We start from the raw sequence: 72,089 nt of genomic DNA, 5'->3' as shown, positions 1-72,089 counted from the left end.
ATGAGATCTACTGTATGTTTGTAATCAGAGTTACAAATCCAGTGGGGAAAAACTGAAAAATGAAGAAGTAACTTTTGAATGATCCGTTTTTCTTTTCCCCCTTGGCACTATTATATTGATGCAGTCCAAGCTGTGATGATCTGACTAAGGGAGTTCAATAATAAGAAAGTGCTCTCAGCATAGATAAAAGTGTCATCTATCTGAACACTGTGCACTGAGATGGGGAAACTCTAAAACCATCTATTACAACAATTCAGGGGGTCATTTAATTTTCAAGAGTGAGTAAACCAGGAGTCTAAAGATGTTCTGCAAACAAAATAAGACTTAGAAATAAACACAGCGTTCCTGTAAAACAATTCAGCAATCTGCATTTAAACCTAGAATGACAAGACACACTTGAACACTAAAATCAGCCATGGCACCAGTGGCCAAATTTCTTGGTTAGTGTCATATGGAAAGAAAAACAACATTATGTTCACACAAACAAATACACACTGTATTTACATACACAAAGAGCTCATTCCTGGTGAGTAGGTCAGTTAGTGAGAACTCCCTGAGAGAACGAACAAGCAACAAGGAGAGGTTAAGATTAACTGAAAGCTCAAGGCAGCAGCAAACACTATCCGACGTTTGGACAAAACAGTTAACATTAGCGCACTGTTATGTTTCTGGATGCACGAGTGGAAGGACATGGCAAGCAAAGAACGTAGGAAAAGAGATGCTGCACGTTTATAACCACAAACCAAATATAAATCCCATGCTCCCCCAAAATCCCTTATTATGTCATATACTGCTGTCTGTGGATTAAACGAGCAGGGCGGACCATAGACATGAACACATAGACGTTTGCGCTTATTTATTAGTAAACGGCGAACAGGCACGGCGAAATGTCCCAGTTGGGATTTAAGCACCTGATTCGTCAGCTGTGGATTTCTCTGGTTTGGTGGCGGACTGTGTTTTAGCCCCTACCCGAGAAAGAGAGGCGCTTCGCTTCTTCAGGATTGGGCCTACAGACAAAGTGGACAGGGAGGCGTTAGAATTATTCAGGAAGCAAGGCCTTGCCTGTGTCTAAGCTTTCGCATGCCACTTGCCGTGAATGAGGAAATTAATATTTTGATGAGAACAGTACAGCTAGACTCTGCTTCATAATCGTCTGTATTTATAATAGATTTCAATTTAATTACAATGTGGAGAATTGCATTTGTAAATGTTTTAGAGGTGTGTCTGTGTAAGCTCCCTGCATACGCCTGTTTAAATGCTTATTTACATTGGAACCAGATTTTCAGAATAACAATGAGTAAACTGCTCAGCTAAAGTAGACAAATAAAGACTCACCCCCTGTATTGAACTTTTTCTTTTTAGACTTTCTGATTATTCATTATTGTTCTCTATCTCTGTGCTAAGTGTGCAGAAAAAAAATGTTAAAGGGATAGCTCATTTAAAAATAAAAATTCTGTCATCGTTTTAATCACTATTCCAAATCTATACTTCTCTGGAACACAAAAAAAGAAAATAAGAGAAATTACTGATACTTTCATTGAACTTTTAGACTTTTTTTAAAGGGTTAGTCCACCCAAAAATTTAAATTAGCCCATTTTTTACTCAGCCTCAAGGCATCATAGGTGTATATGACTTCCATCTTTCAGGCGAATCCAATCGGAGTTATATTAAAAAACGGGCTCTCCTAAACTTTATTATGGCAGTGGGTGGGTGTTTCTTTTCATCAGTCCAATAAAGTGCATCCACACATAATACAAAGTGTCTCACATGGCATGAATAAAGGCCTCCTGTAGCGAATCAATGCGTTTTTTGTAAGAAAAATATCCACAATAATCATTTTAATCTAGCTTGTGCAAACTATCGTACACAGAAGCCATAATAAATCTTGGGAGAGCCAGAGCAATTTTTAATGTAACTCTGACTGGATTCGTCTGAAAGAAAGTCATATACACCTAGGATGCCTGAAGGGGTAAATGGGCCAATTTTCATTTTTGGGTGAACTAACCCTTTAAGTTTAAGTTGTAAATATGGGAACAAACAACTAATGCATTATTCAAAATATCTTCTTTTGTGTTTCACATTCAGGTTGGGCATGACTTGAGGGTGTGCAAATGAAGACAGAATTTTTATTTTTGAACAAATCCTTTAAAAGAGGGGCAGCACTGGTAGTTTGGCACCTGTCTTTTCCACCTGAGGCTGCTTGTGCGCTTCTTTAGAGGCCTGAGGAACATTGCTAGGCAACCGGTTCAAAGACGAACTTCTCCGCTTTGCACCTGAGGGACAAAAGAGAGCTCAGCTCCTTAATCGAGCACTTAGGTTTCACTCATGAGGGACTAAAGACAGACTTCAAAGATAAAACCATCAACACAAAAGTGATCTAAAATCTCCAACTTTTGCGGCACCACACTAAAATATGCCTGCAGAGAAGGAAATGAAAAAGAGACTCCAACACAAACAGTGTCTGGTGTGAAACTGTCTGAGTCATGGCTGGCTGCTCCTGTAAGAGGAAAAGGAAACTGTGGAGAGAAACAGCATGTCTGCAAAAATCAAAACCTGCCAAGATGGCAGAAACGCATATGGTCCATTCAAATAAACACAATGCTGAATTTGCATTTAAATAACATTGAAAAAGCAACATCATTAGGCAAACCACAGGGAGAGGCACCTGTGTGAGACGTGACTTTAGACTGATTTCTGTGTGGATCACATGACCAGCATTAAAAAGTATGTACTTATGCTCATGTAGCAAAAGAACTCATGCTGTATGATGTATATCCTGGATAAGAAAAGGGAAGGAGAGGGCAGCAAGGGCACTTACTTTTATCGGGAGAATTAAGGAGGTTGGCTGAGGATGAGGAGAGACGCTTGCTGATGACTGAGTCAGTCTGTTTCAGGTTCGTGGTAGAGGAAGAGCGCTTGTCTACAGGGGAGGGTAAATACGCACACAGAGACAGACAAGGAGTGGAATTAGAGTTACAGGGGTTTGCACGTGCTAAGCTATTGTTAATTACATTAATTCAAGCCGGTTTATCTACAGGGTAACAGCTGCACATAATTAAAATGTAAGTATACTCAATAGCTAAACCTGAAATTGTAATTGCCTTATTTGTTACATTCAAATATTTTTTTAGAAAATACAAATTTAAATCAGAAAATACATATTATTAATAAATAAATTATATATCCAAAGTACAGCAAATATTTTTTATTATTTTAAATAACTGAATATATTTAATATTTTTAAACTGTAATTTATTCCTGTGATTTCAAAACTGAATTTTCAGCATCATTACTCCAGTCCTAATTGTCACATGATCCCTCAGAAAACATTCTAATATTCTAATTTGCTGCTCAAAAACATTATTATTATTATGTTGAGCAGAATTTTTTTAGGTTTCTCTGATGAATAGAAAGTTCAGAAAAACAGCATTTATCTGAAATAGAATTCTTTTGTAACATTATACATGTCTTGATCATAACTTTTGGTCAATTTAAAGCATCCTTGCTAAATGTAAAAGTATTAATTTCTGTAATTTCTTTACCAAAAAAATTTAAATTATACTGACTCCAAGCTACAGCAAACTCATTCTAATAAGTCAAGGATAATACTGTTAGTAAACATTCAAAGGGTCATTAAATCTGCATTAAAAGTGAGAGAAAAAAAAAGTTAAAAACTCAAAGCATCATGCATCCCCAGAAACCATGTAAGTGCTTCAACTCTTTGTTACAATCCCAGGAAAGTGAAGAAAATACATTATTATAAACAAATTAGTGTACAAATGAGAATCAGCCAGTACAGCCCCAGTCAGATTAGTGCACGTATGAGCGAAGGGGAGAAGTGGGCAGTTTGTGTCAAGTCACGCCATGGGCAGGCAAACTGTATAAACCACCTTGTGACGTCTGCTTCCTGGGTGGCTTGGTGGCTGGAGAAGCAGGGCAGATTACTATAGCAATCGGGGAGGAGGCGGAGCCACTGTCACTTTGTCCTGTGGGAGGGGCAGGGACAGACAGGTCGCTATTGGAAACTCTCTCTCTCTCTCCACGGAGAACGTGAGAGAGGTGGAAAAACGCAGCTGACAACATAAGATTTCCATCCCTAAGAGGTGTTGCAAACAACCACCAACAAACAAACATGACTTGTTAAAGGTGAAGTGTGTCATTTTTGGGATTGTTTGGAAAATAGCAATGGCGTATGTGGGTTTCAGGAAACTGTGTGATGATAATCATATGAATCCAGTGGTGCACAAATGACAGACTTCACCTTTAACAACAAATCACCGCAATCAGGATTGTCAGAAGATGATGATTATTCATAGATTTTAAGTAAGAACCCACTTGGGCGGACTGTTGGACAATCAGTGAAAGAAGGCTGTTCATATTTTATAAGGAAAAGCTGTTGAATATTTTATCAGGTGATGTTTTGGCACTTAGGAAAAGCACTTGTACCATTTTTGTTGTCAGAGTCTGAAAGTCCACCCCAGGACCATCTCTTCTGTCTCTGCTCTACTCGCTGGCTGCGCTCCAGGGTACGTCTCATCACAGCCTCATAGTGCTCCTGCACACACACACACACACACACACACACACACACACACACACACGCTTTGTTAGACAAATAGAGCCATGATACATCCTGTGAGCTGTGCAGCAGTGGACCGTGGAAAAGGTGTGGGTGTCAACACTAAAACAAAGTCCATGATTCCAGGCTATTTTGCATGTCAGGTACTGAACAGAACACATTTGACTCCTGCTGTATGACTGTAAGACTAACAAAAACACCCGTTTCATTTGATCCATTTTCTCATAAAAAGGTGTTAATGATATTTTGGTTAAAAGGGTGTTAATGAAGAAAACAAATAAGAAGCAGGACATTCAAATTATTAACACAGTCCATCTCTAATGGTCAGGGACTGTAGGGACATGCAAAAACACACATTAGCTGAAATAGACTGGTTGGTGGGTTGTCTAAAGGGAGTCTTGTATAATTAGGCTGGTTTAGGTTCAGACTGGGCATTTTGCATCCCTTTAAAATATTATACTATGTGTGTACATTTTTTTTACAGCCTTTAGAAAAAAGACATTTCAATATTAAAAAGAACATTTCATATTGCAGCAGGTGGTTAATGTACACATTACAACATTTTTAATTTAAATGGTGGACATGGCCTGGTTAAAAGAAGTGCCTTAATAAAATACTCTATAATGTGTATATATATAGAAAACAGATGTACTACTTTATATTTTTGTGGAAACCATGGCACATTTTTTCAGGATTCTTTGATGAATAGAAAGTTAAAAAGGAAAGTGTTTATTTATAACAGAAATCTTCTTTAACGATGTACAATAGTCGTTTTTGACCAATTTAACAAATTGCTGAATAAAATACTTACCCTAAAAAAATACACTACCAATAGTTTTGTACCACTATTTTTAATGTTTTTAAAGCCTCAGTACAATTTTGAAATACTTTTACCATTTAAAATAATTGTTTTCTATTTGAATATATTTTAAAATGTAATTTATTCCTGTGATTTCAAAGCTGAATTTTTAGCATCATTACTCCAGTCACATGATCCTTTAGAAATCATTCTAATATCATGATTTGCTGCTCAAATAACATTTATTACAGCTGAGTATACTTTTTTCAGGTTTCTCTGATGAATAGAAAGTTCAGAAAAACAGCATTTATCTGAAATAGAAATCTTTTGTAACATTATAAATGTCTTTATCATCACCTTTGATCAATTTAAGGCATCCTTGCTAAATAAAATATTAATTTCTATCATTTCTTTCCCCCCCAAAAATATGCTAAGTCCAAGTTTTTGAATGGTATTGTGTATAATGTTACGAAAGCTTTTTATTTCAGATAAATGTTGTTCTTCTGAACTTTCTATACATCAAACAATCCTAAATCCTAAAAAAATTTACTCAACTGTTTTAAATATTGATAATAATAATAATAATAATAATAAAAATAAGTAAATCAGCATATTAGAATGGTTTCTGAAGGATCTAAAGGTTCATGTGACTAAAGACTAATGATGCTGAAAAATTAGCTTTGATCAGTAAATATATTTCACAATATTACTGCTTTTGCCGTATTTTGATTAAATAAATGCAGGCGTGGTGAGCAGAAGAGACTTCTTTAAAAAAAAAAAAACATTAAAAATCTTACTGTTAAATTTTTGTTGACTGGTACTGTATATTATACTGACCACCTTTTGAACAGTAGTTTGTTTCTCTGTGTTTTACAAAGGGCAAGGTCTAAGATCCTATAAAAACAGACAGTTTACCTTTTCTTCCTCCAATTTCTGTTTCCTTTTCTCCTCTACTGCAGCTCTCCTCTGTTCCTCCTTCCTGCGCTGCTCTTCCAGCTTCTTTTGTCTCTCCTCCATTTGTTTCTCCACCTGCAGCCGGGCCTTGCGCTCTCGCTCCAGGAGCTGAGTCTCGCGGGCCGCTGAATGGGCCAAACAGGGTGCGTTAGCAGGTGTGATTGTTTGATTTGTTGCAATGTAATAGAATGAATTATGTCTAACTCTGTGCAGGGGTTGGCAAACTTTTTGACACAAAGAGCCTTATTCATTGTTTATGAGTTTCAATAGATGCTGAACTCTTGTTTCCCAGCATCCACCTCAGCATGAATAAATTATGTAAATGACTTCCTCACTGCTTTGTAAACACAGTGTTATTGTTCTCGTAGTGTTTTGTGATGTCTCTTGTTCTTATCACTTGTGTGCCAATGACCCACAAGTCAATAGTCACATGCACATCTAAAGTTGCCAACACCTGTTGTGTGAAATTTTTTGCTTTATCACCATGTTGCTTGTCCTGCTCTTCTCTCCTCTCTTTGGCCACTCTGAGTTTGTCGTCTATCTTCAGGGCTGCTCCATCAATGACTGAGAACACATAACAGAACACAACGTCACATATCTAGCGTGTCAGGTGAAATCTGAACACTTCCTGGGCCATGAAAAGGCTCTCGGCAGATTGCAATAGTATCCGTTGTGCAGATAATCCTTTTGCATGGTATTACATGAGGCTCAGGTTACAGATGCAGCTATGAGCTCACCACACCTGATACAGTATTGACACTGAGTCATGGGCGTGCATGAGGACACGCTAAAGGAAGTGCTGTAGTGGCCTTAATGAATGTAGAGGCAGTCATGTGACAACATGTTACTCAATTAATTAAAACAAGACTGCAGGAAAAACAAAAGGAAAAAAAAGGAAATTTAAAAAGGATTGTTTTAAAGGATTTAGGAAAACTTTCCCATGATTTACTCACTTTCAAGGCATCCTAGGTGTACATGACTTTATTCTTTCAGACAAATACAATCAGAGTTATATTAAAAAAATGTCCTGGCTCTCCAAGCTTAATAATGTCAGTGGGCAGGTGTTTTTGTTCAACAGTCCAAAAGAAGTCCAATAAAGCGCATCCATCCATAATAAAAAGCACCTCACACTGCTAGGTGCTAGGGCTAACTACAACATGATTTAAATAAGTTTGTCTTTATTAACCTTGTAGTTAAAGACAATTCTATTACACACATACAGTTTTCAACATGTAAATGGTAAACAAATCAGTTGTTGAACATCTTTGCAGAAAGATACATGAACTACAATTACATCTTGTACAAACTCGGCTTATAGATATTATATGTTAAGAAATAATACAACGAAAATGCTTTAAAAAAAATCTCAAAAGTCAAGGTAATTCAAATTCAAAATGACTATAAGTTTAAAACCAGTAGACTATTATTAACTATAAATGTTCTGTAAAAACAATGAACAGCAGCTTTCAGATTATCCACAAGAAACCTATATTCAGCCCCTGAAGGCATGTGAGGCACATTTTATTATGAATGGATGCGCTTTATTGGACTTCTTTTGGACTGCTGAACAAAAACACCTGCTCGCTGCCATTATAAAACTTGGAAGAGACGGGACATTTAAAAAAAAAACTGAATTCATATACACTTAGGATGCCTTGAGGGTGCATAAATCATGGGCTAATTTTCATTTTTGGGTGAACTATCCCTTTACTGCAAACCTGTTATTTATTTTCTGTTAACTTTTGAATCTGTAAAAGAGATACCTTGATAAATAAAAATATAGTAATTTATAATAATTAATATTGTTTTAGTGTAAAAATCGGAACTACTTGCACAACTGGACCTTTAGAAAAAATACTAGGGAGGCACGATATTTATCGGACAGATAAATTATCGACCGATATGGGTAAAAATTACGTCATTTTTATCGCTCCGATAAATAAATGAAATCCGATCATGCTTTCAATGTTATAAGGGAAAGGGTAAAGCTGATTGGTTGGTTCATGTCACATTACCTGCGTTGGGCTTGAGCCATTCTGAAAAGTTGAGATGTTTTTATCTCGATTCTGATGTTTTATTCTAATTAGAATGGACTACACATACGCTTTACCGGACATTTGGACATCTGACGTTACTCCATGATGCACTTTAAATTTTTTCCAGGTTGACAAATGTCAAAGCATTTAAATTTTTTTAGAATTGTGGTGCCTTACACAAAAAATAAAAACATTTTTGAAGGACTGATGTTTGCTATGATTGTTAGACCCAGATATATAATATACATTTAATTAGTTTATCTTAGATTTTGTATTCTCCTGGGTGCACAAAATTATCATATAGAAATATGAATGTTGGTTATTGGTTATCGGTATCGGCATCGGCCACAAGAAGGACTTAATTATCGGCTATCGGTAAAAAAAATTTCATATCGTGCATCCCTAAAAAATACTAAATCATTGTGGATTCATGCAGTAACAGATAGACCTAAATCTAAGATAATATTTTTTGTTACCTGGCTTGGTCTGGCTCTTCACTGTGTTGGCTGGAGCTGCTGGCGTTGGGCTGTTCCCTGCCTGGCTGCGCCGTTCCTCTGCCTGCGCCTGCGCAGCTGCAGCTGGAAATGCAATAAGAAAATGCACATAAACATGGGTATCTAGGGTCCTATGATTTTCGCGATGCAGAAAATGCAGACAGAATCAGAGAATCCAGTAATAAAAACGGAATTTGTTATATAACGTGGAATATCACAGAATTTGCCAAATTTTTGATGGATACATCAAATGAAGGTAAGTGCACTTATCAAAATATGATGGACTACTCTTTGTTATTAATCTGCAAAAATACCATTTAAATATGAATACTGCATGTTCTTTGTGTCTCTGCGTGAATGAATGGCGCAGATGCACGGTTTTGTTTACTACACAAACACTGCCTCAATATATGAGGGGATGAATACATAATCTCTAGAACTGCTCTGAGTCACTTGATGAGCACTTTACCATTTCTTCTGAGTAAAACTATCATCATGTCAAATGCAAACAGAAACTTTACCTTTACTCTTTACCACAACCTGTCAAATGAAAAGTTTGGTTTAACTTAAAGAAATCGTGACAGAAATTAATTAATAAGACAAATAAATTAGAGATGCTTTTGATTATTAATATTTAATGAAACCATTAAAATGGAATGCAGAAAATTAATAGAAAACTGAATTTAGTGTAAAATAAATATTTTGAGAAAAAAAAAACATCATAGAGCCTGAAAAATGTAATTTTTACTAGTCTAAACCTTTAATAAATTTCTGGTTTAATATTGTAAGTTTCAAGCGATTTCTTAAGTAATTAGACATGCTTTTTGATTAATTAAATTTAATTTAACCATTAAAACAAAGTATAGAGAAATAAAAATGGACAAAAAACATCATTTCCATAAAATGGAAAAAAATGAATTTGGAAACAAATAAAATGGATTTCAAAGGCCCCATCACTACTTCTTAAAAAGGAAAAAGGAAAGAAGAGGAAAAGAGGAAAAAGGAAAGAAGCAACAAGCTAAATCTACGACATTTAGGCTTCATTTTAAATAGACTTGCCATAGGAATGGTTTGGTCATGTGAAACAGACTTAAAATTCTAGCATAAATAACTACTCCGCTTCTGACTGCTCATTCGGATGGCATGTTACTGTGTGAGTCGTGCACATATTGTTGGAGTTAAAATAACAGAATATATATAAAAAAAATACATTCTACTTTCATCTCTGCTTAAAACAATACACCTTTCAAATGCTCTTCAGCAGTCTTGTGGCAGGCAGGAGAGGAGGAAGGAAGGATATGGAAAAACGTGACCAACAAGTCCGTGTGCCTTTGTAAGTTCTCTCCCTCCAAAACAGAGTGTCAGAGAGAGAGGAAAAGAGAGGGTGTTTGTTGTGCTGGCGATGAAGGAGCATGTGATGTCTGTATGGTGAAAATCAAGATGCTGCTGATAGAGTGTCAGCTGAAGAGAGGGCACCACTTGGCACATTTTACTGGCTGAGAAAAAACCATCTCTCTAGATCAAACTTCTGCTCAGGCCCACTGGTTTATGCTCATTAGGAAAGTGTTTTGATTTGTTCTGTGAGACTGAGAGCCTTTGAATAAGACATCAGGCTTTCTGGAGAGACACTTGTGCCCAGAGGCTGGCATGTGCTGAAGTGTGAGTATCTATAAAAGCCACAGCAAAAAGGAAGATGGAAACAAGCTCCACCGGAAGTCTGACAACAATAAATCAGTAGCTGCTGGAAATTTACATCACTAACATAAAAAAGCTTAACGGCTGACCATGCTTTTTTTTGTGGGGATAAAAATGTCTAGTTTATACTAGAGAGAGTAACACCTTAATTTATCAGCAAAGTAAAACTGGGAACACTAAAGGACAAACCAATAACGGACATGATTATTAAAAAGGTCATGCACTTAGAAATCAAAATTCCCTTGATCTTTTTGACCATGGACCACAAAACCAGTCATAAGGGATTTTTTTTATTGACATTTATACACCAACTGAAAGCTAAAAGAATAATTTATGATTCCATTGATGTATGGTTTGTTATAGTATGACAATATTTTGCAGAGATACAACTATTTGAAAATCTGGAATCTGGGGGTGCAAGAAAATCTAAATATTGAGAAAATCGCCTTTAAAGTTGTTCAAATTAAGTTCTTAGCCATGCATATTACTAATTATTTAATTAAAAATTAAGATTACAAAGTATCTTCATGGAACAAGATCTTTACCTAATATTTATTTTTTACAGTACAAGTACATGTACATACAGTTTACCCAGCTAAGAAACCTTTGGTAATATAAGGCAACTACATGGGTTAGGGTTAGGTTCAGGGTTAGTACCTAGTTATTGTAATTACTATAATAAGTACATAGTATGTACATGAGTAACAGGACTGTAAAATAAAGTGCTACCCATTGTACTAGTGCTGGGCGATATGGAAAAATCCTGTATCACGATATGGATTATTTTATATCACGATAACGATATATATCACGATATACCAAAATAAAGTACGTTTTCATCATAGTTAAATAGTATTATCAAAATAAACTATTTTTTTATTAAAGTGCACAGCCATTTTAAGTTTCTGAGCAGAAAAGCATTCAATTATAAAAATAAACAAAACATTTTTCAACCTTGTAGTGCAAAGTTTGCAAACCAAAATAAAGTATCACGCCTGTTTCACACATACTCCGTCTGCAGTGCGTATGCAGTCCATGTGCGTTACGTATGCGGTGCAGAGGCAGCACAGACTCGTTTTGCTTCCAAACACACCATTTATCCGTTATTTTAATTTCAAATCCAAACGTGCTTTTTCAGCATTGGGATACTCTTTTATCACAGTACACTAATACAATAATACTAGACATATTCACGTTTAAACTCAACGTATTATAAACAACGTAGGCTATTATTCAATGCACTTGACTTCTAGATTTGTTTATTAAGTTGCTCAAGCAAGTTGCAACACATTTAAACACAGCATAGGTAGGCTATAGCTTCCTTTTCATATTGAAATTGAGCTATCACAAATATTTTAAATTAAAGCTTACCACAGACAAGCAGTCGGCTCTCTGTGCCTTTCTTTCGTATTAAATCTTTATTAAAAACCATATTTTAAATAACTTTTCTACCTGGACAAGTGCATCTATTATGTTGCCTTGTTTATTTAAAACTGCACTATTTTAAACCTAGCCAAAAAGCCACGTGTTGACTGTGAAACACAGTAGACTGCATTTATATGCATTTATGCCCTGCTGAAAAAACCAGCATATGCTGGTTAGGTATGTTTTGGTGCTGGGATGCTGGTTTTAGCTGGTTTATGCTGGTCCTTTGCTGGTTTATGCTGGTCCCTTGCTGGTTAATGCTGGTCCCTTGCTGGTTAATGCTGGTCCTTTGCTGGTTTATGCTGGTCATGTTGCTGGTCAAGCACCAGCATAAACCAGCAAAGGACCAGCATTAACCAGCAACATGACCAGCAAAAAACAGCAAGGGACCAGCATAAACCAGCAAAGGACCAGCATATACCAGCTAAAACCAGCATCCCAGCACCAAAACATACCTAACCAGCATATGCTGGTTTTTTCAGCAGGGTGGTACATTTCCGTGTCAATCCATGGTCATTTTTACAGCGAACAATGCGCTGTCACTTTCATTCAGCGCATGCAGCGCAGCAAAAACAGACTCTGTGCCAAAAGGATCGCTCCACTGCTGCAAAAACGCACCGCTTCTGGAACGCACTACCGGACAGCAACCGCGTGCAGTGTGAACGATCTGATCCGTTAACATGGGTGCGGAAAAAAATACGCAACGCATACGCACTGCAGACGAAGTACGTGTGAAACAGGCGTCAGCGTCGGGCGCGGAAACAGTCTTTTGGCAGAGTTTGCACATGACTGTCTTCTGGTCCGTGTCGGAGCTCTTGAAGCCAAAATGCAACAAAATCACTGACGTATCCTCACGTGTCGGTAAAAGTACTTCTTGTCTGCTGCCTGCGTAGCAGTTTCAGTTTGTTGCGACTCGATCCGGGCATTCATCTTCAACCTCTTGCGTCTCCATCTTTAGGCTAAGCACTCACGAGTTAAAGCATGTCGCAACAACGTAAAGCGTCACGTCGCACAAGACGGAGTTTATTTGTCAAAAAGTTCGTTTTTATTCTTGATTATCACTTATAGGGTAGAGTATGCATTGCACAGCAACAAGACATTATTATACATTTGTCATAGCCTATTTAATGCATTATTTTCTTTAGTAATTGATAAAATTAGGTTAGAGACGATAGAAACGATAGAAGAGAAATAGGACGATAGACACTTTTCTATCGTCCCCACGATATATATCGTCATATCGCCCAGCACTACATTGTACTATAAAACATCCTGTAAGTTTCAGAACTCAAAACTTTCTATGCAGAAAGCTGTCTAAAAACAGCTTATATTGAAGCCAATCTGCCAAAATGACAGGTTGTGGAATGTGCCACTTTATGACAGAATAGTGTGGATAAACATGCCTGCCTCTACATCACTACCTGTTTAGCCCCACCTACAATTCACACATTTACAGTGTAAATAACAGAGAGAGGCAAACACAGGTCTATGCAGAACCCAAACGATAAAGACTCTGATGACAAGAAGATGCTGTGCAGGGCCAAGTTGTGGAAAAACAGTATTTGCATTGTCTTCCTTCTAATCCTAACATTAGGAAAGAGTGGATGAACTTTATTCTCCATGAAGATTCTGACCGCATTAGTAAGAACGTGATCCATTTGACCGCGGATTAAGTATTAGAAATCTAAACAAAATTACTAGTGGTTCTGACAGAATGTTCATTGCTTAAGTCTATATTTGAACAAAATAAAAAAAAAATGAAGGAGGCAGTGTCTCAATTAATAAAGACTTGTTTCACTATTGGAATCTCTTGAATGCATAATTCAATGATAAATACTTTTTTAAACGTGCAGTTGTTGCCACTTCCTGGCGGAGCAGGATAAGCATTACAATACACATGTGTTAAGATACTTTCGTTTTGATTGCTACTGTAGACAATAAGTGTTTATACCCAAACTATAAACTTTTATCCCAGTACTTATGTTATTTAAATGTCTGTAACAAAGAAATAATGATGGTTAAAAAGATTGTTTGTGTTGCTCTTTCTGAATCAGCAGCAGCAAGAATGCAGATTTGAATGTCTTTAATATCTGTTTCACATGGTAAGCGTCAGTGGAGCGTGTGAACCATTGTAATAGACAACGCTGAATCATTGACATTCAGGCAAAAGATTGCATGGGTGTTCGAATAGAGATTGTGATATTTTAACGATTAATCATGCAACTCTAATGTAAACACTGCAAAATGTTTTGCAATAATATCGTCACATTCTCGTGAGACCAGTTAGATCTCGTGGGGCACATTGGATCTCACATCCCTAGAAAATAGTATACTTCCAAAATTATTACTTTTTATATAAAAATCTTAACATTATAAGTGGACCTCAGAGAACAGTACAAAATAATAATTAAAAAGGCAGTTCATGACCCATTTAAGGGCTAAGTAGCGGGCCTTTGAGTTTCAGAGTGTATTTGACAGTGGTTTTTCCTCAAATAAAAATAGGAAATGTTTATTATATGCATAATTAAAACATGCAGTATTAATATATTTATTTCAGTGTCTATATCTATGTACGTCTACGTAGATGCTGAAAAGCGTCTTTTGGAGATTAGATATAATCTGTCTCTGCCATTTTTTCCCGCTGCATGTGTGTAAGCATCCAAGGGAATGCAGAGTGAAGCAGCTGAGTGAAAATAAGTTGCATATGCTGAGCTGATAGACCGTCATACCAGTATATCATTACAACCCTACTTGGCGGACAATATTTGGTAATTTTGATATTATCAGAATGTTATTAATGAGACTGTATGCTGCCTTACAATAAAAAACTAACTAACTGTGCACTAACTGTGACAACACTGATGAGAAATGAGAAAAATGGCTTTAGAAAGTTTTACTGCCTGAATTTCAATTGATTTCAAAAATGTTTCTGATTTAATTGTTTTCTTTCTTTGTTTTCTAGCACATTCTAGCAGATGTTTTCTTGTAATTATATTTTACAGCAGCTGTCTTTCATCACAATTGTTTCACATTAACCTCAAGTAAACTATGATTTCTTTTGTTGTGGTGCTGTAGCATACAAATCTGTCCAGAAAAAATCTCTGTTGCACCATCAGATGATTGCTTTGTATGTGCAGGGAAGAGCCATCCTCTTATATTCACACCTAAGATTGTGTGTTTTCAACCGAGGTCTAAAAAAAGAGGATGCATTATGAATATACCACACCTTCATATGCATTTAAAAGCGCACAAAGCATGTTGTAGGTCAAGTATCTGCCTAATGAGCACTGCAGACTGCAGAATTATGAATGTTCAGGAGAGAGACGGAGGAGGATGTTATGTCTGAGCCGTCAGACTGCAGGCTTCTAAATAAAGACTACCAATTCACCTCGACAAGCACAAAACCAGTGAGATTACAAAAACATGTTTCAACACTTTCAGAAAAATGTAAGAGCCTGTCTGAGACTGTTGAGTTCTCCTCTGCATGGAAATCGCATAGCAACTGTTGCTGAGTGACACTCGTGACGGTGCAATCATCAGAAGCAGGACATAACCTTCTCTATGCCGTATTGCTACAACACAGTCAATCAACTACATTTACAAAGATAATGAAGGAAAATGACTCATGTTTGTAGATCAACTGGTGTCTGATAAACTGATATGCAAAGTCAGTGTATGTTTTATTAATTCTAACCTTTATTTTTTTTAGTGATATAATGGTACAAATATTATTAAATAACTGTCTGGCTGACAGATTAGTTCACTAGTTCTTTAATGTTTACTTTAGCAAGCTGAAAATTATCTTAATTATTGCACATCCCTACATTAAAATAGCTTGAACTTTTTGACTTCAACTACTGACAGATGCAAAATAGCAGCAAATAAGGTTGGGTAATTCCTGCTGAAGTGAAAGTACCATATTCACCTGCACAAAATGCTTTATTAAAGCACATGCTTACATTTAAAGAAAGTTACTGTGAAATGAATTTAGTATTGTTCTTGTTTTGTCCTTTCTTAATGTCTCATCTGAAGCTCTGGGTGACCTACGAGGAGGAGAGATGTGTCTGAAGAGCACTCAGGCCATAGTCCGTCAGCCTCATTGAATATGCAAACGCCATCTGAGTCATACTCTGAACCTCACACTGTGGGCTCCGCGACACGCGGCATGCAAATGAACACCGGGCCTACAATGGACAAACACAATGGAGACATTGTCCGCACATACATTCATGATGTAAAGACAATGAAGCCAAGCCCAAGCTGACCTCAGACTGTTCTTCAGTCCAATCAGTCTGCATGTTATTTACGGGCCACTGATCAATAATATTTCAATGATATAGACAAACATGAACATCTGTGGAGTCGCAAGCAGCTACTAAGAAATTAACAGAGGAAATGAGACCGGCATCAATGAGCACAAAGCAAACAGTTCATCATCATGGACCACCAAATGCATAAGATGTCCTGTCTGAAGTAGCACAGGTATATTTGTAGCAATGACCAAAAAAACATTGTATGGGTCAAAATGACGGGTTTTTCTTTTATGCCAAAAATCAATGATATTAAGTAAAGATCGTGCTCCATGAAGACATTTGGTAAATTTCCTACTGTAAATATATTAAAATTTAATGTTTGATTAGTAATATGCATTGCTGAGAACTTCATTTGGACAACATTCAAGGCGAATTTCTTAGTATTGAGATTTTTTTTTCACCCTGTATACATCTCAGTTTAAAAAAAAATGTAGGTTTTGTGGTCCAGGGTCACAATTGGAGAAATTTAGCATTACTTGCTCACCAACAGATCCTCTACAGTGAATAGGTGCTGTCAGAATGAGAGTTCAAACAGCTGATAAAAACATCACATTAATCCACATGAACCCCAGTTCATCAGCTAACAGCTTGTGAATTGAAAAGCTGCATGTTTGTAATAAACAAATCCATCATTAAGGGATTTTAGACACCTAATCTGAATCAGGAGAAAAATATGCAACTAAAACAGTTCTGAACTAATGTCAGTGGATTTTGATCATTGTGCTACAATGCTTTGATGTGATTAAGATACTCCCGATTACTGGGTGTCAAAGCAGTTATCATATCATCAGCTATCAGATCCTGCACTAATGCCTTATGGCACAGCCACAGACGCAATCAAAAGCCAATCAGCATTGTTCCCAATATATAAAAAAAAAAACATGATTGATGATCATTGTGCTTGCTTTAAATTATATTTTAAGCAAAAACACACACTAAAAACAGACAAGGGTTGCATCATCCCTTCTGACAACAGCTGCCCCGTTTAAACTGTCAGATGACAAGACGGGCTGCTCAACAAACCCTCATTCACTCAGACTGACAGAACACAAAGAACGGTTATACAAATAGCAACACTACGCTCTCTATGTCCTGCCATGCACATCCAAGGAGAGCCAGCAGTCAGAGAGAGTCAGCGCTCAGTGGGTCAGTGGGGTCCTGTTACTGCTCACTGTTTGCCTCACTCTCTTTCTCTTTTTGCTGCAGTAGCAGACCGTTATTGGGACAACAGGAAGTCTCCAGGGCAGATGCCTGGGGAGGAACGTGCCTACACTGTCCAATTATTCAGGCCTCAACAGAAGACACAGCTGTGGTTTTACATACGCTCACATACTAACACATAATGCACGGTACATATTTTCAAAATTAGCTAGTTACCTAAGTAGTCATACAGTTGAAGTCAAAAGTTTACATACACCTTGCAGAATCTGCAATTTTTTTTACCAAAATAAAAGGGATTATACAAAATGTATGTTCTTTTCTATTTAGTACTGACCTGAATATGATATTTCATATAACAAACGTTTACATATAATCCACAAGAGAAAATAATTGTTGAATTTATAAAATTCACGACGTTCAAAAGCTTACAGACACCTGATTCTGAATGATCCACAGCTGTGTGTTGTTGTTGTTGTTGTTTTCGTTTGGCAAAAGTTTTTCATTAGTCCCTTGTTCTGAACAGTTAAACTGCCCGCTAATCCTCCAGGTCCCTCACATTCTTTGTTTTTTCTTTTTTCTTTAGCATGTGTATTTGAACCCTTTCCAACAATGACTGTATGATTTTGAGATCTCTCTTCTCACACTGAGGACAACTAAGGCACTCATATGCAACTACTACAGAAGGTTCAAACACTCACTGATGCTCCAGAAGGAAACAATGCATTAGGAGCTGGGGGGTTAAACTTTTTCTATTTAAAAATCAGGGTAAATTTAACTTATTTTGTCTTCTGGGGAACAAGTATTTTTTTGTAGCTTCTGAAGGGCAGTACTAAATGAAAAAATATATATATTTAGGCAAAATACGAAAAATGTACACATTTTCATTCTGTTCAAAAGTTTACACCCCTGGCTCTTCTGGAGCATCAGTGAGCATTTATACCTTCTGTAATAGTTGCATATGAGTCCTTCAGCTGTCCTCAGTGTGAAAACATTTCAAAATCATACAGTCATTGTAGGAAAGGGTTCAAATACACATGCTAAAGAAAAAACGAAGAATTTGTGGGACCTGAAAGATATTTCTGAAGAACAGTGGGGTGCTCAAAAAGCAACACAAGCGACTTAAATATCTAAAGAGATTCTTGTGAACGTATGGCTGTAGCCACGTTAATTAAAGCAAAAACACTGCTGCTAAAAATATCAAAACTTAAAAAAAAGAACTCTAGTCAAACTAATCATCCTCATATTGTCTAATTGGTTGACACAACCCCATCCACAACGCAGTTCTTGTACAGGATTAGTGGGGACACCTAGGCTATGTAAGCTTGGGCTATTTCAAGAGGCAAAGCGATGATGATGAAGTGTAGACAGTAGGTCATTCTTGCTTCCTGGGGGCTAATGATAGAGTTATCATCAGTGCTAGAGCGTTGCTTCAGCAAATGCATTTGATCTTATGTTAACCTTTAAAGGGTTAAGTCACCCAAAAATTCAAATTCTTTTCAATTGCAAACCTGTAATACCTTCATTCATCTTTGTAACACAAACATTTTTGATGAAATTCGAGAGCTTTCTGACCCTGAACAGACAGCAATGCAACTGACATGTTCAAGGCCCAAAGAGGTAGTAAGGACATTATTAAAACAGTCAATGTGACATCAGTGGTTCAACCGCAATGTTATGGAGCATCGAGAATACTTTTTGCATACAAAAAAAAAAAAGAAGACTTTATTCAACATAAATGCACTTTTAGCCCCAAGCTTTTACTTCTTTTTTTTAAGTGTTGTGAAATGTGCATTGTAAATATAATTTTGCAGAAATGTAACACAAGCTTTTCCAATGATCCTGGGTTGCACATTTGACTGCTGCTGCCCTTAAACAAATATCTGCACTAGAAAAGCAAAAAACCTTGACAGGTCCATGTACATCACCTGCGGACCGAAATACAAATAGAAGTAATTTTGATTACTTCTATTTTGGTTTTGGTTTGATTGAATTTTGGTGCCTCTAAAAGCCACTGCCTTTAAATAACCACTCAGGACAGGCGCTGACTATTCAACAAGGAGAACTACAGCCCTTGTTCTGACAGCCAAGAATGATGAGTACACCTGATAAACAAAGGTGCTACCCATGTAATATTGACTTATAACCAGCCTGGTGGATCACAATAACAAAACAGCTCAGCTCAATATCACATGACTCTAACTTGCCATGTTATTTTTCATGTACTTCAATAACAGCTTTACAAACGCAAGGGATGAATTCCTTACAAAAAAACCCTGAAAAGACCTCAAAAGCAAGGGTATATGAGCATTCGTTCCTGCAGACATATCCAAATATGTGCAGTTTCTGACCACTCAACTCCACCCTATATTATGTTTGCAGTCAGGCCAGGGTTAACACTGACAGGATGCAGATCTTGACGTGAACCCACTTTGAGGTTTCTAACCACTGTGACCTGTTTCAAGCAATCTAATGAATTGAATTCAGTCTCTACAACAACAAACCTTCCGGGAAAGAAGGTAAAATGACAAAAAGCAGAAGTCTTTCAAGAGTCAAGTCTGTTATGTTTCTTACACAAGAACTTTTACCACACCATGAGACTAACCACAGGCTACGGTGAAAGCTAAATCTACTAGTTTATTAGTGGCATAGGCTAAACACAATGCATCAAAAGTGCAAATCATTGCTCATTAGCAAGGCAGAAGAGGATGCAAAGCAAGCAAACCATGCATGTTTTCCTTAGAGGGAGGAACTAGTAAACAGAGTTTGATGGTTTGCTGCACAAATCAACTGCAATGCTGCTTATAGTGACAAAATGACAGTTTTTATTAAACGACTAAGTTAAGGGTCAATCTTCAAGTCTAATGAGAATCATGTGTGTAGACATCCGGCTTAGCAATTACTGACCAATACAAAAGCGATGTCAAGACGAAAATACTGCTAAACACTACTTTTGTGATTCATGTATGTAGTTTATTATTGCAGCTGAACTGTATAAGCTGATAGTTTAATTGTATAGCTAAAATCAATGCAAAACACTCATGAAGCTATCCCACTGGTTCTGTAATTTCCACGTGAACTATTTCGACATCAATTTCAGAGTCTCTTTTTGTCATTTAGGTAGGAAGTGTAAACAGAAACCAACTTTTGAGACTGCAGGGAGTTTATAGACACTTAAAACCATTATATTAAGTGAATATTTAGAATAATAGGAAAATAATACGTTTAAAGCAATAAGCGAAAGGATATAAGCTCTGTATAGATAGGACTGCCATACAAAGATGAGATGATGTGTCGCTGTCAAACCAGACATCACTTATCAGACCCGGCGAACACAACAATGCCCTTAAACCTTCGTAAAATCAAGCCTATGTTGACATTAAACTGTATAAGAACATAAACGTAACAAACACAAACTTGTTGCCAGGTGCTGCAGTAAGTTTAGCAGTTAGCTGGCCGTTATCCGTTCATCTAAGCCCGCTAACTCTCCCTCTCAAACCGCCTCAATGAAGTAACGGATATAAGGCTTCAGTCGTCCAAACAACCCGCAAACTAAGCCACAGTACTAAAGATATGTCATATGACTGGTTTAGGCAACGATAACTTGTCAAAAGAGGATGTAAATCAGTGAATTCTTACCCATTTGCGCCCGCAACCCTTTCAGAGACGTTGCACCCTCCGCCATTTTTGCCGAAGTTTTTTTTCCTGCTGTTTGACGCTGACACATTAGAGGCGCGCGGGGACGCTGCCTACTCGACCCTCCGCGGTGTACAGACGGCGACAGCGACATCTGGCGTGCACCACAGGACACAGGAAGTGTTGGTCGTTACTCGGTGGTTTTCAAACCGGTGTCCGTGACCGCACGAGGGAGCTAAGAGGTCCGTGGAAAACTCAAACTTGAGAAAAAGTACAAATTACATATTTTTTGTAACCCTGGACCACAAAACCAGTCGTTAGGGTCCATTTTTACAATTGAGATTTATCGATCATATGAAAGCTGGATAAATAAGCTTTCCACTGATGGTATTGTTAGGATAGGACAATATTTGGCTGAGATACAACTATTTTTAAAATCTGGAATCTGAGGGTGCAAAAAATCTAAATATTGAGAAAATCGCCTTTAAAGTTGTTCAAATGAAATTCGTAGCAATGCATATTACTAATAGACATTACGTTTTGATATATTTATGGTAGGAAATTTACAAAATATCTTCATGGAACATGATCTTTACTTAATATCCTAAGGAATTTTGGTTTAAAAGAAAATTTTTGACCCATACAATATATTGTTGGCTATTGCTACAACTGGTATAAGACTGGTTTTGTGGTCATTTTTACACTACCTGTCAAAGGTTTTTGAACAGTAAGATTTTTAATGTTGTTTTTTTTGTTTTAAAATCTCATTTTTTTTTACTATTTAAAATAACTCTTTTCTATTTGAATGTATTTTAAAATGCAATTTATTCCTGTGAGGTGAATTTTAAGCAGCATTACTCCAGTCACATGATCTTTCAGAAATCATAATATTCTGATGTACTGTTCAAAAAACATTTATTGTTATTATGTTGAAAAACAGTAGATTTGTTTCAAGTTTCAGATAAACAGCATTTATATGAAATAAAAATCTTTTGTAACATTTTAAATGTCTTTATCATCACTTTTGATCAATTTAAAGCATCCTTGCTAAATAAAAGTATTCATTTCTATAACCCTCTATAATTTAAGGTAGAGATAATACTTTATTAATTTGCTTTAATTTCAGTACAAAAACAATATAAAAGCCATTATACGATTTAAATTTTTTTTGTCTTTATAATATCACAATTTTTTTTCTCACGCATTATAAAAGGTATTTTAAAAAGGAAAATAAACAGACTGAACTATCATTCTATTCTAGATATATTTTTCTATTTTAGTTATTCTAGCTAGCAATTGACTGATAATTTTTACACTACCAGTCAAACGTTTTTGAACAGTAAGATTTTTAATGTTGTGTTGTTTGTTTGTTTTAAAATCTCAGGATTTTTTTTTACTATTTAAAATAGCTGTTTTCTATTTGAATATATTTTCAAATGCAATTTATTCCTGTGATTTCAAAGCTGAATTTTTAACATCATTACTCCAGTCACATGATCCTTCAGAAATCATTCTAATATTCTGATTTGCTGCTCTAAAAACATTTATTATTATTATTATTATTATGTTAAAAACAGCTGAGTAGATTGTTTAATCTAAACAGCATTTAACTGAAATAGAAATATTTTGTAACATTTTAAATGTCTTTATCATCACTTTTAATCAATTTAAAGCATCCTTGCTAAATAAAACTATTCATTTCTAAAACCCTCTATAATGTGACACTGAAGACTAGAGTAATGATGCTAAATATTTAGCTTTGATCACAGGAATAAATTACATTTCAAAATATTTTCAAATAGAAAGCAGTTATTCAAAATAGTAAAAATATTTCACAATATTACTGCTTTTGCTGCACTTTGGATCAAATAAATGCAGGCATGGTGAGCAAAAGTTTAAAAAAACAATAAAAATCTTGCTGTTCAAAAACTTTTGACTGGTAGTGTATATCATCAGAGTTACATAATAGTTGATTTAATAGTTTTGGTACACAGGCTTGGCATATTTTCCTTTCACCACTACACCGGAGCTTTGACAATATGTTGAATGAGAAACTGACAGGATCAGCAAAGCTGTGGTCAACCCCTCCCTTTAAAAAAACACCATATTCCCTTTGGCAGTACTGGTTTTCAGGCATCTCAGACTGCTTCCTTTCATTTTAGCCATAGCTTGCAGGCCTCTCATTCATTTTTTATAGCAGGCTGAGCCTTGTATCACTTACACGTATTAAATAATGCAGCAGCACTTGTGTTATTTAACACTGTGAGCAGCCAGTAATAGATGTGCCTGTGAGGGAATGTCAGGGCTTCAGATATATGGAGTATATGAAGCTGCCATACATCCCACAGAAAAACAATAGAGCTACAATCTATAAGAATAGCTGCTATGACTAATTCATTGACCAGTGCAGGGGAAAACAAAACTGGTTTTACAAACTTGTGTGACCTGAATTGATACAGTTGAAGTTACAAGTGTCTTACAATAGGAGTATTTATTAATTTTTTCAATAACTGTACTTTAACCACTACTAAAAAAAGCACTGAATTTGTATTGTTTTAATTGAACATTGATGATATTTAAATATAAAGTGATATAAACTGATATCTGTCACAACCTTGATAGTCTTTCTGTAAGTGTGAAATCATAATTCTAGTGTGAAATGTTGAAAAAAGATGTGTATGTATGATGAAGTATGTGTGAAACCTCATACACGGGAACACATTGTGTCGTTTTTCACAGTCTTGTGGTAAATTCTTTCAAGCTTCTTGTAGAAATACCCTGAATGGGAAATTTAGAGGAAATGGTGAGGTGGAGGCTGAAACCTTCCTTTCCCCTTGTTTAAAATGATCTCACGTAAAGAGAGAGACATAAAACCCAAGGCTGATTAATCCCTTCCTTTCAAACTGTTTTGGCAACACTCCCTCTATTTATGAAAAACACACAATGTAAATCTTTGGAAATATAAGATGGAAACTGTGTGGTGAGAAAATTTCTGTATAAGTATGTCATTTTACAAAATATTATGTGTAGCTTTTTTCTCTTTACTGATTTGTGAAACATGGAACAACTTTACCTGCCATTCATTTTTAAAATTCAGCAACATTTGCACATTACATTAATCAGAGACATCAGCTAGAATGTTCTTAACTAAGTGTATTTTGATATTTTTTTTCAAATATAATATATGCAGTTGAAACCAGAAGTTTACACACACCACGCAGAATCTGCAATATGTTCATTATTTTATCAAAATAAGAGGGATCATATAAAATGCATGTTATTTTTTATTTAGTACTAACCTGAATAACATATTTCACATACAAGACATTTACATATAGTCCACAAGAGAAAATAATAGTTGAATTTATAAAAATGTTTCCGTTCAAGTTTACATACGCTTGATTCTTAATACTGTGTTATTATCTGAATGATTCACAGCTGTTTTTTTTTAAAGGTGATAATCATTCATGAGTCCCTTATTTGTCCTAAAAACTGCCTGCTGTTCTTCAGGAAAAAAATACTTCAGGTCCCACCATTTGTTTAGTTTTTCAGCATTTTTTGTATTCATATGCAACTACTACAGAAGGTTCAAACGCTCACTAATGCCCCAGAAAGAAACATGATGCATTAAGAGCTGAGGGGTGAAAACATTTTGAATTTAAGATCAGGGTAAATGTAACTTATTTTGTATTCTGAGAAACATGTTCGTATCTTCTGTAGCTTCTGAAGGGCAGTACTAAAAGAAAAGATATTAAGGCAAAATAAAAAAAAATGCACACATCTTCATTTTGTTCAAAAGTTTACACCCCTGGCTCTTAATGCATCGTAAAAACTTGTAAACTGTAAACTTATGAACATTTGTATAAATTCAACTGTAATTTCCTCTTGTGGACTATACGTAAAGGTCTTTTATTTAACAATTCAGTACTAAATAAAAAATAACATGCATTTTGTATTATCCCTCTTATTTTGGTAAAATAATTTACGTTTTGCAGATTCTGCAAGGTTCTGGTTTCAACTGTATAATTTTGTATATATATTTTTTTATTAATCTGACCAGCTCAATACTAGATATAGATAAAAATATTTACAGAACTTAGAAATATATCTCTAAAATATATATCTAAAGAAACAAGTGCTGTTGTGTTGACCTAAGAAAGAGGTTCATTGTAAATATTTATATCTATATACCGGTTTTATCCACCTTTTTCTTCCTGCATGTAAGAGTGTGTGCGGTCATTTGTAAATTTTATGGATCAGGCTTCCAGTCTCATCCGTGTCCAGATATTTTTAGCTATACAAAACAACTTGTTTTGCTGCTTAATATTGTAAACTGGTGTGTCTTACCAATGTATTATCTTAATTATGAACACACTGGTTTATACTACAAACAGTTTTACTGTTGACTGTGTGTCGTTATTTCCCTATAGGGGTTAATAAACCAGAAGTCTCGTCTAGGCTTTATTTTCCAATGGATTAATAAAATCTGCTATGTCACACATTCTTATTTTAGTCTTTATTACACATGTGAGGACGAGAGCCCTGTGGCAGATGAGAATAACTAATTTTGAGCTAAAAAAGTAAGTTTCTATACTTTATTTTTGTGATGGCAGTCCCTGTGTTTCAGTTAAACTCATAAAAGTTAAATGATGTTTATTGTGCGTCTGTGTAGATATTTTCCATGCAAGCTGTTAGTACTAATGTTTTGGCTGTAAGGTAAGCTAATTCATGGCTACAAGACTCTGGGTTAGATGTAACATTACTGAAATATGTTGTAACTCCAAGCCTTTTTTTGTTTGTTTGTTTTATTTGAATGTTTTCTTTAAATTTCAGTATGTCTAGATCTTTAAGGAAAAATACAAACTGTGGAGTGTATCTAAATGTTCAAGTTCAATTTATTTTGACCAAATTCTATATCTGACAATAACAAACATGCTTAAACACACACACACACACACACACACACACACACACACACACACACACACACACACACACACACACACACACACACACACACACACACACATGTTGGGTTTACATGTTTTATGGGGACATTCCATAGGCGTAATGGTTTTTATACTGTACAAACCGTACTTTCTATCGCCCTACACCTACCCTACACCTAAACCTAGCCCTCACAGGAGATTGTGCACACTTTTACTTCATCAAAAAAACTCATTGTGCATGATTTATAAGCCTGTTTCCTCATGGGGACCTGAGAAATGTCCCCACAAGGTCAAAATCTACTGGTATTACTATCCTTGTGGGGACATTTGGTCCCCACAACGTGATGAATACCAGGTACACACACACACACACACACACACACACACACACACACACACACACACACACACACACACCAAGTACGATGAAATGTCAGTTTTGAATAAAACCTTTTTTTTTTTTTTGTCATTGTTCTTGTTGTATAATGTAACATCTCACCCGGTGGATATCATAATGTTACATCTCACCCCTGGATATGTTAACTATCCTGGTCTATGGGGTAAACTGTAACATTTCACTTGTGTTTGAAACTAAACCATGCATTTTCTGTTTGTGCTGCAAAGATGAAAGCTACAACATTTAATAGCAGACACTTGTTTAAATCACATTTTGAATGCAATGGCTTAAAAGAACTCCAAGACACAGACAGAGATGTCAAAAATATTACAACCATCCCCCATCTCCCCCTATTAATTACAAAAGTGGAGACAAATCTCCTTGACATACTGGATTATTCACTTGCAGTTGATAAAAAGGTAATTTGTTGTGAAACAGCAAGATTTCTAGAATGGAAAATGATTTCTATCAAATGCTTCAATGTTTTATATGATATAACATAACGCCCTCATGTGGTGTGTTGGAATAAAGACCAGGATGTTCAATGATTCAGAATGTATTACCCACATAAACCCATCAACTGTGCTACTTGTATCTGTAGAAATGTTTAAAAACATTAGATCATTAAAAAAAAATGTGTTATTTGATTTTAATTGGAAAAAAAAAAAAAATATATATATATATATATATATATCTTCTTTCCTAGCGTTCGTCCCGCGTAAGTGCAGGGTTCGCTGTTTTGAAAAGTAGTCACGCCAGCGTAGGAGGATGGCTGTTGGATCTCGAAGGAGCTGGTTATTGGCGTCTTTGATGTACACCATGTGGCCGGTCGGTTGCGTCGACTGGTGGCGAGAGTTGGCTAGGCGATGGATCTTATTTGCTCCCTCCGGCGTGTCCAGTTGGCTGTATAGTTCGTCGAGGTACTTTGCCCTGGTGATGGCCACCGCCCGCTTCGCTGCTGACTTCAGCGTCTTGTAATGATGGAGGTCTGTATCCAGGCGCGTCTTGAACCAAGTCTTGTAGGCCATCTTCTTGGCCTTGATCGCCACTTTGACTTCTTCCTTCCACCACCAAACGGCTTTGTCGATAAATCTCCTTCCTGGCTTCGTTCTTCCTAGGATGTCAGTGGCAGCTTCGCGGACTTGGGCACTAATCTTGCTCCAGAGGACCTCCGCCGGTTGGTTGGAATCGACTTTGATGGCGCCAAGGGCCTCTGCCAGCTGGTTCTTGTGCTCTGTCCACTTCCACCATTTGACTCGCTCAGAGTTCGTCTTCCGTCCGCGGTGCCGCTTCAGGTGGATCCGAATGTCAAGAATAAGTGGCCGGTGTTGGGGTCCAATATTGTCGGACGGGATCACCTTGACGTTCAATGCAAGTTTCAAGTCTTGACGTCGCAGCATCCAATAATCGATCTGGGTCGACCGTCCACCGCTGATGTAGGTAGCGAGTTGTGTGGGCCTCTTTTTAAAGAAGGTGTTGGCGATGGTTAGATCATGTGCCTCAGCACAGTCGAGGATACGACGACCACCGTCGTTGAGGGCGCCGCATCCTTGGCCTCCGTGGCACCGCTCGTATCCATGTCTACTCGCACCCACATGTCCATTTAGGTCCCCACCGATCAGAAGATGCTCCTCTGGTTCCACCGTCCGGAGGTGGGCGTCTAGGACTTCCCAGAATTCATCCTTCTCGTCCTCAGTGCAGCCAGTTTGGGGGGCATAGCAGGAGACAACGCGCATGGCGGTCCTGTCAGAGATGATCTTAACTGACATGAGGCGGTCCGAGATGTTAAAGACCTCGACTACACTGTCCCTTAGTTGCTGGCTAATGACCACTGCAACTCCATTTTGAGTTGTCTTCAGGCCGTGGTAAATTATCTTATATCCCTCGCCAATTTCTCTGGCCTTCGTTCCCTTCCATCTTGTTTCCTGGATGCAAGCGATGTCGACTCGTCGTGTCTTAAGGACATCGGCCAACTCGCGACTGCGACCAGTAAGCGTGCCGATGTTGATTGTGGCTAATCGAATTCGGAGGACTCGCTTCTTTAGCCCATTTCGTCCATGAACGGGGAGCCCTTGTCCATTTCCCACGTCGTCCGGGCGAGGACGACGCGCGTCGCCTATGGGGAACGCCCTAGCTTGATCGGGTAATCGAAGAGTTGTCATTGCCATTTTGATGCGATCAGAAGAATACTCCAAACCGGCGCGTCGCTCCGCCTGTCGTTTGGAGACCCTCACCGTTAGCCAGGGAGGCCCCTGTTCCCAGCCGGCACCAGCGTGGAGGTGGTGATGGGGTTTTGCCGGCCATATATATATATATATATATATATATATATATATATATATATATATATATATATATATATATATAAAGTTGTCCAAATGAAGTTCTTAGTAATGCATATTGCTAATCAAAAATTAAGCTTTGATATATTTACGGTAGGAAATTTACGAAATATCTTCACGGAACATGATCTTTAGTTAATATCCTAATGATTTTTGGTATAAAAGAAAAATCTATAATTTTGACCCATACAGTGTATTTTTGGATATTCCTACAAATATACCTGTGCTACTTAAGACTGGTTTTGTGCTCCAGGGTCACATATAGGTCTAGTATTAATTATAAAATATGCTCCAAGTAATTTAATTTCTGTGTCACTATGGCAGACACATATTTTATTTTAGAACTAATAAAAAGATAAATATAGAATATTCACAAAACATCCAAATGAATAAATACAAAAGAAATGTCCAAATGAGAATTACGTAATGTAGTTTAGAGAGTGCTATGGGTCGCAGATTGATAGCCACTATAAAATCTAATTAAATTTGTTTGGTGAGAGTTATCTAGAATTGACTCTGATGTGAACACCTGAGGAGGAACATTACCTGAACTGTTTGCGTAAGTTCTTAAACAACTTCCTGTTAAGATGGCAGACTCATCCTGGCCACACATATATATGCAGAACTGTGCATGTAATGAACACATGAACAGTTCCGCATATTCACTACGCTGCCTTTTATGACATTATTATTGTATTTCCAAAAATACCGCATCTATGAATCTTTCATAATTTAGTGATCAATCCTTACAACTTCAATCACATGCTGCTCTTGCTATCAGAGAACAAGCTGATACAAATGCGTTATCCGCCCACCATTGACTCTATATCAGAAAAATTGTTCCTATTTAGCAAGAGTCATGCTTTTCGTATTTCATCACACAACTTGCACCTTTTAATCTTTAACCATATATGAGGTGTGTCTTCTCCCACATTCATGAGAGATCATCATAAACCAGATCTCAAAACAAGCATACTTCTCAAACAGAAATACCTCAAGGTCTCAAAAGGTGTGAAAGAGAAATATCCACAGATTCATGAAATGAAAGGGCTAAACTAACTGGTTCATTATAAGATTAACTGATTCCGGATGCTGTTCCTTATTGACCCATGTACGGATCCTTTTATGTTTATTACTGTCTTTATGATTAATAAATAACTTAGCAACAAGAGATTGGGCGTGGATTTTGTCTCCTTTAAGGAAAGGTTCTGCGCTGGTTATATTTAGAGGACAACATACCCTCGTATCCTTTTCTAGGTTAACTTTGCTTGGTTTCCTTCATTTATGGGTTTTCCATTCTAGAGAAATGTCATAACAGTAAGTATGATTAATTAAATTACATAAGATGCTAACATAGTCAATCTTTCTTTTCATGGATGGTTTGCCTTTTTTGATTTTAAACAGATTTTTACTTTATGCTTAATGCTTTAAATTTAAAAAAAAAAAAAATCTTTTAAGTTTAAGGACAGTTTAGAAATTAATATATATTTTTTGTATTTATTTTTAGGTATATCATGCATTCCTTCAATAAATACCTGCCTGTGACTATTTACATATGGATTTTGGGCTCCTCTCTCAGTTGTGCAGGTATGATTTTTTTTGCAAAACTCTTTCTTGAATTTATTTTGTAATTTTAAGTTATTTGCTAAATAGGGATATCATTTGTTGATTATTATTTTTTAGTGATGGTAAAGACCTGTGTTTAATGCATTATGTTTGACATTTTAAACCCTCTTTAACATGCTAAATAAGTGGCACAGTATATACAGTTGAGGCCAAAAGTTTACGTACACCTTGCATCTGAATCTGCAAAATGTTAATTATTTTACCAAAATAAGAGGGATCATACAAAATGCATGTTATATTTTCTATTTAGTACTGACCTGAATAAGATATTTCACATAAAAGACGTTTACATGTAGTGAACAAGAGAACAATAGCTGAATTTATGAAAATTACCCCGTTCAAAAGTTTACATACGCTTGATTCTTAATACTGTGTTGTTATAATCCACCCTTGTTTTTGTTCGTTTTGCAGCATTTTTGTGTATGTGAACACTTTCCAACAACGGCAGTATGAATTTGAGATCTGTCTTTTCACACTGAGAACAACTGAGGGACTCATATGCAACTATTACAAAAGGTTCAAACACTCACTGATGCTTCAGAAGGAAAAATTATGCAAGAGCCAGAGGGTGAAAACTTTTGAACAGAATGAAGATGTGTAGCTTTTCCTGTTTTTGCCTAAATATTATATCTTTTTTTTCATTTAGTACTGCTTTCAGAAGATACTTACATGTTTCCCAGAAGATAAAATCAGTTACATTTTAATCTGATCTTTAAATTAAAAAAGTTTTCATAATGCATAGTTTTTCCTTCCGAAGCATCAGTGAGCATTTGAACCTTCTGTAATAGTTGCATATGATTCCCTCAGTTGCCCTCAGTGTGAAAAGATGGATCTCAAAATCATACAGTCATTGTTGGAAAGGGTTCAAATACACAAAAATGCTGAAAAACCAAAGAATTTGTGGGACCTGAAGGATTTTGTCGGAAGAAAAGCAGGCAGTTTAACCTTTCAGGACAAACAAGGGACTCATAAACAACTATCACTAAACAAAAAAACAAAAAACAAACAAACAAACAAACAGCTGTGGATCATTCAGGTAACAACACAGTATTAAGAATCAAGTGTATGTAAACTTTTGAACAGGGTCATTTTTATAAATTCAGCTAGTATTTTCTATTGTGGACTATATGTCAACGTCTTTTATGTGAAATATCTTATTCAGGTCATTACTAAATAAAAAATAAAATAAATTAAAATTTTAACTGAAACAGATACATTAATTGGTTCCAGGGTGACCATTCAGTTTCATTAGAGGTTGCCATAACTCAAAAAGACTAACGTAAAATGTTGTTTTAATTGATTGAACCAAAACTTTTCTTTTAGCTGAAAACCAATCTGTATTCTAACTTTTAGGCTCAAGCCTATGGGGGAAGAAGACAACCTTTACTACCCAATCCTGTGTTTGGCAGCTCAGTAAAAGTACTGTCATCCCAGCTTTAGAGGAACTGAGTGTCTGCGTCAACCTCATGAGAAAGATTAGCACTTCTGAATGGACGGCTTTTGACTACAAAGGTCCAGGGCAACATCACACAGAGCTAGGCTTAGCTGGAAATATGGGCAATGTGATAGCCTCTCTTTTTGGAGAAGAATGGAAAGTTCCTTATAACATGGCCCTAAACAAGTGGTACACAGTTTGTCTGACATGGTCGAGTCACATTAGGCTTTTCCAGGTGATCATTAATAAAGAAGTTTTTGAAATTCTTTTGAATGAAACGTCACCCAGGTTCCTGGCCGCAAATGGTACCCTGAGTTTGGGAGTGTCACATAATTTTGTTGGAGGTTCCATTGATTTTGAGACCGGGAAGAACTTTCTAGGGGACTTGTCTTTGTTCCGGATGTGGAGAGTGCAGTGGAGTCCACAGCAGCTGGATGAATGCAGATGTGCAGATGGGAATATTGTGACTTGGAGAGAGGAAGATTGGGATTATCAGAAGTGTCCACCAAAACAGGAAGACAACTTTGTGTGTGGTGAGAAATTGCTTTCTGTGAAGACTATTTATAGATATAGAAATATAGAATTAATGTTACATTGGCTTGTTATATGATGAAATGCTTTTTTGTCATTGCATTCTAATAAACTGTGTCTTTACCACACTGCAGCATCGTCAAAATATAAAATTGAAATGACCATATCTATCAATGAAAATATCAATTATAATTTAAAAAATGAAATCCAGGAGATTGTTCTAACCTGGGTAAGACAATATTTACATATATGTGTATATATAAAGTTATAATATATAATAACATTTTCACTTACAATTTACATTTTTTTAATTTTAGCTGAACGACATTTTCCTTCCGGAAATATCAGTGCATTCTGTGTTCCTGTCAGACTTAAGGTAATTATTTCTTTTTTAAAACTAACCAAATAATAAATACATAAAATATCCAAATATTTGTATAATTTGCATTTTTTGTTTGCATAAGCATATGATGTTATAGGGTGAGTATGTCATTTTTATTTTATTTTATTTTATTGTCATCTGTGCTTTAATTTAGCCGCCAAACAAAGGCTGGTTTAGCTGGACAAAATGAGAAAAAACAGGTACAGTATTATACTATAACAATTAACTATTAAGTAGACAGTCAAAAGTTTACATCCACCTTCCAGAATCTGCTAAATTATTTTACCAAAATAAGAGGGATCATACAAAATGCATGCTATTTTTTATTTAGTACTGACATGAATACGATATTTCACAAAAAAAGACATTTAGATATAGTCCACAAGAGAAAATAATGGTTGAATTTTTAAAAACGACCCCGTTCAAAAGTTTACATACACTTAATGTAAGCTATGTTTTTATGTTTGTTAATGAGGGCCTTATTTGTTCTGAACATTTAAACTGCCTGCAAATGGTTTGTTTTTTCCACATTTTTGTGTATTTGAACCCTTTCCAACAATGACTGTATGATTTTGAGATCCATCTTTTCACACTGAGGACAACTGAGGGACTCATATGCAACTATTACAGAAGGTTCAAACGCTCACTGATGCTTCAGAAAGAAACACAATGCATTAAGAACCAGGGGTGAAAACTTTTTGAATGTGAAGATCAGGGTAAATGTAACTTTTTTCTTCTGGGAAACATCTTCTGTAGCTTATGAAGAGCAGTATTAAACAAAAAAAAAAAAAAATGATATTTAGGCAAAAGAAGAAAAATGTACACATCTTCATTCTGGTCAAAAGTTTACACCCCTGGCTCTTAATGCATTGTGTTTCCTTTTCAAGCATCAGTGAGTGTTTGAACCTTCAGTAATAGTTGCATATGAGTCCCTCAGTTGTCCTCAGTGGGAAAAGATGGATCTCAAAATCATACAGTCATTGTTGGAAAGGGTTCAAATTCACAAAAATAAAAAACTTAAAAGTTTGTGGGTCCTGAAAAAACAGCAGTCAGTTTAACTGTTCAGGACAAACAAGAGGCTCATGAACAAATATCACTAAACAAACAAACAAACAAACAAAAAAACACAGTATTATGAATGAAGTGTATGTAAACTCTTGAACAGGGTAAGTTATTTTCTCTGGAGGACTATTTATGTAAGCATCTTTTATGTGAAATATCGTATTCAGGTCAGTACTAAATAAAAAATAACATGCTTTTTGTATGATTCCTCTTATTTTGGCAAAATAATTAACATTTTTCAGATTCCGCAAAGTGTATGTAAACTTTTGACTTCGACTGTATATCCTTATATCATTACAAATCATTAAAACATGTAACATTAAAACACTGTGTTACATATAAATCTTACGTTATGCTTGTTTGAAGGGTATTGGAGAGCCACTAGTCAAGCCACAATGGTAAATATTCTCATTCACCTGCAATACATGCGTATACTGTTTGTCACAGAAACAAAAAAGTTGAAGCTTAGTGCATAAATCAAATAATCTTGTTGTGTTTGTGGCTTTAGGTTTGATTGTGTGGTGTTTGTGAGAGTGACACCTGAAGCTGATGTGAGTAAAACAGTGTCTATGATAGAGAAGCTGTTAAATCCCAGCTATACCTACAACAACACTGTCCTGAAAACAAACCCAGCGTCTATAAAAATCTTATCAGTAGGTATGTAGCTGAATGTGAGTGGTTGGAAGATGAACAGGCCTATTCAGTCAACCCAAAGCTCAGTGAGTTTTGAATTTTACAGCTGTCTTTCCCAATGTGACTTCAAATCCTGCTTTGACCACTGTTGCATCAAGTTTTTCTTACACCACAAAGAGACCTGACATTGGAAGCACAAATATTACAACTTCAGGTCTGTGCCATTCAAAGCTTGATAACTCATTAAGTAAATGCTTTTATTAATGCAGAAGCCTTTCCATGGTAATTTGTATAAACAAGTAGTAAAGGCTTACATTCCTTTTTACATGTAAAACATTTTGTTCTTCAGGAACTCACACAACATCACAAACACTGGCAATGGATGATATCTGTTCAATTACTTCAGGCTTCATATCAAACAGAGGTGAGTTAGACAATAACAAAGCACACATACAGTTGAGGTCAAAAGTTTGCATACACCTTGCAGAGTCTGCAAAATGTTAATTATTTTACCAAAATATGAGGGATCATACAAAATGCATGTTTTTTTTATTTAGTACTGACTTGAATAAGATATTTCACATAAAAGACGTTTACATATAGTCCACAAGAGAAAAATAAAAATGACCTTGTTTTGATAGTTGTTCATGAGTCCCTTGTTTGTCCTGAACAGTTCAGATCAGAAAAATCCCACAATTTTGGGGGGTTTTCAGCATTTTTGTGTATTTGAACCTTTTCCTACAATGACTGTATGATTTTGAGATCCATCTTCTTCAACTGAGGGACTCATATGCAACTATTACAGAAGGTTCAAATGCTCACTGATGCTCCAGAAGGAAAAACTGTGCATTAAGAGCCAATGGGTGAAAACTTTTGAACAGAATGAAGATGTGTACTGTACATTTTTCTTATTTTGCCTAAATATCATATATTTTTGATTTAGTACTGCTCTTCAGAAGCTCCAGAAGATACTTACACGTTTCCCAGACAGTGTTAGGGAAAGTTACTTTTAAAAGTAATGTATTACAATATTGCGTTACTTCCTAAAAAAGTAACTAATTACGTTACTTAGTTACTTTTTACGGAAAGTAATGCGTTACATTACTTTTGCGTTACTTTAGGCCTGGGCAGGGCTTGCTTGTTTGTTTTTAATATAAAAAGTTCGCTTTCACACCAAAAACTGAATGGAATAATCCAAAGGCTAAAGGAAAAGTAAAGTCTATACAGTAGAACTGTAGGAATAGGAAGTTTAACACTCTTCAGCAATGAAAAAAAGGAAGCACAACTGTTAGTTAATCAGTTTTGCTCATTAGTATGGCTGAATTGGATCAACAAAGATCAGAAGCAAAGACATTGGTTAATAAAATGTGACCCTGGACCACAACACCAGTCTTAAGTCGCTGGGCTATATTTGTAGCAATAGCCAAAAATACATTGTATGGGTCAAAATTATTGATTTTTCTTTTATGTCAAAAATCATTAGGATATTAAGTAAAGATCATGTTCCATGAAGATTTTTTGTAAAATTCCCACTGTAAACCTATCAAAATGTAATTTTTGATTAGTAATATGCATTGTTAAGAACTTAATTTGGACAACTTTAAAGGTGATTTTCTCAGTATTTTGATTTTTTTGCACCCTTAGATTCCAGATTTTCCAATAGATGTATCTCGGCCAAATATTGTCCTATCATAACAAACCATATATCAATAGAAAGCTTATTTATTGAGCTTTCATATGATGTATATATCTCAGTTTTGTAGAATTTTACCTTATGACTGGTTTTGTGGTCCAGGGTCACAAATGAGATTAAATACATAAAGGAAACAAAAAGTAACTGGCGTAACTCAGATATTTTCTTGTAAATGAAAAAGTAATGCGTTACTTTACTAGTTACTTAAAAAAAGTAATCTGATTACGTAACTGTAATGCATTTCCCCCAACACTGTTCCCAGAAAACAAAATAAGTTAAATTAACTCTGATCTTCAAATTCCAAAAGTTATCACCCCCCCCCCCCCCAAGTTTGAACTGAGGTTTACTTTACTAATGTTTCACCAGATTTTGGAGACATTTTTTATAGAGTTAATCTCAATCTAACAATGAGTGGCAGCATTGCAGATCCTCAACACGCTATACAACAATGGGTGAGTAACGTTAATGACACATATGATAAAAAGTCATTCAGAGCAGACCTTTGCATCTGACATGCTTGTTTTCTACAGCTTCAGCAAACACTAGGAAAATGCAACATGGACGTTTGGAACATTGTGGTAAAAGGAGCTCCTAAGTAAGTGTCCCAACATGAAACACATGCAAAAGATAAAATAGATACTGTATTTGTTACTCAAATAAAATCTTTTTTAGGTACCTCACTACTTTTCAGGTTCAAGCTATGGCACCAGTGAATGTCACAGCAACAGAGAGGCTGATTGTTGAACTTTTGACAAGAGGATACACCAATGCTACCATCAATATCACTGTGCCGTTTGGTGAAGTCAACATCAGCCATATAGGTCTGATTTTGTCCTTTTACTGATGACTTGTACAGAATAAAGAATTCAAATTAGTGTGTTTTGTTTTTTAATGCAAGTTGTTTATTGTTCTAGATCCAGGCATTTGTCCAGAGGAGACCATGCTTACAGTGTATGGTAAATATGTGTGGCCCGAAATGACAGCTCAAAGCGAATACAGCATGAGGTGTATGAGAGGGAATGAAAGTGCTACAAGGTTTTGGTAAGTAGTACACAGCATCAATTGATTAATCTATCGAGGTGTTAAAAAACAAATTTCAAATTTGTTTTATGGATGTTATCATTTTTGTAATCACCACTGCATATCATTTTAAAGTGAAGTACTGCTTTGTCCCTATAGAAACAACTCGATGGCCCTGGAAAAACACTAGTTAGTCAGATTACACTCGTTTGCCATGTGTTTATCTTTGCGTCATTTGGCACACCAACTATACAAACAATCCTGTGCTGCTCTACTGATTAATATGTCTTATCTTTTTCTTGTGGAAAGCAATATCCTTTAATTGAATAAGTAGCTTGACCATACTGCTAGGACTCCAGACAATGCAAATATTAACTCCCAGTATAGCAATATAACTTCAGTCACCATTATATAAAATTGATCTTTTTATAGCTTTAGAGAAAGTCTCTGACTTCTGTTTATATGAGCTCAAGAAGCCCCGGGGAAATCCGCACCACAGGTCTAAAACCCTGTTGTAAATAACATTTTCTTCAAGTCAAGAGAATGCAAAAATTGAATTAAAAATTGCTGAACAAACCCTTTAATAAATAGCTTAATGACAACTTTTTTCCCTCATACCATTTAGTAAACTAAATGGTGCAACTGACAAAGCAGTGTGGGATCATCCAGACATGACCAAGTGTGTCCGGACGGTTTCAGATTTTACTGACTTGGAAAATATCACAGTTACAGCTGGTAAGTTATTATTATGGGTTTTTATTTGCCTTTAATTTTTAGAGAAGACAGAAGCACAATTAATTCAGCTTGCATCTGTCTCCAGACAACTCAGCAGATGTAGTGGACATGATTGAGGATCTTTTAAATGAACAAACTGCTCCGAATGAAGCTCAGCTGGACATTGTGCTTGAAAAACTGTCTGAGGTTACTGAGGTTGGAACCTTGACCACAGACCTGTCCAGCGACATTACTAAAATCGTTTCAGATATCTGTTATATCACAGCTAGTCCCACCCAAATCAACAAGTAAGTATGCAAGCAGGTCAGAACATTTTGTGCAGGATTATATTGTGAATGTGATACCTATAGATTAAGGAATAGTTGAACCAAAAATTTATTTCTGTGATTATTTACTCACCCTCATGTTGTTCCAGTCCTGTATACACTTTTTCAACTGTGGATACAAAAAGAGAAAATTTAAATATAATGCCCAAGTTGCTATATAATATGGTATCAGAAAATCCCACGCTATTTTAAAAGGATAATGTTAATTCTTTTATTTTCACTGTACTTTTCGGAGCCCAAACAGCTGATAAAAACATGATTGTAAATTTGAAGCATCTTAATGATGGATGATTATTAAAAATACTCAGCTTTTCACTTCACAAGTCATTAACTGATGGACAGAAGTCATGTAGATTACTTGTAAATTATTTTATCAGTTGTTTGAACTCATTCTGGCGGCACCTATTCACTGCAGAAGATCCATTGGTGAGCAAGTGATGCAATGCTAAATTTTACCAAATCCGTTCTGGTGAAGAAACTTATCTCCATTATGGATGGCCTGAGGAGGAGTACATTTTCAGCGAATTTTTATTTTTAAAGTCAACTATACCTTGAAACCCAGAGTTTTTTTTTTTTTTTTTGTACAGTTTGAGAATAAAAAAAAAAAAAACATTCAGTACTGCGGAAAATTGGATATGTCTTTTTATGTTTTTTTTTTTTTTTTCTGTGTCCACCATGTTGTATGTTTTTGCACTCCTAATAAAAAAATAGTTGGATATGTCTTTACATACACTACCAGTCAAAAGTTTTTGAACAGTAAGATTTTTAATGTTTTTAATGAAGTGTCGTCTGCTCACCAAGCCTGCATTTATTTGATCCAAAGTATAGCAAAAACAGTAAAAATCTGAAATATTTTTACTATTTAAAATAACTGTTTTCTATTTGAATATATTTTAAAATGTAAATTATTTCTGTGATTTCAAAGCTGAATTTACAGCATCATTACTCCAGTCTTCAGTGTCACATGATCCTTCAGAAATCATTCTAATATGCTGATTTGCTGTTCATATATTTAGCAAGGATGTTTGAAATTGATCAAAAGTGATGATAAAGACATATATAATTTAACAAAAGATTTCAGATAAATGCTGTTCTTCTGAACTTTCTATTGATCAAAGAAACCTGAAAAAATTGTCCTCAGCTGTTTTCAACATAATAATAATAGAGAATGTTTTTTTGAGGAGCGAATCAGAATATTAGAATGATTTGAGTAATGGTGCTGAAAATTCTGGATTAAATTACATTTTAAAGTATATTTAAATATAAAGCAGTTATTTTTTAAATAGTAAAATATTTAACGATATTGCTTTTGCTGTATTTTGGATCAAATAAATATAGGCTTGGTGAGCAGAAAAGACTTCAAAAAATACGACTAGGAGTGTATATCTCTAAAACACATATCAATATCTCATTTTCTGCTGTGGTGACTTTCTGTCTTTGTGTGTGGTAGAATTCTTTCTATTACAGACCTTATGGGAGACAGGACAGTGTTCGAGGGAGACGCTCATAACATGACAGAACGTTCATTAGCACTTCAGCTGATCAACCCTGACACCTCTCAGTTCCACGGCCTCACATTCGAGGTGTCCTCCATACTGAATGATAGCACCCCTGAGGTGAGAGACAAAAAGAGACTGTATATCTAACACGGCATGAGACCAAGATCATTATGGAAACTTTAGACTCTTAGCGAAAATAGAAGTGTGATATTAAAATGTCACAGTACCTTTGCGAATGTGTTTTCACACCATTGTGATCACAAGGTTTCGGTGTCCTTGTGTACGTTAGTGGATCACGGGATTCAAGTGGTTGTTTTAGCACCATTTACGTGTCAGGTGTGATACTCGACCTGACCACTAAATGACTTTGAAGTAACTAAGATGTAAACATTTTGAGCCAGCATTGCTTTAAACCTTAGAGGCATAGTTCATGCAACATTCATCTTCGAAACACAAATAAAGATGAACCTTTTTTTCTGAAATCTGAGAGCTTTCTGACCCTGCATAGACAGCAACACACCTGACATATTCAAGACCCAGAAAGGTAGTAAGGACATTGGCTTTAAATATGTCAGTTGTGTTGCTGTCTATGCAGGGTCAGAAAGCTTTCGGATTTAATCAAAAATATCTTAATTTATGTTCTGAAGATGCATTTTAAACAAACCGGTTGAGTGAATGATTCAGTGACTCAGTTTTAGTCACTTGTCGCTACCTACTGGCGTATTGTCCCCACCAATAATGCACAGTCTGAAACATTCAATACTTACAAAAAGTGTGAACATGAATGGCTAATGGTTTTTAAAGTATGCTGTAATGTTTTCTCCCTTTTTTTGTAGATATTTTATGACAAGAACTTTACAGAGCATCCAAACACAGGAACTGTAGCGTTCATATCCTTACCTCGTATTATTGACAGCTTCTTTCCGAACAATGGAACTAGACCTCGCATACAGTTCCATTTTTATGGCATAGAACATTTATTTGAGGTAACATACACTAAATTGGTGATCAAAACTATGGATTTATATGCAGTACTTTTGCATCTGATGGCAAACTTTTAACATCTAGGACCCTACAGCCAACATGATGCTGAACTCTTACGTGGTGTCTGCCAGTGTCACCAACGCCACAGTGAGCAACCTTGAGATCCCAGTGATGGTCACACTGCGCCATCTCCAAAACAAAGAGGTTTGTACTGTATGGATACAATCAGCCAAAACCAAACCAGCAAAACAAACCACAAATCAACAGTTCAACATCATTATTGCCCTGTTATACGACAAACCATAGTAAACTGTTTCTACATAAAACAAATGCTATCTTTTGTTTAACAAATATCTTCCTAAGTACAGCTTCTCACGAAAATGAGGCAGCTGTAATTTATCTACTATAATAACCCCTGACATTATCACAGATTTACAGTCTGATTCAGCACACTCTCTTTCTTCTCTAAAGGATTCGGACACTGTTAAGTGCGTCTACTGGGACTTCAGCAAAAACAGTAAGCTTTGTGATACACACTTTCGGATTTAACATTTAAAGGAGTAGTTCACTTTTTAGAACAAAAATGTACAGATAATGTACTCACCCGCTTGTCATCCAAGATGTTCATGTCTTTCTTTCTTCAGTCGTAAAGAAAATATGTTTTTTTAAGGAAAAGTTTTCAGGATTTCTCTCCATATAATGGACTTCTATGGTGCCCCCAAGTTTGAACTTCCAAAATGCAGCTTCAAAGGTCTCTAAACGATCCCAGCCGAGAAAAAAGGGTCTTATCTAGCAAAACGATCGGTTATTTAAAAAAAATAAATAAATTACAATTTATATACTTTTTAACCTTAAATGCTCGTCTTCTCTAGCTCTGTGTGTACTCTGTGTAGAGATTAAAATGTATATAAAATTGTAAATGTTTTTAGAAAATAACCGATTTGCTAGATAAGACCTCATCTGAGATCATTTAGAGCCCTTTGAAGCTGCATTTAATCTGCATTTTGGAAGTTCAAACTCGGGGGCACCATAGAAGTCCACTATATGGAGAGAAATGAAATGTTTTCCTCAAAAAACACTATTTCTTTACAATTGAAGAAAGAAAGACATAAACATCTTGGATGACAAGGGGGTATGTACATTACCTGTAAATTTTTGTTCTGAAAGTGAACTACTCCTTTAAGCCTGTCTACAGTAAAAGTGTATATTATTTTGGTCAATATCCCCATGCAAGTTGTTGATTAAATGTCTTATAGATGAGAATGGTGGATGGAACGATACAGGTTGTAAAACAGTGAAGTCAAATGCAACTTATACGTCCTGTTCCTGTGATCACCTCACACATTTTGGAATTCTTCTGGTGAGTTCAGGTTGTGTGCCCAAAATATGGATGACAAACATTGCAGTGTGCACAACATTTGCATAAAATATTGCTAGATTTTAATTATTGTAACCACTTTACGCATTTCCCCGATTTGTCTTCCAGGATATCTCTAAAACCCCAATAAGCGAGAAGGATGAAAGAATTCTGACTATCATCTCAAACCTGGGCAGTGGCATATCATCAATCTTTCTTGGAGTCACACTGTTGACCTATTTGGCCTTTGAGTGAGTTCATAGACTTTTTGCAAGCTATCGCTTAAAACTGAATAAAAATGCAGATTTGAGACTCATTTGGTTTGTTTATATCCTTGAGCAACTCGAAAAGCATCTTCAGTAGTGTCAATAAATGTTAAAGGTGACGTATCATGAAAATCTGATTTTTTCATATTTAAGTGCTATAATTTGGTCCCCAGTGCATCTACTAACCCAGAAAATGCGAAAAAGGGCAACCCAGTAATTTTGTTTTGGTAAGCCTTTTTCAGCAAGCATGTGAAAAAAGCAGCGCGTCAAATCTTATGATGATATTACCGCCCCTTTATCTGCACGTTTCCACCCACTGCGACGCCATTTTGTTTTCGCAATTGACAGCGGTGTACCAAGTTCTAATGCCATGGCAAAAGTTTGTGCAAAGCATGCTAACTGTTCTGTCTTTGGCTGTACAGATGAGCACAGAACACTATTTAGAGTCTCACTTTTTAGAGAGCAGTGGATTCATTGATTTATTAACTGTATATAATGCTGCTGCCACACATATCTAATATAAACATGCAATTTCTTTCCCAGCTATTTACCTTCACAGACATAACCGACTGTTTTTGTAACTCCTGTGCATTTTTAACATAAACTTGACAGTTGAAGCGCAATAAGACATGAAAGAAACTTACTTTAGTACTCACATGCCATGTGACAGTGCTTTCTGTGCGTATGCGTCGGATGTGGGCGCTCAGAAAACCCTATATCAGAAGTATAAACTAATATAGTTTAAAATGCACGACAGACAGGTTAATTAAAAACCAAACAGATGTTTTTTAGCAGAGTATCTGATGTATGAGCTGTAAAGGCACATGTATGGACAAATGTGCGGTTAAAAATCTAAAAGACTGTCTTTCCTTATATGTGTTTTTTTACTACAGGAAACTGAGGCGAGATTATCCTTCAAAGATCCTTATTAACCTGTCTGTGGCCTTGCTTGGGTTCAACATGCTCTTTCTGGTCAACTCCTGGTTAGCCTCATTCAACAGCTATGCCATCTGTATTACTGTAGCGGCCTTTCTACATTACTTCTTCCTGGCTACCTTTATTTGGATGGGACTGGGTGCAATCAACATGTATCTGGCCTTGGTCAAGGTCTTTAATTCATACGTGCCATCTTACATCCTCAAATTCTGTGCACTTGGATGGGGTGAGACAGGCATTTTCTAATTTTATACTGTGTAGTTTCAACTGAGCTAAAAGTGACAAGAGTATTTGTGCATAACAATTAAGATTATGAAGTAAAAGTGTTTGCTGATTCTTGAACTGTTGTTCGCAGGTTTACCTCTGCTGGTTGTAAGTTTAGTGCTTGCCATTGATATAAATTCATACGGCATGGGCATCTCCAGAGCACATCCCCAAGAATCTACTGCATTGTAGGTGCTATACGCAAAATAATTTAAAATGCTTCAGCTGTATCTGAAGGCCACAGTTAGAATAAACAGAGAGTTTTCATTTGTTGGTGTTTTTATTATTATGGTTGTTTTTATAATTCTCAATTTTGGTGTGAATTTTATGGTTATACTATTTCTCTTCATCCTCTTCAGTTGCTGGATAAAGAATGATGTGACCTTTTATGTGACCGTGGTTTCCATTGTGGCCCTGGTCATGGTCTCTAACATCTGCGTGTTTGGCGTGGTGCTGGTACAGATCCGTAAAATGAGGGTCAATAAGCCCTCCAGCAGCCGAAAAGGATTCCTGCATGACCTGCGAGTGGTGGCCAGTCTCACCTTCCTGCTGGGACTTACCTGGATACTAGCCTTCGTCGCCTGGGGCCCAGCCAAATCACCCCTGCTGTACCTGTTCTCCCTCCTCAACAGTCTTCAAGGTAACTGCAAGGACTGCTTATGCCTAGTGAGAGAAACTTTGTGTTTAAAGTTGTAATACAGTAGCTTATATGCAGTTAAAGTCAAAAGTTTACATACGCCTTGCAAAATGTTAATTACCAAAATAAGTGTGATCAATCAAAATGCATGTTATTTTTTTATTTAGTACTGACCTGAATAAGACATTTCACATAAAAGACATTTACATATAGTCCACGAGACAAAATAAAAGCTAAGTTTATAATAATGACTCTGTTCAAAGGTTTATTTACATTTGATTCTTACTACTGTTTTGTTACTGAATGAGCCAGGTTTTGTGATAGTACCTTTTTTGTCCAAAACTGTTAAACTACCCGCTGTTCTTCAGAGAAATCCTTCAGGTCTCACAAATTCTTCATCATTTTTGTGTATTTGAACCCTTAACAATGACTGTATGATTTTGAGATCCATCTTTTTACACTGAGTACAACTGAGGGACTATTACAGAAGGTTCAAATGCTCACTGAAGCTCCAGAAGGAAACATTTCCATTTAGAGCCGGGGGTGAAAACTTTTAGAATTTGAGGATCAGGGTAAATACAACTTATTTTGTCTTCTGAGAAACATGTAACATCTTCTGTAGCCCCTGAAGGGCAGTACTAAGTGAAAAAAAGATGATATTTAGGAAATATAAGAAAAATGTACACATCTTCATTCTGTTAAAAAATGTTCACCCCTCGGTTCTTAATGCATTGTGTTTCCTTCTGAAGCATCAGTGAGCATTTGAACTTTCTGTAAGAGTTGCATATGAGTCCCTCAGTTGTCCTCAGTGAGAAAAGATGGATCTCAAAATCATACAGTCATTGTTGGAAAGGGTTCAAAAACACAAAAATGCTGAAAATTCCAAAATTTTGAGATCTGAAAGCTTTTTCTGAAAAACAGCGGGCAGTTTAACTGTTCAGGACAAACAAGGAACTCATAAACAACTATCACTAAACAAACAAACAGCTGTGGATCATTCAGGTAACAACACAGTATTAAGAATCAAGTGTATGTAAACTTTTGAACAGGGTCATTTTTATAAATTCAACTATTATTTTCTCTTGTGGACTATATGTAAACATCTTTCATGTGAAATATCTTAATCAGGTCAGTACTAAATAAAAAATAACATGCATTTTGTATGATCCCTCTTAATTAGGTAAAATAATTAACATTTAGCAGATTCTGCAATGTGAACTTTTGACTTAAACTGTATATGCAGTGGTACTCATGATTTTAATATAACCAAGTAAGCAAGCATTATTCTACTGTTTAACAACAGATGATACATCCGTTTTTGAGTGCAATCTTCATAGTAAAAATGTAAGGGATCTTTGGACAAGTTTTTTACTTTTGCTGTATTCCAGGTTTCTTTATCTTCCTGTTTTATTGTCTGATGAAAGACAATGTAAGGAAGCAGTGGAGGATACATCTCTGCTGTGGAAGATTCAGACAGACTGAATACTCAGGTTTGGCTCATATGAAGTCATTAAACTCATACTTAACCTTTGGTAAATAGATATATCTAAGAGAAAATGTTCTTTGTTATAATAGTGCATAATATTTAAGGATTTATTATAAAGGTAACAGAGTCCCATCTACACTACTTACTAACACAAAAGTTATCAATTAGAGACAAGCTTATTCCTTGAAAAATGAAACAAATAGGTTTATTTGAATTTTGACCAGACTGGAGCCGTTCTGCGACACTGGGGGCCAAAGCAAAAGGTGGTCTCAAAGTCTCCTCACCATCCCTGAATTCAGAGACTACCAGTGAAAGGAAGATCTCTGATATCTCAAACCCAGGGACCAGCCATGATGGTGTTTTCCCGACACATGTCAGAAAACAATAAAAGGGGATGGTAGAAAATGTCTTTTTTGTGTTTATGTTGAATAACATCTTTGGAAATTTACTGCAGAAATTCATGTAAAGCGTTTTTTTTTACTTTACTGTCAATGAGTTTTTATCTCTTTCAGAGAGATGAATTAATGAGGCCATCTGTATTCTGACTGGTGTCATTCAAATCTAATATATATCTGTATAATAACAGCACTTTTTTTCTGAATTACTAGGGTAGTAACTTTTGCTTCAGACTATCAGTATTAAATAAGACTAGCAGCTTTTCTCCTGCCAGCTTTAAAACATTGTAAGAAATTATTTAAAGCTCATTCAGAGTTTTGTTCATTCAATGATACTCTACAGGGTTTCTGGTTAACATCCCTGCTGAAAAAAAAAACAGCATATGCTGGTTAGGTAGGTTTTGGTGCTGGGATGCTGGTTTAAGCTGGTTTATGCTGGTCCTTTGCTGGTTTATGCTGGTCATGTTGCTGGTCAAGGACCAGCATAAACCTGCAAAGAACCAGCATAAACCAGCAAATGGCCAGCATAAAGCAGCAAAGGACCAGCATAAACCAGCTAAAACCAGCATCCCAGCACCAAAACCTACCTAACCAGCATGTGCTATTTTTTTTCAGCAGGGATATAGGTCTTAACTATGTTTGTGTTACACTGTGCATATTAAGATAAATTATTGTGACATTAATAATGAAATGAATGACAAAATGTTATCTGATCTACAATGTCAAGGTAACATTAAGTAAAACAACATGTCCTAAAAACATGAGTTCTGTCAAGTGTCTTTTTTCCAGAGGTGACAGTTAAAAGGAATAACTTGTTCAGTCACATTCTACTCGTGTTGGTTAAAGTTCACAGATTAACGCCCCACATTTAAAGGCAAAAAGTGAAGTACTTTCTTTTAGTCGAACTTCTCAAAGGGAAACGATACAACTTATTTAACTGCGGCGTGTTCAAATGTCGTGCAACAGCGGATTTTTTGCCTTTACTTTATCAATGTAATTGATCGGGTTGCAGCATCTGAATTTAAACACTCGAGATTTCACGACTGTTGTACGGTGAGTAAAAACGTTGGCTATTTCCATAACAGCAATATGTCGTAATTTTAAAATGGAGCTTTATTCTATAAATAAAGCGCTATACTGAATATGATTTACGTTCGTCAATCCACAGTTTACTGTTTAGAGAAAGGACTGACTGTTTTAATAATCTGCTAGTTTTAAGATTTAATAAATAACAGATGTCTATCTGCATTTCAATATGTAATCTACACTTAAAATGTGAAAAAAAAAAAACATGAGAAAACATCGTTCGTCACCGTCAACCTCAGGTGGTCTAAACTGAATTTTATTACTAAACATTAGGCCTAACTTAAAATATAAAATATGTTTTATTTTGCATTTATTTCATATGTGAGTGTAGCCCTATTACCAAAATGTGGGACTATTTTTGATAGTTACATTTAAAAAACGAAGACATCTGATGACATTGTGTTCAATGCTATCCACTTTTAATTTATTAAACATATCGGGAACACTTTACAATAAAGTTCATTAGTTAACATTAGTTAAGAATAAGCAATAGCCTTCTTCTAAGGCATTTATTAATTTTAGTTAAGGTTTATTTCAGCATTTACTAATGCATTAGTAAAATCAAGTTGAGTTTGTTAACATTAGTTAATGCACTGTGAACTAACATGAATAAATAATAACGACTGTATTTTTATTAACTAAATTAACAAAGAGGAATAAATAGTGTAATAAATGTATTGTTCATTTTTTATTCATGATATTTAAGACATTAATTCATGTTAAATGACACCTTATTGTAAAGTGTTACTAACATATTTAATCTAGTGCTTTAAAGAAAGGATTTCTGTGGAAAGTATACAATAGTATTTATTAGTAGTATTTAAAATTGATTCCTAAATACTTAAAACAATTCTAAAATCAAAACAACTAGGCTGTGATACGTACAATTTGTACATTTTGCCATTCATCAAATCCATAGAAAAAAACACAAATTAATGCCATGTCATTTCAGTTTCACATTAGAATTAAAAAACATATAATTACATACACAATAATCTGCGAGCAGTGCAGGATAGATGGATAAATTATGCATTGAACACTGTTTATGCAGTACCTACCTAGGTTGGTAATGGAGGAGGATCCAAAGAACCCCATGAAGACTAAAGAGGAGTCTGGAAGTGTCCTTGTCACCTACTTCCAAGGAGACATCAACAGCATGGTGGATGAACATTTCACCCGTGCTCTGAGTCAAGCCAATAAACCCAAGGGGGAATGCTCTAAAATCAAAAGAAACCCTAAAGTTGCACAATCAAGTAACTGTTCCTCTTAAATTGAGCTTTTTCACAAGATATTTGACTTGTTACATTTTCAACAATTCCTGTTTTTTTCTAAGATGGCTCAAGACAATGGGAAGCACAAGCACAGACCAGGTTTCAGCCCTTGTTATCTCCAGAACATCTCCGACAAGGAACAAGCAGCGAGTCTCAAACAAGCTATCACATGCCAGCAAATCACCCTGCAAACGGTGCTATTGTCTGGTCAGGGGATTCGAGGCAGGGTTTGAGTCTCGCTTTCCCCCCCATGATGTACCCCTCAGCTGTATCCTCTGATGGTTTGATGGTGGCAGAACATCGGTACTCTAATTCTCTGTTAAACTTCCTCCACAACGATCACCCTGAGATGGGCACAGTGGTGCTACCCTCCTCCAAACAAGACATCATGTCAGGGACAAAGTATCCTGGATTTGGGGATCAGATGACGGATATCAGTCTTAACTCTGGTAAATGTACATTTTCTACCATCCTATTTTAATCACACCCAAATAATACATTTTAAGTTTTTCCCAATATATTAAAAACATATTTTATGTGTTTTAATCAAGTGACTTGTGGTTGCTTTTTAGGGGTACAGGTGATTGAGAAAAAAGATCTTTACTGGTATTAACACTGTTATTTGAGATTTAAAAGGAAGAACAAAGAAGTCTTTCATGACTTTTACGTTTAACTGAACAAGTGACTAATGGACCTTGCAATGCTTCACCTGGAGGCGTCTGTACATCCAACCTGTTCAGAAACAAGCTCATCATGTACCACAGCACAGAAGATTGTAAAAGAGATTGGCCTCAGGCTCTATGGTTAAAGACGTTTTACACGCACACAGGAACACACTAAATCTGTGTTTTTACAGATTTGTTTTTTATTTGTAGAGTTGTTGTTGTTTTTAAAGCAAACAACTGATCTTTTTGTTGCATTTAATTTCTGGATATAAATAACTTTAGATGATTTGAATAAATAATATAAACATATTACATTGATTACATAAAGAAATGTATGCATGTACAAAAACTATAAAGAGGTTTTATATGGGCTTTAATATCATTAAGTAAAGTGCACATGTTTCAATTTGTAGTTTTTACACCATATTTATTCTTATTTCATTTACTCTTGGATGAGAGCATTATGCAACTTGCTGGCTCTGTGCTGGCATTTGTCAAATTACAGTAGACAATACTGTAGTTTGATTGGATGCACAGCCTTTGATGTCAACGACAAAAAAAGTTTTCTTCTCTCTTTTGGAAAATAAAAGCTTATTTATTTTGCTATCCTAACAATGCACAATTTTACAGTTAGTTACATTTTATTATTGGCATTAAGCATTGTTTTTTCCTGCTACCGTTGTTAATTAGAACAGAACTGCAAGACGGATCACAAACCTAGTTGAAAATCACTTTGGTATTGTATTACATAAATGTGTCCATGGACCACAAAACCAGCCATAATGGTCTTTATTTAGATTTATACATTTATACATTATACATAGCTAAATAAATAAGCTTTGATTTATGGTTCAGTGAGAAAATTCACTTTTAAAGTTGTCCAAATGAATTTCTTAGCAATGCATATTACTAATCAAAAATTAAATTTACAGTAGGAAATGTACAAAAAGTTTTAATGGAACATGATCTTTACTTAATATCCAAATGATTTTTGGCATAAAAGAAAAATTAAATTTTTCGATAATTTTTACCTATTGCTACAAATATACCCGTGCTACTTATAGCTGGTTTTGTGGTCCAGACTCACAAATGTTATTGTATTGTATTTCTATAAGTGGCACTTTACAACTTTTCTTTAGTGCTACACACATACATTAAATTTGTATATTACAGTATTTAAGACAGACTTGGCTTAAGATCTGACTTGTTGTCATGAGTTGATGTCATCCTAGCTAATGAAAACACCAACACTGCACCCTAGTGGGAGAGAACAACACTGCACTGCATCACACTAAAAATACATTAATTATAGCAGCATGATGTGAAGTCTGTATGTCTTGGAGCCAATCTTAATCTCACACTATGATGAAGCCTAGGTATTAAACTCCACTCCCCCACCATGAATCCAATTCATGGACGCAGATGGAGGAACAGCCATCTCCACACCCCTGCTTGAGGATTATTGATGTCCTTGCACTATATTTAGCTGTTACCCATCTGGTGGCACACAAGTACCTTTCCAAATAAAAATGACCAAAGCCAGCTAAACTCTGCACTCAGACTCACCTCTGGCAAGACACATGCAGCACCATGATCGATCACTCCACATTTTATTGCAATGGGAGTGGAGGACAAATTTTTTTTACAGAGCATAAAACAAGTGACTGTTTTATGCTTGATTATTACCCCTACTTCCCTACTAGTAAAACTAGTAAAAAAAGCACTGTATGTGAAACATGTCGGAATTCCCACCATTCATAAAATGAGAAAATATGCACTGCCTGGTCAAAAAAAAAAGTCGCCACCTGGATTTAACTAAGTGCTATGATCTGGGGTTGCTGCAGTTGGCCAGGTCTAGGTTCAGCAATAGTATGTGCTCAAAGAATGAGGTCAGCTGTCTACCTGAATTTACTGAATGACCAGGTTATTCCATCAATGGATTTTCTCTTCCCTGATGGCACGGGTATATTCCAAGATTACAATGCCAGGATTCGTTGGGCTCAAATTGTGAAAGAGTGGTCCAGGGAGCATGAGTCATCATTTTCACACATGGATTGGCAGAGTCCAGACCTTAACCCCATTGAGAATCTTTGGGATGTGCTGGAGAAGGCTCAGACTCTACCATCATCAATGCAAGATCTTGGTGAAAAATGAATGCAACACTGGATGGAAATAAATCTTGTGACATTGCAGAAGCTTATCGAAACAATGCCACAGCGAATGCATGCCGTAATCAAAGCTAAAGGCGGTCCAACAAAATATTTTAGAGTGTATGACCTTTTTTTTGGTGGCGACTTTTTTTTGGCCAGGCAGTGTAGTATAGATTTATGCAGAAAAAAATTAAATGTATTAAATATACTTATATGGGAGAGCGGGTAAGATTAGCAATTTTTTACTTGTGTGGTCCTCAAGATAAGGGAAAATGATGCAGAAGTACAATAAAAGTATTCCTATAGTTTTAAAATACCAGATGAAAAAGGATTCTAAAAATATGGCTTCTTATGAGAAAAAGTTTTCCCAATGGCTCAATTTGCCCAGGTTAGAGGTAAGTTGACCTGAGTTGAGTCAGTGTTTTTTTTTAGACCTGGATACATCTGTTTTGATGTAACAACCATTATGTCTGTTATACTAAAATTTTACTTTGACAAGCCAAAACAGTTTTTAAAGTAAATGGGTGCCTTCCATTTCCCCCATGTGGTTCCAAAATACATGGTCAAATGACAATAAAATTGTACAGTTGCCAAGATACAGGGGGTGGGTCAACTTACCCACTGGCTCAGTTTACCCCACTCTCCCTACTTCCATTGAAGATGAGGCAGAAGCAGGCTCAAAGAGTGAGGGAGAGCCCACTCCTATCAAAACATCTAAAATAAAGTCTGAAGTTATTACAGTGTGCTATCTTTTCTTTTAATTGCATTTTTGTAACAACTATGAATAATTTGCATTAACAAACATGCACCTCCTCAGTGTCCCTTTTTTGGTTTGGGCCACTGCCCCTCAAAATGTCTGTGCACGGCCCTGCTACACACATTTATCAAAATTATTACTGATTCACAGTACATGATTTTGGATACAGCTGCTGTCATTCTGTCAAAACTGGCACCATCTCAGTTATCAATTATTAATATTAATCCTCAGAGGACTTCAATAGTCTGCTGTTTAAGTGTTCTTTTTTTGCTATACTGATTGTTTTGGACACTGTTTTTGATTATTTGTCTTAACAGAAGGTAACGTAAAGGCACAAATAATATTAAAAAAATGTTAACTAAAATTAAAATTTTATGCCAGAGTATTTATTTATCTGCTGACTCGGCCATATTGGTTGCACTGAACATAAACAATGCCACTGAACCGAACAAAACAACGTGCAGTTAACAATAAAACTGTTTTCTCTACAAACTAGTGCATTCATAGTTAAGATAATATGTTAAAATAATATGGTAAGACACACCAATTTGCTAAATCAAGTAGTCTTGTACAGCTAAAAATAGCTGGACGTGGATGAAACCAGAAGTCTGACCCATAAAATTTACAAATGGCCATGCCCAATCTTATGGAAAAAATGTATATACATTGTTCATGGTTCATAAATGTTTTTTTTAGAAACATTTTAGTTGCAAATTAATCTGACATTTTTTAAATGTTGCAACTTGTTTCAGAACATTCAGAGAACATTCAAAACTAATGTTCTGCTAAATGATAAAACTCTAAAAGTTATGGGTTTTGAGCAATCTTGATGCAGTTTCAGCTTTAATGAGAAAAAGTTTCAGTTGTTTAGATAGGACATTGTAAAAAAACCTGTGTTATTGTGCACAGGGTACATTGGAAGTATTTTACGACTCCTCTGGCATTTCAGTTTGACTTTGTTATCGACACTCTTTCCATTCAAGCCTCTGCTCTCCTCTTTACTCACACTTAATCTGTAATTCTAATATAGTCTGCAGTGACACCTCAGAGAATCCACAGCGCACACCTCAATTAGTGTTGACCTACAGAGGTGTCACCTTTAAATAGGACGCATTTCATTTTTGCCATCATGAAATATTATTATCATTTCTGTTGTCAGTGTTGCCAATTTCCATGATAATGTGTAATTTCTAAAACAATTCTGTCTGACAGCAGAGACTAAATAGCTTCTGTTAACTATTGTGAGCTAGTTAATAAGACTGACCTATAAGTGTCCATGGATTTACCAGCAACCCTTGTGTTAATGCTGAAATGTCTGCATTATTAACCTTCTTGTAACTGCAGTGTCTATCTGACAGCACTTGTAGCCATTGAGTTTAATATGACTATGAACATTTTTAAATGAGCATTTTGGCTGTTGTAATTTAGCGACTTGATTACCTGTCAATTTCTTGAGGAATCATATGAATGGGATTTCTTGAAGAATCATATGAATGAACCTGTGAAGAATGACAGCGCTGATTAGACATCTCATTGGCAAAGTAGAGATTGCAGCTATTGTCCAAAGAGTGAATGGAGATAAGTTAAAGTGAACATAGAGCTTTTACACTAAAGTTCTCTAAGGAAGCCATAAATGCAGTGAAATCTGTAATATTAAAATACACCAAACTAAAATTATACATTTTTGCTTTTGGTTCTCAGGATAGAGCACGATCAGGTCGCTGTTGACTCTTTGAATGATGCATAACATTTAAAGCAAGCTTTTACTTCACATGACATTCTGAACCATTTCAAACAACTAACCTTCTCTGTATAGATTCTAATTGACTAAAAAGTATAGATCCATAGTGATAATACAAAGAAAAAACTATTAAGATATTACAAATGGCCATAAAAATAGATATTTTCTGGAATCTATTTTAAACAATGCACTCTTTCCAGCAAATTAAACACTGATTATATAGAACCTTTATGCATGGGGGAGACTGGAAAATGTCATGACACAGAGTGGGTTGTAACTACGTCAGTTTTTGAAATTAACTATAAAATTACTATCTTATGTGACAATGAGTGAAAGACAACCCAAATTAATTGCAATCATGCAAATGGTAAATAGCAGAACTTGCATAAAAAAACTGAATCAAAAAGTAATTCTGAGCGCAAGTTTAACCCCCACAATATATCCCAAACTCAATTTCAATATGAATATGTTAATGTTACTTGAAAACTATTGCAAACGTATTAAATCTAGTTAAGGCTGCTCAAGTTTACAGAAGCCAATTTATGAAAACTTGAATGTACTAAGTAATATTAACTAATTGAAATTGACAGTGTTCAAAGCTTTTATAAATCTGCTTTACATCTATGATGTATGATTCATTGAGTTGAAATCTTATGGAGGTGGTAGTCCTCAGTTATAATTAAGCAATCATACAATATTTCAATCACTAGTATGCATTGACTTACACAAAAACTTTAAGGGGGTCAACCTTCTTAAAGCAAATTCTATCAAGTTATGGGAGACTTCCAGGTAATTAGCCACAATAGGCAAATAAAGCTGTTTTGCACAGCTAAAAGCTACCAGAAGCCAGACCCATAACATTTACAAAATGTCCGTGCCCACTATTACAGCAAAAACACGTTGGATAGGTCATTTTCAACAGAGGGTTTGCACTTATGTCACAGTTTGGTCAGTTACCCAAATGCATGGCCATGATGGAGATACTCAGATGTACAGCAGAACAAGAGATACTCAGTCAGAACAACAGCATTGATTGCAAGGTTAATATACTACTGAATACGTTGTTTTGCTAATTTAGGCTGTCTAAACCATGGGAAAAATGTGTGGAAGCTTCTAAATCATATTGAGAAGGACTTAGTAAGCAGGAAAGGGTGCAAATCTTTCACAAACTAAAGTTATCCTGTTGAAAAAAAAAAAACAGCATATGCTGGTTAGGTATGTTTTGGTGCTAAGGTGCTGGTTTTAGCTGGTTTATGCTGGTCCTTAGCTGGTCCTTTTCTGGACCAGCATAAACCAGCAACCCAGCACCAAAACATACCTAACCAGAATATGCTATTTTTTTCAACAGGGTAATAGGTGGAAAAGAAACGTACATGTAGTATTAATTAAGGTATTAGCCTAATATGTCACTTACCTGACTGGAAATGATAAGAACAAACATGAATGTCAAGGCAAAATATTTCTTGCGCTGGAAATCCTTGTTTAGTTTGGCCAACCACGAATACCTTTTGTTCTTTGGACAGTTTTTGCTCGGTTCTGCTTGATTTGTTATAACTTTTGTCAGTCTATAGTACTCCAGAAGTTTTTCCTTGTCCAACCGATTAGTACAGCCCAAAACATGACAATAATCGACCATTTTTCAGCAGCAATAATCAGCAAGACTTGCAAGTTTAGGTCAAGTCGCATTGTTTACATTCAGTACCAATATGGCCGATTGATGGCGTCATGAGAACACTCTATTAATTTGCCATGTAACGTTAGCCAAACTTGCATGGTTAGCCAATTAAACACTTACATTTGTATTTTTGATATTCAAATCTATAACAAAGCGCTAAATATTTCATAAAATAGACTATATTTGTCGAGACACCGCATACTTAAGTGTGTGAGCGGTGCAATGTTGCTATGGTTACTTCCTCAGGCAAACTTGATTTCATTAGCATCTAATTGGAGAGTGTTGAAAATACACCCTCTGAGTTGAGTTACGGAATTTATAAATACCGAAACAATATATAAATGTGTAAAAGACGAAATGTAGCCTACTGTTAATAAGTAGTCTAAAAGTAATATGTAACCGCCCCCCACCCACACCCCTCATAATTCGCACCCTGGTCACCCAGTGATCATACACGCTCCTCTCAGACACACGGAGGTCAGCAGCAGCAGGCTGAGCGTCAGTGCGGGGGAGAGATGAGAACTGGGAATCCACTCACAAGGAAAGTCATAGTGTCAACACTATTTACCCGTCCAGTCAGGCTGCTATGGTCGTCTACATCTGGAGTTTGAATATTAGCAACAAAGACACTTCTGCGCTCAATAACAGTGCTAATGTCAGTTCAGGAGACCCCCTAGAGCCCCACGATACCCCACCTGGCCTGAGCCGGACCGGCCACACGGTGACAGCCGTCTGCCTTGGAATCATTCTGGTGTTCGGATTCCTCAACAACCTGTTTGTCCTGCTCATCTTTGCGAGGTTCCGCTCACTCTGGACACCTATAAACCTCATTCTGCTGAACATCAGCGTGAGTGACATTCTGGTTTGTTTATTTGGGACTCCCTTCAGTTTCGCTTCCAGCCTCTATGGGAAATGGCTGTTGGGATATCACGGCTGCAAATGGTACGGTTTCGCCAATTCGCTTTTTGGTAAGTTTTACCGAAGTTTATTCAACAGGAAAGTTGTACGTGTAACAGATTTCAGAACTTCTTTTGCGTTGAATTTTCTGGTAATGGTAATGAAAGATGTCAAGAACTCGAGTTAAACTGTGTCAGAACAAATTAATATTAATAATCAAAAATGAATTACAGTCAAACCAAAATGTATTCAAACACCTTCAAAATTTCTTACATTATCACAGTTTATATGCTAAAGTTTAGAAAATGGTAATAAAATATGACAAGAACACAGAGTTAAATGGTGTCAGAACAAATCCATCTTGATAATGTCAGATAACTTTGATAGAAAGGTATGTATCAAATTTTTGGTTTTGGCTTTTATCCATTTTACTGGTAGTCCACTGTAAGAAGAATTTTGGGGTATAATATGTCACAGTTTACTTTATTTTGCTATCCTCATATAAATTAACTATAGTGTCCTGTACTAGTAAAAAAGATAAAAAATGATATATGTGTTTGAATATTTTTTGGTTTAACTGGAGTTAAACTGTGTCAGAACAAATTAATCTTGATAATCACAAATGAATTGCAGTCAAACCAAAATTTATTCAGACACCTTCAAAATGTCTTACATTATTACAGTTTATATACTAAAGTTTAGAAAATGGTAATAAAATATGACAAGAACACAAAGAGTTAAATGGTGTCAGAACAAATCTATCTTGATAATGTCAGATAACTTTGATAGAAAGGTATGTATCAAATTTTTGGTTTTGGTTTTTATCTATTTTACTGGTAGTCCACTGTAAGAAGATTTTTTTGGGTATAATATGTCACAGTTTACTTACTTATTTTGCTATTCTCACTTACATAAATTAACTATAGTGTCCTGCACTAGTAAAAAATATAAAAAATTATATGTATGAATATTTTTTGGTTTGACTGTATATCAGTATATTTATTGATATTAATAGCGTCTTCAAGCCAGGTGCTAAATAATGTTCATATTTGAGTAGTTTTTGGGAAGCTTAGGAAATAATAAGCCAACAGACCATGCATTTTAGGTATAATTACAGGTATAAGTATAACTGATTAAAAATGTAGGTAATAAATAAAGTGGAAAGGACATTTTTGTACTAAAGGAAGTATGTTGTTGACTAATTTTAATCAAGCATTTGTTTTGAAAATATTTGTTTGCTTGTTTGCATGTTACTTCACAGCACAGAGATTCATCCTAAAAAATGGTCTCAGAACTTACATAAAGTAAAAAATGTGACCAACAAACCAAAATAAAACTTTCAGGATGCTGCAGTTATAGTAGTTAATGAATACATATAGCATATGCAATAAGAAAGCAAAGTATCACATAGAATAGTGATGTGCAAAAGGTGGCTTGTATGAATTAAATATGAACAGCATATGCTTTATGCTTTTTTATGCTGTGAAGTCAATCTGTAGCCTTAATTAAATAAAAAAACACAATCACAAAGAAACAAGTTTTGCAGTATCAGTTAAAAAATCATATTATTTAATCCATTTAACTCAAAAGTAAGTCAAAAATTAGTCTAAAGTTTTTTTTAAGCAAAAAAATCAAATTGTCTAAATAATTAAAAAGATTAAATCTAGTGTCCATATATTTTTTAAATAAATGTGTGATTTATTTTAACTTTTTATTTAGTTGGGTGTGAATACTGAAAACATTTTCTGATTTTGTTTTAATTTTAATTAATATTTAAATCTGAACAAATGCTTAAGCTGAATACATTTCCTGTATTCTCACTGTTACACTATAAAAACATATCTTACTAACCTGTCTGCCTTCATATTTTTGACTACAGGTGGTTTGTATTGAATATGAAAAGCATATGATTTCTCATGCTGTAAGGTAAATCTGTTGGTTAAATTAAATAAACTGAATCTTTGAATGAGGACCACAATCGCATTGCAATACCAGTTTTAAAAAATCATGTTACTTAATTTTTGTGTAAATACTGTTATACCATTTAACCCAAAAGTAAGCCAAAAATAAGTCTAAAGTTTTGCCCATTTTTATGTAAGCAAACATAAATAAATACATAAAAATAAACATCTCATTTTCTAAATAAAACATTAAAAATAAGAAATCTAGTGTCTATATATTTTAAACATAAATTTGTGATTTATTTTAACATTTTATTTATGCAGGTGTGAACACTGAAAACATTTTCTGAATTTGGATTTACTATAAAACTATAAAAACACATTTTATAACCTTCATAATTCATATTTTTGGCTACAGCACTTACAGAAGATTACTGTGTCAGATTGTGCTGTAAAAGTATAAAGGAAAATTACATTCATAAATACTATTTATAAAGGAAACATGGTTTTTGATCATGTCAAGATCACATTAAATGATATGCTGCTGTTTTCAGTCTGTTGAAAATTTTCCACATATGCAAAAGACAAGCAGAAGCCACAATCACTCAGATTTTATCTTCTTTGGGAGTAGTCACAGAAGTCACAGTCTTCCCCAGCGATCTGACATTTGAATAAAGAGGGCATTTAAGGCCGTTAATTACTCAAGTGGGAGTGTTGTGACACCCTCTTTCTCTCTTCCTGTGATGTGTGGAGGAACTGCAGGGACGACTTTTGGGCAGAACATGTGGACCTGCAGTGCGAACCTACTGAAGGAGAATGAAGCTCAGTTATTCTCTGTGGTTACTCAAACATTTCTGACAACTGGACGCTAATAAACATGTTGTCAACAGCTTGTTCGAGCTCCATCATCTTGTATCAAGTCACCATCTTCACTGTTTAATTGGAAGACAGTTGTTACATAACGATTTAGTTCTTCATACCTTTGACCTTACCTTGTCTGGAAAACACAATCTGGACCTTAATGAGCACATTGAGTCTGAGACTGCATTTCAGTTTAGTTGTAGTCTGTACTGATACAGTGTACTATTTATATATTTTAGTTTTAATTAAGAAATCAGTTGAGGAATCTAAAATAAGCAGTGTCTGTATTTACACAATCAAGGATAAAAATCTTATAACTGTATCAGCAGTGTGTTGATTCTCCTGCACTTTTTAAAATGTTTAAATACACAAATGTAAGAGGGAAACAGTTTAATGATCTCTAAATTCAGCATTAAGTGTTCGGTGATAATGTCGGCAGTTTTTATATAACAATTGCAGGTTGCTCAACTGATCCAGGAACAGAACTGAGCTGACAGCGTAACTTGTTTGCACTTAACCTCAGACTTCTCTAGGGACTGTCCCGGATGTTCACAGTAAATTGCTTTGTCAAACACGGGTTTATTGTCATTTTCCCCCTGCGTGACAGAAAGTTGTCAAAATTGCTGTAATTGCTTTACAGCACTTGGTGTAGACAGGCAATAGATACAGTACAAATATTAACATATATTGCAATAAATTTGTTTTGTGACTGCTGTTTTTCCATATCTGTTTTCTTTATCCCAAACAGGAATTGTGTCTCTAATATCTCTGTCCATACTGTCATACGAGCGTTATGCCGCCCTGCTGCGCCCCACCAAGGCAGACGTGTCTGACTTCCGCAGGGCCTGGTTCTGTGTGGCCGGATCCTGGCTGTATTCGCTGATGTGGACTCTCCCACCGTTCCTGGGCTGGAGTAGCTATGGACCAGAAGGGCCCGGGACTACGTGCTCAGTGCAGTGGCATCAGCGCTCAACCAACAGCATGTCTTACGTAATGTGCCTGTTCATCTTCTGCCTTCTTCTACCCGTCATGCTTATGATCTTCTGCTATGGCAAAATCCTGTTCATTATTAAAGGGGTGAGTGAGAGAGGCTTTATGAGGAAACTCAATTTTATTTATTAAATCCATTATATATTTTTACACCCATTATTAGAGTACTGGAAGTAAAAAATAAAACTGCAGATGTCACTATCACACTTAAAAATAAAGGTTCTGTATTGGCATTGATGGTTCCCAGAAGAATCTTTAACATCCATGAAAGCTTTCCATTGCACAAAATGTTTTTCATAGTGGAAAAAGTTTCTTTAAGTAATTAAAAAGTTCTTTTAAAGGAGTAGTTCACTTTCAGAACAAAAAATTACAGATATTGTACTTACCCCCTTCTCATCCAAGATATTCATGTCTTTCTTTCTTCAGTCGTAAAGAAATGGTGTTTTTTGAGAAAAACATTTCAGAATTTCTCTCCATATAATGGACTTCTATGGTGCCCCCGAGTTTGAACTTCCAAAATGCAGTTTAAATGCAGCTTCAAAGGGCTCTAAATGATCCCAGCCGAGGAAGAAGGGTCTTATCTAGCGAAACGATCGGTTATTTTCTAAAAACATTTACAACTTATATACTTTTTAATCTCAAACGCTCGTCTTGCCGAGCTAGACAAGACGAGCATTTGAGGTTAAAAAGTATATAAATTGTCATTTAAAAAAAAAATAACCCATCGTTTTGCTAGCTAAGACCCTTCTTTCCTCAGCTCGGATCATTTAGAGTCCTTTGAAGCTGCTTTTTGGAAGTTCAAACTCGGGGGCACCATAGAAGTCCATTATATGGAGAGAAATCCTGAAATATTTTACTCAAAAAACATAAGTCCTTTACGACTGAAGAAAGAAACACATGAACATCTTGGATGACAAGGGGGTGAGTTCATTATCGGTAAATTTTTGTTCTGAAAGTGAACTACTCCTTTAAGGGGTTATTCTATGGCATCACTGTAAAAACACTCTTTTTGCTCTCCTCCATGTTCTGATACAACCAGACATGTCAATAAGCTCTTCTTTGATTGGCTTTCACACCAACACATCACATAAATTCCCCGATTGAGTTGAAATATTTCTACTTGTGTGGAAGACCAACCCAATCTCACAGCAATTTGTACATATTTTACGAGGTTTTCATAATTTGTATGAATTCGTACGACCTGGCTCGTATGTTTTGTGAGAAATCATACTTATTTTACGAGGTGGTAAATTCATAGAAATCCATGCGAATAACCACCCCTAACCCCGCTCCAAACATACCCCTCACAGAAAACTACACATTTGTATAAATTAATCACCTCATAAAATAATTAGTTGTGAGAAGTGAGGTCATACAAATTTGTCATGAGATAACGTTGGGAAGATACGATTGAGGTGAATATCACGCAGTTGCTTTGCCCAATTCACCTCTGTTTGCGTATTTGCATCAACCAGCGCAAGTTCACGTCTTTGCATTGACTTTGTATGTAATCGTTTTGCACAAATAATTAAATTAGAATATTTGCAAATATTTGCATCGCATTATCACTCTAGATTACTCGTGGGATGTTTTTTGTGTTACTCACGCAAATAAAAACATTGTGTAATGCTCTCCTCCATTTTCTAATACAATCGGATGTGTCGCAACAATGATTGAGATTGAGGTGTGTCGCACTTTTGTGGCAAACATGTCGCCCAATTTGCGTCATTCGTGTTACAAATGACGACGGAGATGAGGATGCAAATGCAAGCTTTATTTAAACAGATCGTAGTCGACAGGCAGGGTAAAAAAACACCAGCAAACAGAAATATCCAGGACAAGATTAAAGCGTAATCCAGTGAGCAGGCGTGGGTCAAAATTCAGGAAGGCAGTCCAAAGTAACAAATGAAAACAAACAAACAAACACGGGAAAACTATGACTAAGACTAAGACTAGGAACAAAACCAGGAAAGGACTATTAAACTAAGAAACTATGAAACAAGGAAACTGGGAAAACGCTTGGTAAAGTTAGCCAGAGCAAAATAATACTTCGCCTAGTTCGTTTGGCCTGGTCTGCCTTTATGGCCAGTGTTGCCAGATTGGAAATGTTCAACTATCGTACCAGAAGCACAAAACTATCGTATTTTGAAGAAAATTATCGTACACGAGTCAAACATACAGAATACAGCTAATTATCTAGACCAACAATATTGACACAACCTGCAATTAACCACAATAAATAAATAAATAAATAAATAGCCGTACCTTAGTGTGAAGGTTCAAACTCCACCTCTGAGTCGCTGTCATCGGAAGCCTGCGTGACGCCAGATGTTGAGGGGGTCCTTTTGCGGTACATATTTGATGCCGTCATGGACCGCAACATAGTGCTTGTTGGCTTAAAAGCAGGGCACCCTCCCGCATTCTTAACACACTCTGAGGTGCGCATGAGCCCATTTAGAGTGTCTGTAATGAGCCGATTTCGTGGCTTTGTTTTGATGAGGTTGACTTTGGAAAAAACACGTTCACATGATGCATTTGAATGGGGAAATTCTCCACGGATCATGATGATTGGCCGAGAGGACTAACGTGAGGATACGTAATAGCACGTTAATCACAATCATGATGGCACCGCAGACGAAGGATCCACATAGCTAGATCAATGAGCATAGAAGTTGTATGATTACAACGAACATAATTTGAGGTGTCACAAAATTCTAAAACTATCGTACATTATGGGATTTTTTTCATTATTGATCGTACGGAGGTCAAAATTATGGTACAAATACGATAATTATCGTACGTCTGGCAACCCTGTTTATGGCTGACAGACAGGAAATAACCAACGAAGCAGCAGAGGGAGCAGTAACAGTCAATGAGGAGCAAGGGCTCCCTCTGCTGGCCTGGCGTAACAATTTGTGTCGCCCAGTGCATCTTTGCATTGACTTTGTATGTAATCTACTAGTGCGAAAAATTTAATTCGCTTTTGGTGTGCACACTGTTGCCCAGTACGTCTTAGCATTGACTTTGTATGTAATGTACTAGTGTGAATAATTAAATTAGCTTTTGGTGTGCACATTGTCGCCCAGTGCATCTTTGCATTGACTTTGTTTGTAATCTACTTGTGTGAATAATTAAATCCGCTTTTGTTGTGCACACTGTAAAAACACCCTTTTTGCTCTCCTCCATGTTCTGATACAACCAGATGTGTCAATAAGCTCTCTTGTGTGAAAGACGTGATTGAGGCTAATATCGAATGTTTGGTAATCGAGTTGACCAATTCATATCATTCGCATCATCTGACACAAATTTGCTTCTGTTTGCATCTTTGCATTGACTTTATATGTAATCTTCTTACACAAATAATTAACTAGTTATTAAATATTTGCGGATAATGGCATTGCGTTATCGCTCTAGATTAGTTGCGGGATGTTTTTTGTGTCACTTGTGCAAATTCCTCCTTCCTGATACATCCGGACATATCTGATTGGCTTCCGTTACAATGCGTCATACGAATTTCCCGCTCAATATTTCAACTCGCGTGGAAGACCAACTGGATCTCACAGCAATTCATACATATTTTACAAGATGGCCAATTTGTATGACCTGGCTTGTATGAATTTGTACATTTTGTGAGAAATCGTACGTATTTTATGAGGTGGCAAATTCATAGGAGTTCGTACGAATGACCACCCCTAAGCCCTGGCCCTAAACCTATCCCTCACAGAAAATGTACAAAATCGTGGGGGTGTACAAATTAGCTACCTCGTAAAATATGTTAGAATTGGTTGTGACTTGTGAGATAGCATTGGAAAGATGCGATTGAGGTAAAATCACACGTTTGTGTTGCCCAATTCATGTCATTTGTGTCACCCGACGCAAATTTGCATCGGTTTGCGTCTTTGCATTGACTTTGTATGTAATCTTCTCGCATGAATAATTTATATTGCATTATCACTGTAGATTACTTGCAGGATGTTTTTTGTGTCACTTGCATGAATAATAATAACATTGCATAATGCTGTCCTCCATTTTCTAATATAACTGAATGTGTCAATGTGTGAATGTGTGAATTTCCCGCTGAGGGCGAATGTCGCATTTTCACGGCAATTGTGTTTAATTTGCATCATTTGCGTCACCTGGCACAAAGTCTAATCACGTCTTTGCATTGACTATGTATATAATATATTAAGTTGTGCACACACCATTAGAGTAGTATGCTAGTATGTGGTTTAGAATTGGGCAAGTTACTTATTTCATTCATAATTGAATCAATGTTTTTGAACAGATTAGTTGAATGAATGATTCAGTTACTCGTAAAAACACTTGTTGCCACTTACTGGTGCATTGAGTAACCTGGAGAAAGAGTTTCCATCACCAATGCACAGACTGACTCGAATGCACAAACACCGGCAAGCAGAGTGAGAAGAACAGTGAAAGGTCCCATTGCTGTTGTATAACACTAGTAGCTGACTACAGTCTCCTCGCACCATCTTAATGTTCCTTCTGAGGAAATAAAGCCGTTATACCCAGAAATCTGCAATGATGTCTCATAGCCAGTGCACAATTAACATTTTAACCCCGGCGAGCTACAGATAACAGAACCTGCGCTCTTGGATTCTTTATGTATCCATTTGATATTGATTTGTCCAGCTAAGGAATAAGATCAAAGCACTTTGGGGCATGAGGTTAGACAATGTTTAGGGTGAAGAAGCCTTTAGGTTTTTGTGACTCATCCGTGCCTGAGGCGAATTTCATAAACACATCACTGTGTGAAGGAATATGTAATGAGCATTTCCAGCAGGTAGTAAGACAGCGAAGCCTCTAGTCACTAAAGGGTTTCTATGAATGAATCACCAGCGGAGGTATTTTTAGAACGCAGAGCCTGTTACTATTGGTGACAAACAGTTATGTAACAAACTTATTTCCTCCAGGATTCGCACTGTTCAGTAGCAGGCACCACATTGTGTGTCTGACAAATGGAAAGAGCTTCTTCCATTACACGTATGAGTGGGCCAGTCACTATACAGCCCCAGGCTTTTCTTAGAAACACAAACACGGGATTCTGATGGGATTCAAAAAGGGGAATTACAAAAAGCGAGCACTGTGAAAATCAGGCGATGACATGTCTGAGAAAGTAATTGCATTCCTAAAATAGAGTCACTCCAGACATGCGCTATGAAATTGATTTCCGTTACACTATTCAGTGGAAAGTTAAATGAAAATGCATTCAGATACAATTAAGAAGCACTTTTGGGGGTGTTATGAATGGAAGACACTTTAGTGCGTATTAAATCATTTGCAGAATCAAAGACGTCCAGACAGAAGGGTTATTAAATTATGTAAATGCAAAGAATTGTACTGCGCTGAAAAGAAGTTTTGTTTATGTTGCTTCAAATTAATTTTTTTTGTCAGTGTCATATTGATTCTACAAATTGCTGAAGGACACTTCCAGAGGATTGCACAGCACAGGTGAGAAAACACTTAGCCACGCTGGAGCTGTCAATACAATCACAATCATCTTGTTTAGCACAAATAGAGCATGTAAAAGGTGTGAATGACGACATGAGCCGGTGCAGGGAGCTCAGCTCCACTGATCATCTCTCATTTGCTGCCACTGCTGATTGGAAGCTCACATTCTGTCCCAAGCGGCAGGAGATCTTTATACAGAGAGATTACTTCATGATGGGAAGGGGATAAGGAAGGTTAGCAGACTCCAGTGGGCAGAAGTCACGACTCTCATCAATTTTGATGCCTGAAGGAGCCATCTGCCAGTCTTCCTTTGCTTCACAAACAGCTTATACACAGCAAGCTAATTCATACTAAGAGTGTTCACAACATGAACTGTGGAATAGTCCGTGTTCTCTCCTATGAGTTAGATGGTTGAAAAGACCCATTTCTTCATCAAAAGTATACAGATAGACATGCATTAATTGTTTCTTTTTTCGGCCCAGGTAACTAAAATCAACCTGCTGAGTGCACAGAGGAGAGAGAACCACATCCTTCTGATGGTTGTCACCATGGTGTCCTGTTATCTGCTGTGCTGGATGCCGTACGGGGTGGTGGCTCTACTGGCCACCTTTGGCAGGAGGGGACTGATCACTCCCATAACCAGCGTAGTGCCGTCAGTCCTGGCCAAGAGCAGCACTGTGGTCAACCCGGTCATATATGTGCTTTTCAACAACCAGGTTAGTCCACAGACTGAATGGAATTAATTGTATTGATTTGACAAAAATTGAGTGCATTGATTATAAGAAAATAATTGATATGAATTGAATGTAAATACCAACTGCATTAATTTATCATTTAAATTTTTTTATTGTAAAATGGTTGACCTATTTTCAGTTGTAAAAAGCTACTACCATAATAAGATGCACATTTTGGAAAAAAAATTGTAAATCACTAAATTAAATCAATCAAATTCTGACCAAATGTTAAGATTTTTCTAAAAAAAAATGCATCACATATTTAATAATCCTAATTGAATTGTCAGAGCTAATTTTTATATATTTAAATATTTATATTTGAATAGTTTCATTTATATGTACACTAACAGTCTAGTTTTTGAACTTTTGAACTTTTTTTTTTAGTTTTAAAGTCTCTTCTGCTCACCAAGCCTGCATTTATTTGATCCAAAATACAGCAAATGCAGTAATATTGTGAAATATTTTTACTATTTAAAATAGCCGATTTCTATTTGAATATATTGTAAAATGTACTTATTTTGTGATCAAAGTTTCAGCACACTCCAGTCTTCAGAAATCATTCTAATATGCTGATCTGCTGCATTTTATATTATTATTATTACCAATATTATTATTATTAATATTTAAAGCAGTTGAGTACATTTTTACAGGATTCTTTGATGAATAGAAAGATTCAAATATCAGCATTTATCTGAAAAAAAAAAAAAACTCAGACAAGTCAGTCAAATCTTTGGGGGGGAGGGGGGAGAAATTATAGAAATTAATACTTTCATTTAGTAAGGATGCTTTAAATTGATTAAAAGTGATGATAAGGACAGTTATTATGTTATTTCGGATAAATTATGTACTTCTGAATTTTCTATTCATCAAAGAAACCTGAAAAGATTCTACTGCTGTTTTCAACATAATAATAATAATAATAATAATAATAATAATAATAATAATAAATGTTTTTGAGCAGCAAATCAGAATATTAGAATGGTTTCTAAAGGATCATGTGGCTGGAGTAATGATGCTAAAGATTCAGCTTTAAAAAAATCAGGAATAATTTACACTTTAAAATCTATTCAAATAGAAAACTACTAAAAATATTTTTGCTGTACTTTGGATCAAATAAATGCAGGCTTTATGAGCAGAAGAGACTAAATTGTTCAAAAACTTTTGACTGGTAATGTACATTGTCAGAAGCAAATTTTGTACCTTAAAGCCAATTGGCCAAATTTTCAGATTTTTTGGAACAATGCATCACAATTAATAAAGATAATTGAATCCGAGCTAACATTTAGATATCCAACAATATTATTTTATATATATATTTTATCGATACACAGTCAAAAAAATGTGTGCAAGAGCTCAGATTGCTCACACATGCACTGCTGTTAATGCACAAGTCCGTGGGGACACAAAAATTATTTTGTGCACTGTCCGCAAGCCAAAGTGGAACACGGACAAGGTAAGTATACTTACAGGTACAACAGCTTGTCACTTAAAATTATGTCTATGTTAGTGAAATGAAATGCAGACTGTTCCATTCTTTTTTCCTTTCAGTTCTACAGGTGTTTCTTAGCACTTCTAAAGTGTGAAGGAGATCCATCTATTAACATCCAGAATCCTCAACACAGCAGCAAAGAAGATCCTCATGCGCTCAAACCCTGTGACGGGCCCTCATGGCATCTGAAAACAGAGCAACACACTCTGGCCTTAGTAGTCCACTACACACCCTGACACTCTCAAAGACTGTTTAGTACTTAACAGATGAGCAGTCATAATGCATTATGTTGAAATCTGACAGTAGGATGATTGTTACACCATGCCGCAAAGTTTCATACGCCCATTATATGAGAATCCATGAGTAGGACCAAAAGTGAAACTCATTGCACTCTATGGCTTGAAATTAAAGGATTAGTTCACTTCCAGAACGAAAATGTACAGATAATTTACTCACCCTCTTGTCATCCAAGATGTTTATGTCTTTTTTTTCTTCAGTTGTAAAGACATTTCAGAAATGATCTCCATATAGTGGACTTCTATGGTGCCTCGAGTTTAAACTTCCAAAACGCAGTTTAAATGCAGCTTCAAAGAGCTCTAAATGATCCCAGTCGAGGAAGAAGGGTCTTATGGTCTCTGCAATGCGCATAAATATTTAAACTGCATTTTGGAAGTGCAAACTTGCGGGCACCATAGAAGTCCACTATATAGAGAAAATTCCTGAAATGTTTTCCTCCAAAAACAATTTCTTTACAACTGAAGAAAGAAAGACATGAACATCCTGGATGACAGGGGAATGAGTAAATGATCTGTATATGTGACCATGGACCACAAAACCAGTCATAAGTTTAAATTTAATATTTGGCTGAGCTACATCTATTTGAAAATCTGGAATCTGAGGGTGCCAAAAAATCAAAATACTGAAAAAAAAAAAACTTAAAAGTTGTCCAAATTAAGTTCTTACCAATGCATATTACTAATCAAAAATTACATTTTGATACATTTATAGTAGGAATTTTACAAAAAATCTTCATGGAACATGATCTTTACTTAATTTCCTAATGATTTTTGGCATAAAAGAAAAATCTATAATTTTGACCCATACAATGTATTTTTGGCTATTGCTACAAATATACACGTTACTTAAGACTGGTTTTGTGGTCCAGGGTCACAAATATTCTGGAAGTGAACTAATTCTTTAATGTGCAGTGTCAGTTTAATTAATACTCTAGGAAACAAGAATGTATTCTTAAATATATGTTGATACATACTACATTGATTGTACACCAATGCTGATTATATAATGAAGACAACACATTGCTAACAGTGCAGTGCAGCAGTCACTGTGTCAGCTTGTGTGTAATGTAGTTACACTCAATGCCAACAGTAGGAGCCACTGCCCATATCATACTGCAGTGAGACTTAATCACATTATACCAGAAAGATCAATCCATAGCCATATGCTTCTTGTGACAGAATGCATAAATTATTAGTCTTTGTTAGTGGCATGTTAGTCAGTGAAAGTTATAGCATAATATTTAAAATTTTTATGATATTAAATTCCACTGTTTCATTGATATCTCCATGTGTTTATCACATCAAGTCATGTATTTTTATTACAGCTTTTATTAAGCTTTATTAAGCAAAACAGTATAAAATGTATAATTGTGAGTCACGTTATAAAGCACAGACATGTAATTGCGTCATTATTCCAGCTGGAGTATTTTAAGACTTCAATCCTTCAACATTTTAATATGTGCCGTTTACATAGTCAGTTCCATTGGCCTACAGTCTCTCTACTTTTCACCAACACACACAGAACATGCAGTGAGTCACACATGCTTTACCAAGTCATTCTTCCCATCAATGGGAAAAAGAAGAAGTGAACACAGAGTTTGCTAAGTATGTGTTGAATTCTTTCTCCCTGTAATGATGTTTATTTCATATTGGACTAATGTTCACTGTGTATATAAGGTCAGCTTTACAGTATAAGACAAACAAATAGGCCTACTGGACCACAAACCCAGTCATATGGGTCAATTTATACACCATCTGAAAGCTGAATAAATATGCTTTCCATTAATATATGGTTGATGTTAGGAAATGACAATATTTGGCCGAGATACAACTATATGAATCTGAGGGTGCAAAAAAAAAAAAATCGAAATATTGAGAAAATCACCTTTAAAGTTGTCCAATGGAAGCTCTTAGCAATGCATATTACTAACCAAAAATTAAGTTTTGATATATCTATGGTAGGAAATTTACAAAATACCTTAATGGAACATGATCTTTACTTAATAATTAATGTTTTTTGCATAAAAGAAAAATGGATAATTTTGACCCATATAATGTATTTTTGACTATTTTTACAAATACACCCGTGCTGCTTAAGACTGGTTTTGTGGTCCTTAATTGCTAATATGCTGCTTGATATTGGTATTAACAGTTTGTCTTATTGTATTGTAATTATAATACTTTTTTTGTTATCGTAACACTGGTTTGTATAGTTTTACCATTTACTGCAGTTTGTTATTCTTCTAGTCACTTACAGTGGTTAATACAGTCGAAGTCTCACACAAGCTTTCGTCCTCACTGAAAAATATGGTGGATATGGTCAAACTTAAAATTTTAAGCAACAGTATCATTTTTAATAGTACGTTACATATGGAAGTCCTGTTAGGTGTTTCTTTTTTGGCACTTTATCTAGGCTTATTCGTCAATAGATTTCAATTACAATAAATATTTTTAAAGTCTGTTTTCTCAAAATAGTTTTTTTGCTTCTACACTGAGCCATAAAACCCCACTTCAGTAGCACTTACACACAACAAACTTTACATTTTTATTCCTGTCTTTTACAGGTTTTTACAGAGGGATTTTTTCATTTTTAATTTGCTTGATTTTATACAACATTTTTATTCCCCCAAAAATTGTAAAGTGTAAAGAGTGACAACATTTCCTCTGTAAAAACATTTGACTCTAATATGTCAAAAAAACAAGAATTTTGAAATTGACTTCATCCAGTTTTTAGATTTTTTGTGCTAGAAATGTATGCAAATTAGAGTATATTTCATTAAATAATGCATAATTTGCACAAGAAAACTTGTAACACATACTTGTAATAATTTACAATTATCAATGTAATCAATCAACTGGGTAAGTAAGGTCATAACTATTAGTGTTTTTTTTTTCCCATTCACCTGCAGTGTCTTGCCTTAATTCAGAATTGTGAGATATAAACTTGCAATTGGCTTTATAACTCGCAACTGCGACTTCTTACAATTTTGACTTTTTTTCTCAAAATTGTGTTTATATCTTGCAATTCTGATTTTATAACTCATAATTGTGAGTTTATATCTCACAATTATGAGAAAAAAAGTCTGACTTTTTTCTTAGAATCACTTGATACAAACTCGCACTTTTGAGAAAAAAGTCAGAATTTTGAGATAAATTGCAAATTCTCGCAATAACCTTTTTTTTTTTTTTAATTAAGTGGCGGAAACGTGCTTCCATGGTTACCAGTGGTGGACGAAGTACTTGAGTAAAAGTACAGATACGTATAATAAAATATTACTCCAGTAAAAGTACTCCTTTTTCAGTTTTACTCGAGTGAAAGTACAAAAGTACTACATTTTTTTTTGTGCACGTAAAACGTATTTTAAACAAACAAAGCATGATTTACAAAGTTTGATAAAGCGTAATTTTTGCAGTTACTTGAAGAATGTTATATTAAAACAAGTTTAATATGCAGGGAGATTTGAAAACTGATACTTTTGAATGTTAGCATGACATCCAGCTTCATATAGCCTATGGGTTTTTATAGACGATAGGTTCGTTTGGTAGCTCACGCCGGAGATGTGTTTGAGAAGTGAGGAGCTCCGAATCCCCTGTACCTACGGTTCGACGAAAAAGTTCAAATCTACACAACGAAGATTTAAATGGGATCAACAAATGCGTTTTTATATCAGTTTTGCATTTGTTAACACTATAGGGCAGGTTTAGGGATGGGTTTGGTGTAGGGCATATTTTCAACAAGATAGAGCATTAACTTTAGCAACAGTCCCTGATATTTGAACTATGAACCACCGCAATACATACCCGAAGCAACGTAATAAAAACACAGCAATGCGTACCTATATCAACGTAATAAATCATGCAAGGGTTCATGTATTGAACCTGTGTAAGCGCCACTCAGTGGATATTTCGGCTGTATCCAAAATCGCCCCCTATACCCTATTCCCTACATTAGTCCACTCATACGGTTGACTTGAAGGAGTGAATGAAAACGAGTGAGTGAATTCGGACACTAAGTGCACCGGAAGGACTGCCGCTTTTGCTTGCTGTGTAATAATCATTTGAA

General features: G+C 35.8%; 4 protein-coding genes across 14 annotated transcripts in view; 3 read left to right on the top strand and 1 right to left on the bottom strand.

Moving 5' to 3' along the window:
* The window catches only part of map7d3 (MAP7 domain containing 3), a 36,579-nt gene extending 15,431 nt beyond the window's left edge, over positions 1 to 21,148 (bottom strand). For 4 of the 11 annotated variants that reach the window (XM_073819955.1, XM_073819956.1, XM_073819957.1 and 1 more), the window contains exons 1-9: positions 21,093 to 21,148; positions 8,845 to 8,946; positions 6,816 to 6,896; positions 6,294 to 6,457; positions 4,447 to 4,555; positions 3,891 to 3,986; positions 2,819 to 2,920; positions 2,178 to 2,273; positions 912 to 1,007 (exon numbers count right to left, since the gene is read on the bottom strand). In XM_073819955.1, coding sequence (XP_073676056.1) covers positions 912 to 1,007; positions 2,178 to 2,273; positions 2,819 to 2,920; positions 3,891 to 3,986; positions 4,447 to 4,555; positions 6,294 to 6,457; positions 6,816 to 6,896; positions 8,845 to 8,946; positions 21,093 to 21,138 — 892 coding nt within the window. In that variant the 5' untranslated portion in view covers positions 21,139 to 21,148. The remainder of the gene's footprint in view (positions 1 to 911; positions 1,008 to 2,177; positions 2,274 to 2,818; positions 2,921 to 3,890; positions 3,987 to 4,446; positions 4,556 to 6,293; positions 6,458 to 6,815; positions 6,897 to 8,844; positions 8,947 to 21,092) is intronic. The other 7 variants (XM_073819962.1, XM_073819965.1, XM_073819963.1 and 4 more) reach the window with 5 other exon arrangements.
* Positions 21,149 to 29,989: 8,841 nt separating this feature from the next.
* Positions 29,990 to 46,805, top strand: adgrg4a (adhesion G protein-coupled receptor G4a). Its single transcript, XM_073820902.1, has 27 exons — positions 29,990 to 30,094; positions 30,285 to 30,364; positions 31,757 to 32,371; positions 32,504 to 32,598; positions 32,687 to 32,745; positions 32,906 to 32,951; positions 34,180 to 34,211; positions 34,322 to 34,470; positions 34,553 to 34,660; positions 34,796 to 34,870; positions 36,506 to 36,591; positions 36,670 to 36,734; positions 36,812 to 36,960; positions 37,054 to 37,180; positions 37,785 to 37,894; positions 37,980 to 38,181; positions 39,671 to 39,836; positions 40,556 to 40,705; positions 40,788 to 40,907; positions 41,175 to 41,220; positions 41,960 to 42,063; positions 42,190 to 42,311; positions 43,220 to 43,488; positions 43,618 to 43,714; positions 43,886 to 44,166; positions 45,552 to 45,653; positions 45,874 to 46,805. Exons 2-27 carry the CDS (start codon positions 30,292 to 30,294, stop codon positions 46,035 to 46,037), a joined length of 3,612 nt encoding a protein of 1,203 aa, XP_073677003.1. The 5' UTR covers positions 29,990 to 30,094; positions 30,285 to 30,291; the 3' UTR covers positions 46,038 to 46,805.
* A 159-nt stretch (positions 46,806 to 46,964) lies between these two features.
* Positions 46,965 to 49,472, top strand: LOC141288926 (uncharacterized). The gene is made up of 4 exons (XM_073821130.1): positions 46,965 to 47,097; positions 48,182 to 48,383; positions 48,464 to 48,850; positions 48,974 to 49,472. The coding sequence occupies exons 2-4, from the start codon at positions 48,200 to 48,202 to the stop codon at positions 49,012 to 49,014; spliced, it is 612 nt and encodes a 203-aa protein (XP_073677231.1). The 5' UTR covers positions 46,965 to 47,097; positions 48,182 to 48,199; the 3' UTR covers positions 49,015 to 49,472.
* A 6,503-nt stretch (positions 49,473 to 55,975) lies between these two features.
* Positions 55,976 to 70,402, top strand: tmtops3a (teleost multiple tissue opsin 3a). The gene is made up of 4 exons (XM_073820758.1): positions 55,976 to 56,357; positions 59,797 to 60,125; positions 65,990 to 66,223; positions 67,790 to 70,402. Exons 1-4 carry the CDS (start codon positions 55,976 to 55,978, stop codon positions 67,964 to 67,966), a joined length of 1,122 nt encoding a protein of 373 aa, XP_073676859.1. The 3' UTR covers positions 67,967 to 70,402.
* Positions 70,403 to 72,089: the final 1,687 nt, after the last annotated feature.

The sequence above is a fragment of the Garra rufa genome, chromosome 16 (assembly GCF_049309525.1).
Source record: "Garra rufa chromosome 16, GarRuf1.0, whole genome shotgun sequence".
Lineage (NCBI taxonomy): Eukaryota > Metazoa > Chordata > Actinopteri > Cypriniformes > Cyprinidae > Garra > Garra rufa.
The sequence above is the reverse complement of the archived record's forward strand: the minus strand, read 5'-3'. Positions and strand labels throughout refer to the sequence as shown.

Excerpts from the sequence above, each read along its gene's own strand:
- tmtops3a (XM_073820758.1), top strand. The coding sequence starts at position 55,976 with ATGGTCGTCTACATCTGGAGTTTGAATATTAGCAACAAAGACACTTCT. Across the intron at positions 56,358-59,796 it reads TTTCGCCAATTCGCTTTTTG|GAATTGTGTCTCTAATATCT; the intron begins GTAAGTTTTACC and ends TATCCCAAACAG. Across the intron at positions 60,126-65,989 it reads TCCTGTTCATTATTAAAGGG|GTAACTAAAATCAACCTGCT; the intron begins GTGAGTGAGAGA and ends TTTTCGGCCCAG.
- LOC141288926 (XM_073821130.1), top strand. The coding sequence starts at position 48,200 with ATGGAGGAGGATCCAAAGAACCCCATGAAGACTAAAGAGGAGTCTGGA. Across the intron at positions 48,384-48,463 it reads CCCTAAAGTTGCACAATCAA|ATGGCTCAAGACAATGGGAA; the intron begins GTAACTGTTCCT and ends TTTTTTTCTAAG. Across the intron at positions 48,851-48,973 it reads GGATATCAGTCTTAACTCTG|GGGTACAGGTGATTGAGAAA; the intron begins GTAAATGTACAT and ends GTTGCTTTTTAG.
- adgrg4a (XM_073820902.1), top strand. The coding sequence starts at position 30,292 with ATGCATTCCTTCAATAAATACCTGCCTGTGACTATTTACATATGGATT. Across the intron at positions 30,365-31,756 it reads CTCCTCTCTCAGTTGTGCAG|GCTCAAGCCTATGGGGGAAG; the intron begins GTATGATTTTTT and ends TCTAACTTTTAG. Across the intron at positions 39,837-40,555 it reads TGAATGATAGCACCCCTGAG|ATATTTTATGACAAGAACTT; the intron begins GTGAGAGACAAA and ends CTTTTTTTGTAG.